At 41.1% G+C, this 71,034-nt stretch overlaps 5 protein-coding genes across 9 annotated transcripts in view; all 5 read right to left on the bottom strand.

Moving 5' to 3' along the window:
- Positions 1 to 8,417, bottom strand: part of micall2b (mical-like 2b) — a 31,222-nt gene extending 22,805 nt beyond the window's left edge. Inside the window, exons 1-2 of the mRNA XM_083981017.1 lie at positions 8,111 to 8,417; positions 6,373 to 6,421 (exon numbers count right to left, since the gene is read on the bottom strand). Coding sequence (XP_083837143.1) covers positions 6,373 to 6,421; positions 8,111 to 8,253 — 192 coding nt within the window. The 5' untranslated portion in view covers positions 8,254 to 8,417. The remainder of the gene's footprint in view (positions 1 to 6,372; positions 6,422 to 8,110) is intronic.
- Positions 8,418 to 14,111: 5,694 nt separating this feature from the next.
- gaa2 (alpha glucosidase 2) lies at positions 14,112 to 33,296 on the bottom strand. The gene is made up of 21 exons (XM_083984219.1): positions 33,161 to 33,296; positions 31,206 to 31,339; positions 29,309 to 29,878; positions 27,803 to 27,948; positions 27,537 to 27,702; positions 26,454 to 26,550; positions 26,064 to 26,183; positions 25,045 to 25,163; positions 24,819 to 24,950; positions 24,619 to 24,729; positions 23,567 to 23,680; positions 23,343 to 23,427; positions 23,131 to 23,248; positions 22,231 to 22,364; positions 20,934 to 21,085; positions 20,627 to 20,775; positions 19,900 to 20,041; positions 19,687 to 19,785; positions 18,390 to 18,554; positions 17,521 to 17,667; positions 14,112 to 15,803 (listed from the first exon to the last, which is right to left on the bottom strand). The coding sequence occupies exons 2-21, from the start codon at positions 31,305 to 31,307 to the stop codon at positions 15,741 to 15,743; spliced, it is 2,931 nt and encodes a 976-aa protein (XP_083840345.1). The 5' UTR covers positions 31,308 to 31,339; positions 33,161 to 33,296; the 3' UTR covers positions 14,112 to 15,740.
- Positions 33,297 to 34,018: 722 nt separating this feature from the next.
- Positions 34,019 to 44,354, bottom strand: LOC310987173 (uncharacterized protein). Its single transcript, XM_083973365.1, has 6 exons — positions 44,118 to 44,354; positions 41,752 to 41,886; positions 39,120 to 40,078; positions 37,385 to 37,559; positions 37,078 to 37,227; positions 34,019 to 35,522 (listed from the first exon to the last, which is right to left on the bottom strand). The coding sequence occupies exons 2-6, from the start codon at positions 41,867 to 41,869 to the stop codon at positions 34,834 to 34,836; spliced, it is 2,091 nt and encodes a 696-aa protein (XP_083829491.1). The 5' UTR covers positions 41,870 to 41,886; positions 44,118 to 44,354; the 3' UTR covers positions 34,019 to 34,833.
- Positions 44,355 to 45,401: 1,047 nt separating this feature from the next.
- Positions 45,402 to 48,263, bottom strand: LOC310986070 (uncharacterized protein). 4 transcript variants are annotated; one of them, XM_083971823.1, is made up of 4 exons: positions 48,203 to 48,263; positions 46,839 to 47,051; positions 46,489 to 46,752; positions 45,402 to 46,247 (listed from the first exon to the last, which is right to left on the bottom strand). In XM_083971823.1, the coding sequence occupies exons 2-4, from the start codon at positions 46,927 to 46,929 to the stop codon at positions 45,643 to 45,645; spliced, it is 960 nt and encodes a 319-aa protein (XP_083827949.1). In that variant the 5' UTR covers positions 46,930 to 47,051; positions 48,203 to 48,263; the 3' UTR covers positions 45,402 to 45,642. The 4 variants fall into 4 exon arrangements, with proteins under 4 accessions (XP_083827949.1, XP_083827950.1, XP_083827948.1 ...); XM_083971824.1 differs by having other exon boundaries at positions 46,839 to 47,023; positions 48,203 to 48,250; XM_083971822.1 differs by having other exon boundaries at positions 46,839 to 48,259.
- A 2,802-nt stretch (positions 48,264 to 51,065) lies between these two features.
- Positions 51,066 to 64,947, bottom strand: LOC310988918 (uncharacterized protein). 2 transcript variants are annotated; one of them, XM_083975719.1, is made up of 12 exons: positions 64,796 to 64,947; positions 62,374 to 62,548; positions 61,104 to 61,624; positions 59,278 to 59,494; positions 58,783 to 58,835; positions 56,994 to 57,162; positions 56,783 to 56,890; positions 56,595 to 56,666; positions 55,631 to 55,711; positions 55,368 to 55,445; positions 54,127 to 54,435; positions 51,066 to 52,249 (listed from the first exon to the last, which is right to left on the bottom strand). In XM_083975719.1, the coding sequence occupies exons 1-12, from the start codon at positions 64,802 to 64,804 to the stop codon at positions 51,435 to 51,437; spliced, it is 2,607 nt and encodes an 868-aa protein (XP_083831845.1). In that variant the 5' UTR covers positions 64,805 to 64,947; the 3' UTR covers positions 51,066 to 51,434. The 2 variants fall into 2 exon arrangements, with proteins under 2 accessions (XP_083831845.1, XP_083831846.1); XM_083975720.1 differs by having other exon boundaries at positions 54,193 to 54,435.
- Between the last annotated feature and the right edge of the window lie 6,087 nt (positions 64,948 to 71,034).

Raw genomic sequence — 71,034 nt, 5'->3', positions numbered from 1 at the left:
CACCAAAATTACATATCAGATGTCACCTTGAATTTCCACGACAGAAACACAAGACAGCCACTAAAAGTAGTGGTAGAGAAGTAACTAAAACTAAAGCTATCAAAGTAACATAAGGAGCAGAATTAAATAGAGTGAACATCCTGTGGTGTGGAATTAAAAAAATAGTGATAAAGACAACTTACAAAGCATGTCTTGAAGAAGTCTGTGTTCTCATCTCCAAGGATCACAGGAAGGCCACGGAGGACTGCCGTTCACGTCGCAGCAATATCTGTACTGACAAATGTCGAACACACATCACTTAATTAATAGCTCTGCACACACAATGGGGTTGAGTATTTTGTTCCCCACATGATAAAAAATGTGTTACTTTGTATCTGAGAAACTTACCTCTGGTGTGACTTGTTGCAGATACTTAAGTTTCTGGCCAACACTTCCCCCCTTGCTCTTGATAATCGTGTCTGTTTTTTGAGAAAAAAAACAGACAAATTATTATTCAAAGTAGAGATTTATACATCTTAAAACATGTTTGGAGGGAATCTTTCTCATGACTGAATCGTCACTGACACTATGTTCATGAGAATTTGCTGAATGGCATGGAGTGAGGCTAAATTATGCTCAAGTTGATGCTATAAATGATCCAAATTTTTGATTTGAGCTTCTGCCTCATTTTTGTCTTGCTTTGTAGGATCACTAGAAAAATCTTCAACTTCATGTACATCTTGTGACATGCCTGGATCTGAATCAGGTGTGCTGGCAATGTCAGGCTTCAGCCGCTTCTGACAGGGAAGCCAGTCTTGAATAATAGTTTAGCCCTCTTTTCAGAAAAAAAACAAGCAGTACTTACACGTCCAAGGCATTCTGTCTTCAGAAAAAAAAACCTGCAAAAGAAACAACAAAATCAATCAGTTAAACTGTAACTAACTCATAGCACAAACTATTAGAACTGTACATGATATAAAAAAAACTAAACTTATCAACCAGCCCTGTGTCTGTGGCTCTCTCTCGCACATGCACACAAACACACAAACACAGGCACATGGACATGTCATAAACAAAACAAACGTGCTAAATCGCGCTAACCCCCCCCCCCCCCCCCCCCCCCCCCCGCCCCAACTTCACCGTCTCACCGTCCGTCCGTCCGTCCGACCGACGGGGGAGGGGGGGGCTTTTTCAACCGTTAATAAGCACGCTGTGTCTGCTGAAACCCCAGTAAATCCCTAAATGTTAACGTTACACTATCCTAGTAACTTCACATAAAGAGCTAGTTAGCTTTAGCTTTCACATGACTGCAAAGGACCAACTGGCAGCAACAACAAAAAAGAAACAAACTGAACTCACAGATAAATTATATGATAAGAATAATGACTACAAGTTTGCTCCATACAAAACCAGTGAAACTTACCGTGTCTCTAGCTCTATGGTCTCTAGCTGCAGCAGCCGCCTTGTTGTTGTTGACGGTTTACCGGGCGCTTCATTCAAAGCATGTCGTCACTCGTCAGTGGGCAACTGCGCATGTGCGTTCGACGAGAGCTGCCGAATGCTGCCGAGTTGCTGCTGGTGATGCAGATGGGTCTTGCTCACTCAAACCTCTAAGTACAGGTTACTTGCAGCTGATGAGTTTGATTACTTGCCTCAGCAGAAAGTTGTCTTTACTAAGTAAAAGTGAGGATAGTCAACAGAGTAAGCTGAAATTAGTTAAGGTCACTTTTCTTTTTAAGTGAGATATACAATTACATTTTACAGTGTATTGCCATAATCCCTATATAGTTTTAGCAGTAGGTTCGTTACGTTTTAATCCTTTAATTGTCGGTGCAAGCTATTTTTAGAACGGCGGAGCAGAGCTGCGAGCTGCTCAGAGCTACGCTACGGAGGCTCATGGGATTTCTTGGTTTCCCTCATCAAACTCATCAAATACACAATCCAACAACTCCAAAACACTCTGGTGGACAAGTTGTGACCTGCACATTCACCACGCTATGAGATAATAGCAGAACGTTACCAGACAGAGTTGTTTTTGAGGTAAATTCATGCAAAACTGCTGATGCGCAATCCCATCTGGGGCAGTTTTTCGGCAAGCAGTCTCTGATTTTGCCTCAAAAACAACTCTAGCTTTTAACCGGCAATTAAAGGTAACGAACCTACTGCTATGATAGGGAATATGGCAATGGGCCAATTTGCCAAAATGTTGAACTATCCCTTTAAAACTAACCTCTTTGCACGAGCCTTTAACTGACTCATTAGATACCCTTCCTCTTATTAGTATAGTTTCTAATTTTACTTCTTCATCTTGAGTGCCCCAGTCTGTTTTTATGTTGCCTTGACTCTTGTATACTCCAGTGAATTTCCTTAAATTCAGCCTATTTCTGGCCACAGATTACATCTACACCTCGTGAGGTAAGTGTGTAGAAAGGTGAGTCAGGACTTCCCAGAGTCGACTCACATTCAGCGATACCATGGAAGCAGAAACAAAAAAACAAGAAACAAACCAGAGGCAGAATTTAATCAGTAATCAGAGGAGGGAGGGAGGGAGGGAGGGACCAATAAAACCAACTGTTTATTCTGCTGTGACCTATGACACTTTACTCTCTTAGAGCTTTTTTTTATTTTATTTAACCAGCCTGCTATTTGTTTCGGTTTAGACTAGAGTAGCTTCACACAGCTGCTGCAGTTTTTTTCTTTTCCTTTTTCTTTTAAATCTGTTGTTGTTCTATCACAGTTCAAAGAGCAGGAGTTTGTGATGTTGAGCTTTTGTCAGTCCCAGCGCTCAGAGTCCAATCACGAAGCGCTGGGAAGAAAAAGTAAAGAATGCAACAAAGCAGCCAGAGTCAAAAGCCCCCACACTGAAACACTCGCAGTTTGGCAACGACTCGTCTGCTGCTCTCGAACTTCTGCTCAATTCTGAAAACTCCCATGCAGTTGCCCAACATCAAGAGGTGCTGATGCAACATCCAGAGCCAACACATCGGTACAGGCTCGCTGGCTGGCTGCAAGGTATTACTTTCATTATTGATTTGCCTATGAATCATTAGCTGTATAAAACGTCCATCGTGATTTATTAAAAGCCGACGAGTCGACGATGACTCCAACTCGCTTGTTTTGTCTGAACAGCAGCTGAATACCAAAGGAAATCCAATTTGGCAAAACACAATTTCAACTCAAGGTCCATTTAATGTTCCAGCTTCTCTGGGGCTTTCTTTCTATTGCATTTCACAATCTTCTTCATAATCATCATCATCATCATCATCAACTTTGTTTGTTATCACATACCTGAAATTCTGTTTATGTTTCCCAACGAAGCTAAAGGGTCAAATGCTGACATCTGACAAAACATTACATCAAGTGAAAATGATGAGATCCAGATGAAAGCATTTGAATTAAAATAAGTAAGTGGATGTTGATTTAAAATGTAATTTAGCAAACACACTTAATCCCAGGCTGGGAATCATGATGGTTTATATACCTAAGGGATATTAAATCTACGAACAAAGAAGCTACTGATACAGATGTGATGGACAAAATACAAAACATCTGTCAGGAGGATAATGCAACACAGTTCACCAGTGTGACAAACTGCAGCCTCCAGATTCATCATCATAGAGTTGAATCAACAGCAAAAACTCCACATCACAGACTTCAGGAGTTTTATCAAGGTGTAGCTAAGAAAATGGCCTCTGAGTGTATTTTATTCAATCCATCCCTTCAACACTGTGTTGAGCTGTTTGGTGTTATTTGATTAAAGATTTGTTCATGTTTCCTTTACTTTACTTTACTTTATTTATTTATTTATCTATCACGACCACGCAAGTGGTATGGAGCACAAACAATAAAACAATACAAATAATCAGACATAGCAAGAGGCAGTGGGGGCTGTACATGCTTTGTACCTAATGCTGCGTTCCAGGCAGGCTTTTGAAACCGTAAATTACAGCTTCAAGTCACAACTTACGACTTTGTAGCGTTCCAGGCAACCCACTCGTGTTTTTCCGACCTGTTTTACCGGTGAAAGTCACTATAACGGCCACTCGTAACTTCCGACCCGTGAACTCGTACCAGATCGAACTGGTACAACTTCACAGGTCGGAAAAACACGAGTTACGAGTTTCCTTGAACGCACCATAACAGTCCTCGTCGCTACGTCACCACATTCACGGCGTTCCTTGGCTGCACACACAGCCCTGCATGCCGTTCTCTCTCCTCATTGGATAAAAACTGTAGGATACGATAAATGTTTTCTCTTCGGCTCAGAGCAGAGCAGAGGGACTGAGAGACCCGTGTTTCAGTCCAAACACTCTATGTAAGTGATTGCTGTTGGAAGATATAACTATTTAAGACTTATATTAACACAAATATATCACTTACTTCTGCTTTAAACAGAGGGAGAACACATTTCAGAAAAGCACCTAGCTCATAAATAACTTTTCTTTTATCAGACTGTAATAACAAAATTAGTTTAAACATAGATGGGCGACGAACATAGTATTTAGGGAGGTATTTTTCTCTTAGATATACAATACATGTGTTCTTGCATTCAAACAAAACATGGAACTCATCACCAATCTGGCCATCTTTGCATAGATCACATAACCTCCGACTTCTATCGAGTCCTTTATACCTTCCAATAACTTTTGGTATTCTTGTATTGTTTACTCTAAAGTGGCAAATGGCCTGTCTATACTTTTGATTTGAACACAATAAATACTTTTCTAACTTAAACTCTTGTTTAAACTCAATATAGATGTCACATGATGTCTTAAACTCTGCCAAGTTCACTTCTCCATGTCCGTACTAAGATATCAAACTCGTATCATATCAAAAATATCAAACATCATCATTGCACCCAGCATTATTTTGTTGCACGGTAAGGTTTTATGCTACTTTGCATTACTGTTCCTAGTATAGTGCAGTACCTCCCATGGTATTTTGTACTATGTGCCTAGCATTGTAGCATTGTAGCATTGTTACAGTTTTAAATTCTCTCCATTGGCTAAAGTAAGAAGAAATGATTTTAAGATTTTAACTTACTGTTTTTAAATACCTTAATGGTGCTTGCTTCCCTATACCCATCAGCTCAGGTTTCTTTTAGTTATTATAGTTTGACGCTGTGGAACTCTTTTCCTGTTGAACTCTGCTTGACTCCAACAATATCTTCCTTCAAATGTAGACCAAACACATATCTGTCCTCACAATCTTTCAATTATTTGTTTGTTTGCTATTTTTACACATTGGCTTTTGTTTTAATATGCACTTTACTTGTATTACCATCTTGCTTTTATCCTGAAGCACATTGAGTTTATGCTCGTCATAAGAAATGTGCAAAAGTTGACATTGACGTTGTTTCACCTAACATTGAAGCGTCGTTGTACTTAAAGGGATAGTTCAACATTTTGGAAAATTCACCTACTGCCATAACCCCTATAGGCATAGCAGTAGGTTCATTACCTTTAATTATCGGTGCATGTTGTTTTGAGATCAGCGGGGCAGAGACGTGAGCTGCTCAGTGAACACAATGGAGGTGAACGGTGCAGGTCCCCTGTCCCTCATCAAACTCATCAAATACACAATCCAACAACTCCAAAACTCTCTGGTGGACAAGTTGTGACCTGCACATTCACCACGCTATGAGATTATCATGTAACATTGCGAGAAGGAGTTGTTTTGGAGGTAAATGCGTAGTGCGAAGTAGAGTATTTGCTTCACGTATTGCAATGTTACATTAATCATACATGATTATTGGTGAATGTGCAGGTCACAACTTGTCCACCAGAGCGTTTTGGAGTTGTTGGATTGTGTATTTGATGAGTGTGTTCACTGAGCAGCTCACGTCTCTGCCCCACCGATCTCAAAACAACATGCACCGATAATTAAAGGTAACAAACCTACTGCTGTGACTATAGGGATTATGGTGAGAGGAGAATCTGACTAAATGTTGAACTATCCCTTTAATATTGTAGCATAACATAACATCAATGCTTTATGAATGGGATTGTTTCATGTTGATACCATCAGCTACACTAGCATCTCTGTGGGGTTGTACCTCGGACATGCTGCTTTGAAATAAACACCAGTTTACAGTAGAAACATTTGCTAAATTGCACCAAATGCAAAGCACAAGTTCTGAACCTGATTATTGGCACCAGACTTTGTGGATTTCCTGCCAGTAATTGATCTGACAACACTACAGATGTCAACAAGGAAGGTACCAAACTACACATCAATCCTATCAACATGTTTCAGACTTGATCAGCGGTGGATTAGATAAACGTCACCATCCATGGAGCCACAATGCATCAACATAAGCCTGATGATGATGAACAAACTGCTCATGTCACACAAAGGTCAAAGGTCAAAATACAGAACATGAACACGTCTCACCAGGTGGTTGTTGTCGTAGACGTCCTCCTTCCTCAGTGAGTCAAAATTGCTGCAACAGATGACACAAAAACAAAAAAAAACCCAAAACACATGAGTAACAAAACACATGTGATCCAACGTTTCTTCCTCATTCATGTCTCCACAAACAGCGTCGACCACAACATGTGTGTTTTAGTCATACACAGCCCCTCTACTTCTACATATTGTATTGTATGTGTGTGTGTGTGTGTGTGTGTGTGTGTGTGTCATGACATTGACAGTGTCTTACACAACCAGCGGGTCACTGATCTCATGCCGTAAAAGTGAAACTAACATGAAGCTCAAGCCTGCATTCATTCATCACCGTCATGGATGAGTCTACGCTGAATAAACTGGAACTAAGCCTTTAATCAATGTATGTAAACAGGAGATGTGCCCCTCATGCTGGTACAAACTGGTACAAGCTGTGGCTTTTTGTTGAAACCAAAACCACCACCACCCACCACCACTGCCACCGCTGTCGGCCATGATGAGCCCTCAGGAACCAAACCACGCTTCTCTTATGTGTAAACAGGCCGAAGACGGACTGTGATGATGAGTCAAGTCTCTGGAATATCTACTTCTAATTCAGACCATCGTCGAGCCAAAAACACTTAACAGTTGTCAAGTACAAATATAAACTTTAATTTGAGAGGAAATTCTTTGCTTTAGGGTTGCCAAAACCGAGGACAGCATGACTTTAAAAAGATAAAAGGATTTAAGATAAGATTCTGGCTTCAGATTGAGAGGGATGTCAGACATAAACACAAACTAGATGAAGGTAAAATCATGTTCAGTAGATCAACAATCATTAAAAACTCACTATTTTCTGAACTTCTGTAGGCTAAAGTCAATAATGTTCATTTAATCATGACGGTATAGAGGCTAATAATCATCTGCAGCCTCTACAACTTTCCCTTTTTCTGGCAGAAAACCAACAACTAGATTCCAAAACATTTTTTCGTCCTGGCTCCAGATTCAACAAAGATGTTGGCGAAAGAAAAATGAACGAGACCGGACGAACAAAAGGGAGCTTGTGTAACAAACAAACAAACAAAACCAGAGAGAGACACAACCAGAGCGTCTTGTTTTCATGTGTTTTTGGGACTCGTCCAGCCTTGATTGTAAGTAACCTACAGTTCATGTCACATTTTTCTTCGTAAAAAAGCGAGTTTCAAATCAGGCTTCAGGTCAGTGAACGCAACCACCACAAGTTCATTCAATGCATTGCACACACAGTACTACAGCTCATTGAGCATGGTTTCCCCTTATGAGTACTATCAGGTCTTTCTCAACAGCACCAAAAAATATTATAGAGGTGATTAAAATGTAGGCTACAGTTGCTTTACAGTCCCAATGTAAAACCATTATTTCTCCAGCTCTGTGTGGTTGGTGTCCCTCTCTGGAGACCACCTGGGGGGGGATGTTCATGTTGGCCTCCCTCCCTCCCTCCCTCCTCACACAGCTGAGCTCCTGATCCTGCTTTTCCTGCTGCAGTCAGTCTCACTCATGAAGCTCAACTTTTTTAGTCTCTACCACCACCAAGACACAGCTGAAAGCAAAACCAAAACCTCCACTTCTTCTCTTAAAACACATCAGCCAGGATTCATAAACTCTGCAGCTCAAGTATTGCCAATAATATGAATCGAAAACTGCACATTACAACAACTTGCCTCGGTTCCTGTATAGTCGCCTAATCGACTACTGCTACTATACTCACATGAGCTCCGGTCTGTGTTTGTGGATGAGGGCGCAGAAAGCCAGCCCGTCCCTGAAGGACGTAGTCATGTTGGTGATGGTCACATCCCGGTAGCCGTCGCACTGGATGCGGCACCACTGCTGCAGCGCCTTCACGGCCGCCATCCCTCCCTCCCCTCCGGTCGGTCGGAGCTCAGAGTCAGTCAGTCAGAGCCGACGGACCGACGCTGCTGCTGCTGCTGCTGCTGCTGCTGCTGGCTCTCTGCTGGAGCCGAGTGAGGAGCGCAGCGGCGCCGCAGTGGACTCACCGAGCTCCCCCCCTCCTCTCCGTGTGTGTCTCTCTCTCTCTCTCTCTCCTCCCTCTTTCCTCTCTCTCTTTCTCTGACTCCTCCAAATGCAAACTTCAGAAACTTTCCACAGCAGCCTGGAGAAGCTCGATCCGGGAAGTGACAGAGACCAGAAGAGTGTGTGTGAGTGTGTGTGTGTGTGTGTTTGCGGGAATCACCTTCTTCCCCCCCCTCCACATACATAAAGTGATAAGAAACCAAAGCGTGACAGACACCTGTGAAAGGTCGGTTATGACGCTGCATATGGGTGGAGCTCACAGCGCCTCTTGTTTCCTTTTTAACTCTTTGTGTTGTGTTATTTAATGTATATGTGTCACACTGACTGGCCCACACACACACACAGTTAGACCAGTGTGTGTGTGTATGTCTGTGTAAACCAAACCACATGGCTCGACTACTAGTCTATATTTACACATAATGAGGTCATGAGACTATTTTTACCACAGTCAGAAACCCCAGAATTGTAACATTTTTCTTCTTTTTTTTGTACCTAGGCTACTAAATTATATTTTATGTTCATCCTGTACTGTGATCCTGGTGGAGGAGTATTACATCTTTTCTTTTCTTTTTTCTTTTTTGGCTTCTTACTGTAATGAGGATTTTGCAATGGAGGCCAGGGTTACATGGGAGAATGAGAAGCTGTATGTGCAGACAAAACAAAACAAAACAAAACTACACAAAAGCACACACCTAAAAACTTCCATGTGTGCAATTATGCAACGTAAACTCCTCCCCAGGTCATTAAAAATACAAAACGTGCAGAAAAGAAAAGAGATCTGAGTTACCATAAGTCACGTGTTGCAGTATCTACATGTGTGTTATTTGCTGTGTTGCTATACATGATGATGTTGTACCGTATTTATTCAAGGGTTATGATGTGTAGATATTTATATATTTATATTTCAGTCAACGCAAGACGACGAAGAGTGAAACCAGTTCACCAGGTGTGGTTGCTGCTTGTTGCTTGTGTGTGTGACTCAGCTTGTCCCGTCCTGTCTCCACTCACTGGGTGTGTTGGAGGAGGCGGGTGGAGTGAGTCTTTTCACCCAGTTACCTGATACCTGCTGCACACATGAGGTGTTCAAGCCTGAAAATAAAGAGGAGACAGCGCTTTGTTTTACCAACATACTCCTGCTGCTTCGCCCTCTTCACTCAGATGTTGTTCTGGTTTTTGTCTTTTGTTTGCAGGTTAATCTGCACATTTCTGTGAAATCATGTGGAAGGTTGCGTTGAATTGCCTTGCAGTTATGTTGCACTACCTGTCCAGAATGTATTTCCCTCTAGGGATAAATAAAGTTAATCTTTTGACAATAAAATACAGGTGATTAGTTTGGGTATAGGTAAACGCCGCCAAACAAATAAGATATAACGCTGCCAAGTGGTTATCTACAAAAAGACTAAACAAATAAGATATATTTCATTAAAGGAGCAGTGTGCAGTTAGATTACAGCAGGTGAACACACCTCACCTGTCCAAGCTTGTAAGAGAACTACAGTAAACGGCCTTTAGGTAACATAAAACCTAACAAGTTTTAGAGCAACTATTGAGTTTGTCCCCTCTAGGCCACCGTAGAAACATGCTGGTACAACATGGTTTAACTGTGGAGTAGGATCCCATACTAAGCTTACAAAAACACCATGAGTCATAGTTTCATGAAATTATACACTTACATTAGCCTACATTTCTACACACATTATATTAAATCTCACACACTGGCCCTTTAAGAGATAAAAACTTTTGCAGTTATGTAATTATTCATGTTGAATGGTTCCTGTGGTTTACAGCGATTAGCCATAACTCATTCACTTCAAAGCTGCACTGATCAATATTTTACACTAACATTGGATCATATTATGTTAGCATTAATCTTAAACCTAAATTATTTTTAAACTTTGTCAAAGTATGAAGTATTTTAATAACTGTATGTTCCTATTTCCTTCTGTTATGAAATATGTTTTGTACCTGAATGTTTGTGACATGTGTATAGGTGTATGCACATGTGTATGTGTTTGTTTTGTTATGTAAGTTTACAATTTTTATCTTTTTATTGTTCTTATTCACCTACGGATGGAAAGTAGCTAGTGAGCTAAATCCGGTACAAAGCATCTCCTCTCATTTTGAGACTTAATGTTATTTTGTACATTGTAAACTAACACTTAAACTAAACTAAACTAAAGTGACAACGACCTGTAGCGCCCCCTTCAGCCTCGTCCAGCTGTTTCTGTTGTGACTGTTTGTATCGACTCTCACAGTGCCACTTAACCGTGTAATGGAAATCTTGTGGTTTATCATGATTTCATTAATCACGATGTTCAAATCCTTTGCATAAACGTGCATGTACACGCTGTGACAGTGACGTTTCAAACCACATGTTCCTCAATATCATTTCCTCCTCTATGTCAGGAGGTCAAACGACTTCTTTCTAACGTTTTCATGTCCTGTCACCATCAGATGTTACTTGTCTTGAGAGACGAAGGCATTTCATATGATCCGTCTGTAAATGTTCAATGGAAACATCCGAGATGAATTAAAGATGAAGTTGCATCAGCTGGGAGAAGAAATATTAGGCTATAGACTCTCAGGAACTGACACAGACTTGAATAATCATGGTGTGACCTAAAGCAAAAGAGTTAGGCTAAGTGAAAAAAGAAAGGAAAAGGAAGGAATGGAAATCTGATAAGAGGGTCTGTGTTTGGCTGGTTGTCATGAGACGGTGCTGCAACAACCAAACTCAAGTGGCTTTATCTAAACAAAGTGAGGAAGAAAGTGAAAGAACTTAAAACTAAAAAATATATAATGAAAGATCCTGTCCTATTACAAAGTGTGAATAGTTTCTGCGTCTAAATTCAACATTTATCATGTATTTGCATAATTTGTTGCATTTTAGTGGCAACATGTGTCAACTGAAATTGAGAAATCAACCAATTTTACTGTTGTTACTGTGACATTACATTAATAAATGAACAAATGAACAGAACAAAACTGTAGTTCCTCCAACAACCACTAGAGGCTGGCTCAGAAATGTTAAAATCAAAGATAATCTATTACTTTCTAAACCGTCTTTGGTTAAAATACCTTGTAGATACAGCATGTGTAGAAATGCTAACAGGCTAATCATGTTCTCCCTTCCTTGTGTCAGCATGTTACTGTACCATGATGATATTTGCATTTAGCTCAGAGCAGTGCAGCCTCACAGAGACATTAAAAAATGCTCTATACTTGTTTTTTTTAATGAATGTTTTTTGAAACGAGCCGAGTCATGCAAAGCAAATTAAATCTAAACCTCTCCCTTGAGGGTTTTCCCCTGAATGATGATGATGATGATGACATGGGTTGATCATTAATTACTGGTAAAATCAAACTTTGATCACACATTGAAAAGCTCAAAACTCAAAGTCAGTACTGTAGTTGCACCAAAGAAATAACTAAACTTAAAGAGATAGTTCAACATTTTGGCAAATTGGCCCATTGCCATAATCCCTATAGTTTTAGGAGGAGGTTTGTTACCTTTATTTGTCAGTGCAGTGTTTTAGAGGTAAATACAGAGACTGCTTGTTGAAAAACTGTCCCTGAAGGCAACACGCATCAGCGGTTTTGCATAAATTTACCTCTAAAACAACTCTGTCTCGTAACATTACGTTATTATCTCATAGTGTGGTGAATGTGCAGGTCACAACTTGTCCACCAGAGTGTTTTGGAGTTGTTGGATTGTGTATTTGATGAGTTTGATGAGGGAAACCAAGAACTCCCATGAGCCTCCGTAGCGTAGCTCTGAGCAGCTCGCGGCTCTGCTCCGCCGTTCTAAAAATAGCTTGCACCGACAAATAAAGGTAACAAACCTACTGCTATGACTATAGGGATTATGGCAATGGGCCAATTTGCCAAAATGTTGAACTATCCCTTTAACAACCCTGGTCAACTGAATAGAAGAATGAAGCACACACACACACACACACACTTTAAAGGGCTGTAGCTTGCTGTGCTCTTTCAAGAAAACCTCTAGACAGAAAAAGAAAAGCACAAATCGAACAATGAAGCTGCTTTTAGTCCTTTTATGGCTCCCTAGCCCGGACTCTTGCACAATCACCGCCTGTAAAACATGATTGAATGGTAAAGCTGCTAGTAAAAAAACCATCAAACTGACATTTTATAATAGAAAAATAACAGATTTCATGTTTCATGCTTATTTTGTGTTTGAAATAAAGCTCCATAACTATGACTCAAACTTTGAAGGAGCAGGCAAACTCAGTCACTGAAACACTGATCTGGCAATACTGGAGTTTTTCTAAACAATGTGTAAAACCTGACAGTAATTTGTTTTTTTGGGGTTTTTTCTATATAAATGAGAAAAAATCTGTTTCAGTTTTTCCCCCGAAATTCCCTGAAAGTCCAGTGAAGTCCTGAAGCGCTTCCTCCCTCCCTCCCTCGCTCCACATGCTGACACCCCCCACGTACCAAATACTTAATCCTCCCAAATCCAGACAGGAAATGCCCTCGTCAGTAGAGCAGAATGCTTTTGACAGACCCCCGCTGTTCTCTCTCTTTCTCTCTCTCTCCCTCCCTCCCTCCCTCCCTCGCTCCTGCTGAATGATATACGCGCCCTACACAAACCGCCATCTGGAAACAGTTAGTTCGCCTGTGAACGTTTGCACAGAGCCATAAAAACAACGTCCATCCATCGTATCGAGTCCATCAGTTGGTGGATGGAGGATAATTCAGGCTCTGCTGCTATCACAGGAGGAGGAGGAGGAGGAACGACAACAACGAGCCGTTTGCTTTCACTTTCAACGTGGGCTGGTGTGTGTCTATGTGTGTCTGTGTGTGTGTTATAGACAATCAAATACTTGTTTAGCTTCATGAGATCCCGTCAGAAGCTTTGGATCAATCAGCTTCAGTGCTTCTTTCACAGTTTCTCCACTTCTTGTGTTCTGGTTAGTTTCTACTACGGAGAGACGGACGCACAAGCAATTAAAAAGAGACACACACATCCTGACTCTCTCTTATCTACAGTATTACATCACCACCAGTGGGTTTTTCGTTTGTTTTTTAAAGGGTGGAAACTTGAGGATGCTATATATTTCAATTTCTCACATGGAGGGAAGAAGAGGAAGTCATAAAAAAAGCACAAAGACAATGAGGAGGAGGAAATTATACAGGAAAAAATGAGTTTAGACTCATAATTTAGAGCCAACTCAGCGAGACTTCAACCTTTTTAAAACCTCCAAGACTAAAATAGATAAGATAAACGGTAACAACAGACTGAGCCGCCTCAGGCTGTTATTCCCTCTACCACAGTATTTAAAGATACAGATAAGACAATCACATCCAAGCATTACAATAAAACTGTCCACAGATTAAACTCCAGCACTTTAGACCCGTTGTTGCTGATTGTTTAATGCAGAGTCATAAATGATACTTGCAGAGTGTGTGAACTCTTTCTTTTTTTGTTATTCACAGTTCCTCAAATTTTCTGCTTTAGTTTAAAAACCAACAGCATTTCAAGTTTTTCAGCATTTTAAACTGACTAATATGCAAAATATTGCGTAATAACCTTTTTTTTTTTTCCAGGAAGGTAATTACACACACTCATCTGTTGTGAGAAATGACCCCAACAGGCTGCACAGCGTTGAGAAACTGTGTCCTCTAGTGGCGCATCATGCACTTCAACACGTCGAATGCAGGCGAGATGAAAATAAAATTTATTCAAATAGAATCTGTTGATCACATCGGGGCTCAAAACATAATCACATACATTTGCAATAATAATAATAATAATAATAATTTAAAAAAAAAAGGATTTTCTTTGCCTCAATTTTTAGGACAATAGTGACATTATTGAATTTCTTCGACATTTTACGCAACCAAATAAAATAAAACTTCATGTTGTTTTCATGTTGTTCATAAAATCACATGTAAGCAGTTACACAAAAATTGAAAACGCATTGCTTCAGCTGTTAATGTCACAATTTTCAGTTACATCAACACACATGACAGTAAAACACACTCTATATACCGGTGTCTTTACATGCGCTTAAAAAAAACAAAAACTAAAAAAAAAAAGAGTTTTGGGTTTTCTTTGCGTTAGTTAACGTCACACAACAACAACACACAACAACATGCACTGATGATTCCTTTAGACAAACGATTATCCAAAGTTGCATAAGGTGCAAGGAGACCCGTCGGCTCACGTTTCCACAGCTTTAAGGTCAAATTTAGGCAGAATGAATGAATGAATGAATGATTGATTACGCCTGAGGGTGAAAAACTTCCCTCAACCAGCTCCTGAACTCTCTCTGGCTTTTTGTTTTGGTTTGCAGTCGGCCATCTGCACAGCACAAACACTTTAAGGCTCCTTTTACTGTAGAACGACTTCACAGTTCAGGCTGAGCACGACTGGCGATCTTCACAAAAGGATCAGAGCAGAACAAACCCAGGGACGCTTCGAAAAACGCACAAACAGGAATCATAAGGCACCTGTATCTACCTTTACAATATCTATCTGCTGCTATCTATACTAATTAGTGCAAAAATAGGCTGTAAACAGCATTAAAGCACAAACAGTTAATTATTATTATCAGGAACTACCGTCAGACTCCTGTCACATTTTCAGGAAGGTAATTATCCTCTCATTTATTGCACACCATCTTTCTGCTGATGAGATTTTTTTTTTTTTTTTTCCCCCACAAACGGAGCTAAAAATAAAAGTTAAAGTACAAAGACAAAGCCGAGCTCTTTGTTTCAATCAGATGACGCTTCGTCTATAAATAATAATAAAAGTCCAACACACATATTTAAAGCAGTGTCTAAACTACCGCAGGTCGGTGGTGACCTCACTTTGTTTCACGTTGTTTTCTTTTTTTTGTCCGTTTGCAGCGTGCGTCTCTGAGACGACGTCGCACTATAAATAAGATGAACACAAACTTCAGAGTGTCCACACTTCTTTGTCTTTATCTGTCCCACTGCTTTGTTTTGGCTCTGTGCTCAAGCGCATTAGACACTCACTATTCTTTTTTGTTTTTTAAAGAGCAACTTAAACAGGACCCAGAGAGTCGTTGGCGTTGATAAGATCCAGTGGATTTGACTTCTTCTGCTCGTGCAGCTGCAGCGACGTACGAGTGATACAGTAACTCCAGAGGGCGGCGGCCTGCTGTTTAAAGTTGCTCTTTAAAGCTTAAAAATCAGCACTTTGTCGTTTCCCTCCAATGTTCTGGATTAAAGAGCCAAAACAAGGACAAACATCTCTGTCCGAACACTCACATCGTGTGTCGGCGCGTGCGGCTTCGCTGGTTAAAACCTTCAGAGTCGTTACATCCAGCTGATGGTGAAGTTCTGGCTGAGGTTGAGACCGAGATCTACGACCGTTAACACCTGCAGAGAGAAGACGGAAACAAACAGGTCAACAGATGCTCTACTCTAGATCTACTGGGAGCTGCACTAGAGAAACACTGCTGAGTAAAATCTTAAAGGGATAGTTCCAACATTTTGGCAAATTCGCCTATTGCTATAATCTCTATAGTCATAGCAGTAGGTTATTTACCTTTAATTTTCGGTGCATGTTGTTTTGAGATCAGCGGGGCAGAGACGTGAGCTGCTCAGTGAACACAATGGAGGTGAACGGTACAGGTCCCCTGTCCCTCATCAAACTCATCAAATACACAATCCAACAACTCAAAAACGCTCTGGTGGACAAGTTGTGACCTGCACATTCACTACGCTATGAAATAATCATGTAACATTACGTGACAGAGTTGTTTTTGAGGCAAATGCAGCCGGAACTACATTCCAGACACGGCTGCTGAGTGATTTCAAAAGCACAAGTAGTTCAGAGTATTTGCTTCATGTGTCGTAATGTTACATAATTATCAGGGATGCAAACGGGTCAGGACCAAAAAAGAGAGGAATTGTCTGGCGGGGGGGGGGGGCTCACCATTAACAATATCACAGAAAAGTCTATTTCCAGTAGTTCAACCCCAACCAAGTATTGAGTGCATATAGATGGACAGTTTTCAGAAGGCCAACATTTCTATATAAAAAATGCTTTAAAAAAAATAAAAACCATTGCAATATTTCAATTTTGGAGATACTGATTTTTAGGTCTTCACTGAATGTTAGTCATAATTATTACTATTAAAATAAACTGAAGAAATAAAGACATGGGATTTAACATCCCATTCAGTGTGTAATGGACATATAGGTCTATATAATGTGTTAGTTTCACTTTAATTGAACACATTCTACATCGCGGAGGCGACGTCTCTCCTTCACCTCTGAAACGGGGCAGAGCTCCGTGGTGGGAGACACCTGCCTGACACAGCAACGGACATGCACGGGGGGAAAACGGCGGCGCCGTCGCACCGAATGCACGCGGATACGTCGCACGTCAACATTGGAGGTCGGCAGTTATCAGTATAACCAGAGACAACCATGAATGAGTTCGCCTCAGTTTCACGTGATTGTCACTGTCAGCCTGTTAGAAAAACATTTTACTGACCCCAGCTGAGACCGCCCCCCCCCAAAAAAACTCTTCGGATCTGAACGATTCACACAAGTCACCTAATTGGTCATGAAAAAAGCGAGTTTCGCTTTTGGGCGCGCTGTTTGCATCCCTGAATTATACATGATTATTTCATCACAACTTGTCCACCAGAGCGTTATGGAGTTGTTGGATTGTGTATTTGATTAGTTTGATGAGGGACAGGGGACCTGTACCGTTCACCTCCACTGTGTTCACTGAGCAGCTCACGTCTCTGCCCCACGGATCTCAAAACAACATGCACCGATAATTAAAGGTAAAGAACCTACTGCTATGACTATAGGGATTATTGCAATGGGCGAATTTGCCAAAATGTTGAACTATCCCTTTAAGATTTTGTTCAGGAGTGATTAAAAAGATCTATTTAACATCATATATTAAATCTAAATTACACCAGGATTTACCTTTAATTTCAACAAATGAAACTCAACCCTCTATGCTGCTCCAGCTTCTGACTGTTACTCTCTACTTTCACAACTTTATTCTTGTCTAAACTTCATGAAGTTCACAATTTTCCTGTTCCTGTCTCTTCACCGCGCCGTCTCGCCTCACCTTGTTGACCCTGTAGGTGAACACGGCATCCTGGGAGTTCACCAGCACTCTGCTCGGCTTCTCCTTCACGCCGTAGAAGGCGGCCGACTCCACGGTGATGTACGTGGCCTCCACGTTGCTGCGGAGCACCTGAGACGTCATCACGTTCTGCCAAAATAGGACGAGGGAGGTCACATCACGTGTTTAAGAAAATATTATGTCAACAATTAACATTAGAGTCCATTATTGTCCTGAGACAAGTTCATTTAGTTTCTTTTCTTACTTCTATAGGCCAAAAATACATGTTTGAAATCCATTCCAGGTGTTTTTGAAGATAAAATATGAACTGCCTAAAATAAAATGTGTTTCATTCACAGTATACATTTGGGATTTTGGAAGATTTTTCCATCTCCAAACATTCATTTTCAGTGTGTGCGCCTCAGTTTCTGATTCCCACATCACACTTGAACACTGGATGTTGGTTTTCCCCACAGTGAGCAGCACATACAGCTGCTGAAACAGCTGTCTGGTGTTTAACTCACACATCTTTCTACACACCAAGGTTTCAGTCAGGAAAACAGATGTTCGGTGATAAAAAAAAAAGTAATGTAGCAATAAGAAAGTCTGAAATAGGAGCAAGTTTTAAGTTTTTTTGCCTGCTTTGTGGAGGAAACTCTCACTTTCTGACCTGACATTCTCCACACATCATTTACAGCTGCATCAAACGTGTCCAGACACAACAGCTGATGCGTTCAGGGAAACGTGGGGAATCAGGAATCAGACATGTGAGGCAGGAATGAGGCAACGACACAGATCCAGCACATCGTTGTTGGGTTTTTTTTTTTCCTCTTTTCTTTTCTTTTACAGCAAAACCAAACAAGTGTGAGCACCTGAGCGACGCTGAAGATGATGTAGGCGTAGCGGTCGCTCTCGTACGTGTCGATGCTCTCGCCGTCGTCCCAGAACAGATCTCCGCTGGCCGAGCCGTCGTCGGACAGAGCGCTGACCAGGTGGAGGGGCTGACCGCTGCTCACCCACAGCGTCAGGTTGGGAGCCTCGAAGAGAAAAAAGAAAACAAACATTACGTCACAAACTGCTCCCAGTGAGGGTTTAAAGGGATAGTTCAGCTTTTTGGAAAATTGGCTCATTGCCATAATCCCTATAGTTTTAGCAGTAGGTTCGTTACCTTTAATTGTCGGTGCAAGCTAGTTTTAGAACGGCGGAGAAGAGCCACGAGCTGCTCAGAGCTACGCTACGGAGGCTCATGGGATTTCTTGGTTTCCCTCATCAAACTCATCAAATACACAATCCAACAACTCCAAAACGCTCTAGTGGACAAGTTGTGACCTGCACATTCACCACGCTATGAGATAATAACAGAACATATGAGACAGAGTTGTTTTAGAGTTAAATTCATGCAAAACCGCTGATGTGCGTTCCCGTCGGGGGCAGTTTTTCATTAAGCAGTCTCTGCATTTACCTCTAAAACAACTCTGTCTGGTAACGTTCTGTTATTATCTCATAGTGTAGTGAATGTGCAGGTCACAACTTGTCCACTAGAGCGTTTTGGAGTTGTTGGATTGTGTATTTGATGAATTTGATGAGGGAAACCAAGAAATCCCATTAGCCTCTGTAACGTAGCTCTGAGCAGCTCGCGGCTCTGCTCTGCCGTTCTAAAAATAGCTTGCACCGGCAATTAAAGGTAACGAACCTACTGCTATGACTATAGGGATTATGGCAATGGGCCTGTTTGCCAAAATGTTGAACTATCCCTTTAAGTATAATATCTGCAGTAGAAAGGCTTCTGCTCCCCGCCACTGAGAAACAGCACTGCATCACACTGCACCAAGACACAGGCAGTACACTGTTGTGAATGAGGGACGATTAATCAGTGTATTTTCACCGCCTACGAGAAGTCCCGTCTCAAAATAATACACCAGCTCAAGAGTACGGTATAAAGTAAAAAAATTACAAGGCATCATTGCCTGTGTCTTGGTGCAGCATGATGCACCGGTGTTTCTCAGCGGGTGGGGTGGGGTGGGCTACTGCATACTATATTATACTTAATGGCCGTTTGTACCTCATACAACCCCAATTAAAAAAAACTGAACTTTCCCTTTAAGAAATATTCTTTAATCTTTTAAAAGATCGTGTGTGTGGTCTTGTATCAACACCCTGCATACGTACCTGTGTTGGTGTAACAGACCCTTCACGTAGATGCAGGTTGATCTTATCCAGAGGAGCCTGCAGCGGCAGCTCTTCACCCTTACTGCGCAGGGAGTCACCCTGACAGGAGGAGGGGGAGGAGGAGGAGGAGGAGGAGGAGGAACGTCACTTCACTGCATTTCACTCCAGATTTAAAACAGTGTACTGAGTCTGAACGCTGAGTGTGGGTCTCACCGTGTAGTAGTCGTACCACAGCCCCTCTGGGAAGTAACCGTTCACGTAGTTGACTCCAGAATCCAACACCGGCGTCACCAACAAACTCTTCCCCCACAGGAACTGTTTGTCGATCCCGTAGGTTCTTACATCTTTTGGAAACCTGTGGAGAACAAATGTTTGAAGTGTGTATGAGAAAGGTAAAAAAAAAAAAAAAGACAGAATACAGAGTTGTGTCTATTATGCTCAACTTCAGGCCCAAAGGCAACCGGCCCAGGGTCCCATAAGAAATGCAGTAAAACCTGAACCATGAGCCTTCAGACATTCGTACAGTATAGCAGCCTACTGTGAATACTAGTGTTTTTCTTCTTTATGCAAGTTGAGGTTTACTTAGGTCCAGAATGTTTATTTTAATTCATCAGGGAAGCACATTGTTGCTAATACTCGACACTTTTTAGTTTTTTTATGCACTTTGATTTGTGCCTGGGTTTAGATATGATCAAGATGTTTATTTTTTTATTTAAAAATGAGTAAAGTATTGCCACTACCTCAGTTTCTGTTCAGTTAAAGCTTTTTTTCATTGTTTTTATGCACCTTTTGATGGGCCTGTGTCCAATATGACCGATATTTAAAGGGAAACGATGATTAAACATTACTTGTTTTTCGATATACATTCATTTGTGTAAATTTCTTGGTTTGAAAATCTGTCCCAACTGAATTTGTAATTGAATAGCCCTGCTCTACTTACTCGAACATCAGTGGTCTGGCAACAGTGTGTCCGTGCACGTGTGCGTGATGAAACAGGGTGTAGAGGACGGGGAAGAGAGAGTAGCGCAGCAGCAGAGCCTGTTTCATGGCCGTACGAGCCTGAGGGCTGAAGGCCGTGGGATCCTGGGGCTGGAAACAAGAGTCAGAGTCACACAGGAAGAGAGGGATGAACTACACGTGTCTTCATTTGGTATTAACGCTGCTTATCAACGATCTATGTATCTATTCTGTTCCCATGGTGCTTTTTAAGATCAGGGTGGAGCAGCAATGTTACTGTAAAGCCTTACCCTCATGTCGATGGCGTTGTGGTTGCGTGTGAAGGGATAAAACGCTCCGAGCTGCGTCCAGCGGACACACAGCTCCTCCTGCGGCTCCTCGCTGAAGCCGCAGATGTCCGCCCCCACCAGCGGGACGCCCAGGAGGTTGAAGGTCAAAATACCTGAGGAGTGAGGAGGGAAATCCAAGATATAAAACCACACTGACAAATTTCATGAATTCAGTTGTTGTGTCATCCCGACACTGCAGCACAGAGGCTTGTGCACAGTTAAAGAGTCTCAAAACCTTTAAATGAGCAGATTAAACAACTTCCTTGTGTCAATAGTAAATTATCTACCAACAGATTTGCATTTGTTGAACACTCTGGGAAAAAACAGGGATATCACTTTAAGCTGCACTTGTTTATTTTGACCACTCGGGGGCAGAGGTGGACCACAACAAACTGTACTCACATACATACGACACCAATAGAGGAATGTTTTATATTGTTGTGGCTGATTGGTGAATATCAGAGTTTATTCTGAATCATTGGTCACTTGATTTGAAACTTAAAGAGGGACTACTCTCCCTCAGTTGGGGAAAATAAAGTACTAACTATAACTAATACTGGTTAAAACTGCTAAAATAACTGCTGTCTGTGGTTCGATATGGGCTGAGGAAATAATTTTGAAAAATAATAGCTTGTAGCAACATATTGAAAAAAGAATTATGAACTATTTCAGTTTTGGAACCCTGAACTTAGTTCAAAATTATGAATTATGAATGATGAACTGAACTAGTTCATATGAAAATTTGTGAACTGAACTATGAACTAGTTCATGTAGAAAGTGAACTTTCCCAACACTGCCAGTTTGTTACAATGTTCATAGTTCATCGGTCTATGGTGCAAAAACTGTTCTAGTTAAAATGTTTCGCAAACAGTTGCTTGTTCACACATCCTCAGATGAACATTATCATTCATTTGGCCTCATGTTTTTGCCCACCATACAGCTCTACCTCTCTCTCCTTACTTCTGAGGAAAGTTTCTAGCTAGGTCAAATCTAATCAGTTCATTCTCATGTCCCTCGAATTCCATCGAGGCATTTTTGTGATATAATGTCCTCAAAAATGCAGCATATAGTCATAGAAACATGCATTCTCCAAAAACTGGAAATTACAATTATTTGTGTGTGAGCTTTGTGCACACCACCAAACGTCTGCTTTGTCCTGGTGTTAATTAAAACCCACAGAGTTTTATGTTCATTGAATTTCAAACACTAATATATTCTGCTGAAAAAGTCGAGTCAGTGTGTCTGTGTGTGATCTGACCTGCGATAGAGGTGTACAGGTCTTTCCACTGACTCCTGTTGTCTCCCAGCCAGTGACCGGAGTATTTCCCCTGACTGGGGAAGGTGGAGCGGGAGATCACAAACGGTCTCTTAGCGACGATCCTCTGCAGAGCGCTGGGACCAGAGGACGGAGAGGAGGAAGATTTAGAGGAATGTTAGGAGATGTTAGGAAGCAATGATCTACTATCTCTGTGTGTGGGGGAGCTAATTATCTTTGTTAAGAAAAAAATAATTAATCTATATTAAAGCCCGTTGCTTATACTGCAGAACTTGATATTAGTGCATGCAGCCATGTTACTTCTGAATTGCATGCAATTCAATAAAAATTATTTGCTCTCAAATGTGGCCATTATTATTTATATTTTTTTTATAAAATTTGTATTACAGAGACTTTAAAATAAATAATGATAACTCTAAAGTTATATTATCCATTTTTGAAAGAAACTGAGAAAGTCATTGTTGTAAACAAACACTCATTAGGTGAATGAATGGGTACAGACAGCTCCACTGCAGTATGTGGAGGTCCACTCTTTGATAGGTAAATGTCGCTCAGAGATCCAAGTCCCCTCTTGGCAATTTCTTTAAAAATAATTAAAAGTCACATTTTCAGTAATATTATGGTAAAACACCTTAAAAGTAAATTTTATATTCCAATTTTGGTTTTTCAAAATAAGCGGAAACATAAGACCCCTCTTGGCAGCTTGGCCTGATAGCCCCCTATTGTTAGTGTGTGTGTGTGTGTGTGTGTGTGTGTGTGTGTGTGTGTGTGTGTGTGTGTGTGTGTGTGTGTGTGTGTGTGTGTGTGTGTGTGTGTGTGTGTGTGTGTGTGTGTGTGTGTGTGTGTGTGTGTGTGTGTGTGTCTCAGCGATCCTGTCCCGACCTGGCAGAGGCTTTAGCTTCCATGAGTCCATACAGACTGTGCAGATTGTAGTGTACAGACTGCTTCTGCTGTGCAGTGGCACACACCGTTTTAGCTCTCAGCAAACCTCCGAGTATACCTGGAAGGTTAAATGCACATTATTATTATTATGTTGTATACATTATATATACGGTATGTGTTATATGAGTTTGTTGTGAGGTCCGTTTTCCCACCGGGTACATAAGGAGGACTCTCAAGGCTGTTTGACGGACAGCCGTTAGTGGATCCGTCCAGGAAATTAGACGGCTCATTCATGTCCTAAAAACAACGATGAGATGAAGGTCAATTAGAGGAAATGATAGAAATGATGAGAACCACTACAAGTGACTCCGTTTAAGTCGAGGTCAACAGTTTTATCCTTTTTTCCCCCACTGATGTCTCTGATTCCCACACTCACAATCCATAATCCGTCAAATGGCACTTTGTCGTGGAACCTCTTGAGGTTGTCGTACCACCACTCGTGTGTCTCGTCGTTAGAGAAATCAGGGTATGCCGTCAGACCAGGCCACACCTGGAGGAAAACCACAGAAAATGTTATTTCCAACACACAAAGAGAGTGGGAGCCAAAAACACTGAAAAGATCTGAGGGAGCACAGAGACAATTTCTGGGCACATCCATGATGATATAATCCTCTAAACCTATACAACATCATGGAGCTGTGTGGTATTGAACACAACCTAAAGCCAATACATTCTTCAAGGTTGTTTTAGTATGTCATCCTTTAAAACGCTTTCTTTGTTCTGTTTTGTCGTAGTGAAAATAAAAAATATATAAAGTTAGGGCTGTCACAATCATGAAATTTTAGTTGACGATTAATTGCCAAACAAATAATAATTGCGATTAATGATGTAGTTGTCTTTTTCTGATCATTTCATGCCGCTATTATGGTATAGGCCTAAACATAGTTTAGTAATACACATAAAGAAGAAGTTTACACCTTATAAAGAAGAAGAGGAGCCATTTATTAGCATTAAACATCGGTACATATAAATAAAAAAGACATTTCTGTTTGCCTCTGTTTGGCTTTGCAACTGGATCCATGAAGCTAATGTCAATCGACGCTCATTGAAATGCAGTCGTGAAATATTTAGTATTTAGAATAAAATTTTGAATATTACAAATTAAGGTCCTCGAGATAAACAGTTTGTGGCTCCACTCATGTGCCATTTAACCGTAGCAGAAGAAGAAGGGGGCACAACGTGATGATGTCAATAAAACAGCGCCAGTCAAACCTCAAACGATGGAAAACGATGTGGAAATAGTGACGGAAACAACATGACATTTCATCCAACTGCTTTTATACAGATGAACTGAAACAATTCGAACGGTCAGCTCAAATAATTGCAATCAGGCGATTATGTAATTATTGTAACAGGCCTTTATACAGTATAATAAAAATATTAAATAAGAAAAAGAATTGCTGATAAGTCGTTTTACTCATGTCTCACCTTCCCAATAAGTGTTTTCCCCTCAGAGTCTTTAATAAAGACGTCTCTCTTCAGTCCTTCATCGAAGGGTAAGTATGATCCCTCAGGCTGAGTGCTGCTGATACCTGGGTCCTGCAGGCAGAGAAACAACAGTCTCACAAACACACACTCACACACAACAGACACACACAGTATGAATGTACATGGCTGCTGCTGTGTACCAGGATCATGACGTAGCGCTGGTCGTGAGCGTGCAGATCCTTGACCATGTCGGGCAGCGTCGCAAACTTTGTCGGGTCGATGGTGAAGTCCATGAACTGGTCCATGTAGTCGATGTCGTTCCACTGGACGTCCTGAAGGCAGACGCAGCAAACAGCACACAAATTAAATGAATCATAAAATAACAAAATAACAAATACGGTACATCATTTTCTGCTCCAGCTTTACCTGCGGTATCTTATAATTCCTCATGCTCTTCACATTCTCCCAGGTAGAATCACTGGTGTTGTAGCCCCAGCGACAGAGATGGTATCCTAACGCCCAGTAGATGGGCATCGATGGATATCCTGCAGCAAAACAGGGAGAGAAGAAAAAGAAGAGTGTGAGTGAAAACAACCGGACGTCATCAGAAGAGAAACGGAGGAACTCAGGAAGAGAGACTGAAAATAACACGACACATGACACAAATATTCTGTATATAGTCCATCTATACATAGAATGCAGTATTTACTTTAACAATGAGGTCAGCATTATTCTACATTTTTATAATCATCAATAATTCCCATAAAAAAGATTAAATCAAACTGGTTCCTGCTCAAAGTAACACAAAATAAGTTTTTACACTCATCTCAAAAGTCGACCCATCGATGAAAGCAAAATAGTTAGTGAAATAATTGTCATATTCACATTTTCAATAATGTCGTCTTGCTGCTTCCTCTTCTTCAATGGATAATTCGCTTTTGATGTTCACATAACAGCAGCAGATGTCGTTTTCTCTTTTGATGCAAATTTTCTTAAAATTCGGTTTAAATTTTCTTTACAACTCATCGGACACTTAACTTCTGTGTTGATCCGTCTCTCAATATTTTTTCTAAGCTTATCTGCAGCATTCAGTCTCTATTGCACATTTGTTCCTCCTGTATAAAATGTAAAAAATAACTCACAAGCAGTTTCATTTTGCCTTCATTTCCTCAAGCAGCTGAGTGTCACACTGTAGTCTAATCAAATAATAGTCAAACAGGAGGAAACATGTCATGTGTGTGGACTATTTTCACCACCTGATGTTGGTGTTTTAGGGGGAATTTGCAGAATAAGTGGGTTTGAATAAAAATAAACTAATGAGAAACCAGCTCTTTAAATCAAGTAACAGCTGCAGAGAAACTCTTCAATCAAGTTAAACAGTACGAGACAGATGTAATGTGTAAAGAAATGCATCAACATGCCCATAAACTCAGTGACCTACTGACCTATGACCTCCACATACTGCTCAACAACTGAACCAGGATCAGGACCAAGGAAAACGTAAAAGTCAAGGATTCCTCCAATCGTCCTCCAGGTGAGGGCCGGGGCCGGCTGCAGGACCACATCTGGCCGAAGAGAGGACACAGTGATGGAACATCTGTTATTTACAAGTCAATCATACTTACTTGTGTTTACACGACACTGGAAAGTTGATATTTACTGTAATAAACACTGAAATCACACTGAACAAGTTCATCGGGACAGTCACAGGGACTTCTGCTTTTATGTAACTGATGATCATTGTCACATGAAGAGTTGTGCAATTGTCGTCAACAAGTAATGATGTCTGTTATTATTGCATAAAGTGGAAGTATGAGGGCGACCAGCAGACTGACCCATGGCGTTACTGTTGAGCAGGAAGAAGCCGTGTGCGTTCCCTCCATCCTCCATCGCCAGGTAGAATGGATGAGATCCGTACAGGTTGGTCTCTTCCTACAGTTCAGAGAGAAAGAAACATAAGAAAATGACTGTGGCAGCCCAAAATATTCATGACATTTCTTTGTTTCCCTCATCAAACTCATCAAATACACAATCCAACAACTCCAAAACACTCTGGTGGACAAGTTGTGACCTGCACATTCACCACGCTATGAGATAATAACGAAATGTTACGAGACAGAGTTATTTTCGAGGTAAATTCATGCAAAACTGCTGATGCGCGTTCCCATCGGAAGCAGTTTTTCAGCAAGCAGTCTCTGTATTTGCCTCTAAAACAACTCTGTCTGGTAACGTTCTGTTATTATCTCATAGCGTGGTGAATGTTCAGGTCACAACTTGTTGGATTGTGTATTTGATGAGTTTGATGAGGGAAACCAAGAAATCCATTAGCCTCCATAGCATAGCTCTGAGCAGCTTGCGGCTCTGCTCCGCCATTCTAAAAATAGTTTGCATCGACAATTAAAGGTAACGAACCTACTGCTAAAACTATAGGGATTATGGCAATGGGCCAATTTGACAAAATGTTGAACTATCCCTTTAAAGAGAGTTCCTTAGAGTTTTTGTCTGGTTTTATATCTCTTATATCTCTCTCCAAAGAGCACCAAAAATGTTGAACTATCCCTTTAACAATCAAACAGCCACAGATGCACCATGGGACTGTGGAGATGCAACTGAGGGTTTGTGTTTTCTTGATGATTTAACACCCACTGCAACTAAATGACCAAAGAAACTTACAAATGGCTCCTCTCCTGCTCTGGTAAAAAAAGATATTTTATCATATTTTTTTCATCATTTTCTTTTGGTGATTTTCCTCTAATCAGTTCAACGACAACCTCAATCAGGACAGCTGACTACTACTCATGGGTGAACTGAGCTATACAGTACATACATGTAAAACTGTCTGCTGAGGGATCACCTGCCCCTTTGTCATTAAAACGTCATTCATCTCTATATAAGTTGGAGGGAGGCAGCGTCCGTACCATCGGAGGAACGTCTCTGGCCCACATGGTGAGTGTGCTCCAGTGGACATCGTGCAGGAAGGTGGAGCGATGTTCCCCGAGGCCGTAGATGAACTGACTGGGCAGGGAGGTGGAGAACTGGAGGAACTGATCGGCGTAGAAGAGAGGAGCCTCTGTGGTGTTCAACCTACCAGAGGAGGGAGGTGGAGTAGTGTTAGAGAGGATATTCTCACAACTGAGCCTCTAGTGGACAAAACCTGTGTAATGGTAGCTCAGGTCTCACTTACAGCACCATTCCTGTGGATCTTCTCTTTACAATGAGACCAAACGGCTCTTTTGAAAGCTCTACAACGTAGTCTGGACTCTCTGCCTTCTTGGTGACGGTGGGGACGGAGATCGGGACTTCAAACCGCTCGTTAGACGGGTCGGTGATCTGAAATGAGACACATTACTAGATAAACAAAGTGTTTGTATTTGAAGTACGGACCTGAGCATCTGCAGCAGTATGGAGCAAAACTTGACCAACGTTTCTGACAACCTGCTCAGTGTAATTAAAATACTGACACAGATATTTTGACCTATTAGAGTGCGTTAAATGTGAACTGTGTTATCTGCACAAGTACCACATGATATTTGTTTATGTGTACAACAGGGTTGATGAAATTTCTCACAAGGTTTGTTAATTTCTTAACTTCAGCAGTTCTGTGTGATTGTATGGATTTATTCACATATTACAGCTTTATGAACTAAGTTTGTTAAAGGGATAGTCCAACATTTTTGGCGAATTGGCCCATTGCCATAATCCCTATAGTCATAGCAGTAGGTTTGTTACCTTTAATTGTCGGTGCAAGCTATTTTTAGAACGGCGGAGCAGAACCGCAAGCTGCTCAGAGCTACGCTACGGAGGCTAATGGGATTTCTTGGTTTCCCTCATCAAACTCATCAAATACACAATCCAACAACTCCAAAACGCTCTGGTGGACAAGTTGTGAACTTGTGACCTGCACATTCACCACGCTATGAGATAATAACAGAACGTTACGAGACGGAGTTGTTTTAGAGGTAAATTCATGCAAAACTGCTGATGCGCGTTCCCGTTGGGGGTAGTGTTTCAGCAAGCAGTCTCTGCATTTACCTCTAAAACAACTCTGTCTCGTAACGTTCTGTTATTATCTCATAGCGTGGTGAATGTGCAGGTCACAACTTGTCCACCAGAGCGTTTTGGAGTTGTTGGATTGTGTATTTGATGAGTTTGATGAGGGAAACCAAGAAATCCGATGAGCCTCCGTAGCGTAGCTCTGAGCAGCTCGTGGCTCTGCTCCGCCGTTCTAAAAATAGCTTGCTCCGACAATTAAAGGTAATGAACCTACTGCTATGACTATAGCGATTATGGCAATGGGCCAATTCACCAAAATGCTGAACTATCCCTTTAAGTGTTCTGGGAAAAACACCAGCAGACAACGGTGTGTTTGTGAACACCAGACGAAAGTGTGTCTAATGTTTGCTCTTTCTTTCAGCTCCACTTCAATCTCTACCAACCCAATTAAATATAATATAATAAAAAATATAATTGGGTATTTCCCTTGCATGACTTAGATCATCACGATGTTAAAACACAGTAGAGATCTCTAATCTAAAACTAAATGTTCCTTAAATTCCTGCTTCATCATTTCTGACGCTTCAAGAGTAATATTTGTTCTGTTTTCTTTGTTTTTTTTAAAGCACTTTGTGACTTTGTGCTGTGAAAAGTGCTGCATAAATAAAGAATTATTATACGTCCATCCTTCACTCACCCTGACACGAAGCCGCGTGTCCGTCTCGTGCCGTACCTCCACCTCCAGAGTGAGGATGTCTGCTGGGTAGTAGGTCTTCACCTCTCTCACCAGCGTACCTTTCTGTCCCAGCGACGTCTCGTTCATCGACACTAGTGAGTAGGACGGGAAATCCGGTGGATAGAAACACCAGGGGATGCCGTTCCTCCCCGATGGGCGGGCGGAGGAGGAGGAGGACGCCGGGATGAAGCAGCAGTTTCTGGCCTCACACAGCTCTCGGGTCACGACCACCCCTCTCTCGGGGTAGCAGTCGAACCTCCACGCCTCTGGGATCAAACTGCAGGTCTGACGGCGCGAGTCAGATATAGTAGTGCTGTTTGTGTTAACCACTGTTTGGTTTAGGTTCTGTGGCGTGGCCGGGGGCGGGGGTCTGTGCGGCTGCGGGTTGGACGGACCGCGCATCCAGAACATGGTGCCCAGGAGCCAGCCGCCGCAGAGCAGCAGCAGCAGGCAGCCGATCACCAGCAGGCCTGTGGTGACGGAGCACTGCGGCATCCGCGGAAGCAGAGAGGCCTCCTCCGGCTCCTGCACCTGGAAACACAACCAGGAAGTCAGTTCATTCACCAAACTCCTCACTGCATGATATCTTTACTTTTACCACAGACTTCTTTATTTAGTTGTTTGTTTATTTATTTATGTATTGGACTGAGAGTGATGTTTTTACAATTATTTTACATTTGTACTGATATTATTTATTCTTGTGTTTTACTGGTACAGTCGTGTGCTTGGTTTTTGCATTTCACTGCACTGTTTTTTAACCCTGGTTTTAGCTTTGCATGTGACAAATAAAAATATCTATTCATCGACTTTGTTAGGTTTTATTTCTGTGCCATGGTTAATATTCAGGCCATTTACATGGGACAAGAAAATATCAAAGGATACACAACACCAACATAACATACACACCCACTTGCCACTTCATTAAAATACTTTAAAATACTTTTTTTTTAAGTTCAACTTTAAACTCTACACTTTGCAAAGATAATAACTGGGTTTTGATTGAAATTGTGAAGCAGGACTTTATTTAATTATCTGATAATTAATGAGGTTGCTGCTGCACTGGACTTTACTGGTGTATCTAATGAAGTGACCTCAGCACCACTAAATGTAACCATTAGAAAATGTTCAAATAAACTGAGCCTCTGGTTGCCATAGGAAAAAGATAAATCCTACAAGACACTTTCAAACAATATGTATGTAAACAGGAAACTCAGTCTTTGTGCTACATCATAATATTCACAAAATCTATTTGTTTTAAACCTTATCTAAATTTAAGTATTGCAAAGTTCTCAGTAAAACTGATAATAACAGAAGAGAATCATATTCACATTCATTTTCCAGCCTGAAAAAACATCCTGTGACAGAAGTGAGAGGAGTAACACCAGACCTCAGCTGGAAACATAAACTTCTTCACCTCTTAGATAAAGATCAAATGTTAATAAAGAACCATAATCATGAATAATATCAAAGATATAAAGAGGAAAGTTCAAGTTCGAGTTCACTTTTATTTATATAGCACACTTAAAAGACCTGTGAAAGGGATGTTATCATTTTCTAATTTATCTTTCAGTTCAGTTATAAAGCAGAAATGACAATGAATTATAATTACAACTGCAATATGAGCAGTGGTAACAGTGTGACACTGTGCAAACAACCCAAGAGCTATTTTAAGCCATAACTAATACTGTCTGTCAATAAAATAATGAGACAAACACTTCTAGACTCTAAATTACCCCAAACCGCCGGCAGACAGGAGGAAGAGGCATGAAGTTTCTGCAGCAACGATTTGAACTGACAGACAGACAAAGACCATCGATGATTTACAGTCAAAACTGAGCGCTGCAGAGCACAAACTCACTGTAACTTCTTGTTGGACAGTACGAGGCTCCGACTCCGACTCCGACAGCACAGCGCTGGAAAACTGAACATCTTCAGGGTTCAGGCGCTTGTACGAAACCATCCTGACAGTGTGTTGCTTCTCCAAGTGAGAGACTGGACACATGTGAGAGAGACAGAGACACAGAGACACAGAGACACAGAGACAGTCGGGCAAAGGTCAGTACAGTGTCATTTCCGGCTGTTCAGAGTTGGTGGGAGAAGAGGCTCGTGCAAGTTGCATAAGAAAAGGTGAAGTGTTCACTTTCAGTACTGTAACAGAAAGGAAACACAACAGAAAGCAGAGGATGGGAGTGTCGCCTATAAACTGTCAGGGATTAAAGATGAGCATGACCTTATTCGAAAACGGGGAACTGTTTTTTGTAGGACAATAATATACTGTTTTTTATGAATACATACAATAGTATATTGCTACATGCCTGAATGAATTGAGATGTGCAGGCACACTGTATTATCTGTCTGTCTTTTTTGTTGGCATAAAATAAATAATAATACTTTAAAAAGTTTTCACAAAAAAAGGATCACTTGGGTGAAAAGTTCTCAAATCCTTTATATGAAATACAAAGCAATCTTGTATTCAGACTGTTACTGCAGTCACAGTACAAAAGGCTCATCTACACCTTTCATGGAGAGTATCAAGTTCCATTATTAAATATTAATACATTATGTCAGAATTTGTCAATGTAGAGCCAATTTTAGGTTATGCATTGCGGATAAAAAGCACTACGCCATCATTTATAAGCGTTGAGCATGTTTAGCATTCAACATCTTAATTTGAAAAGTTACTAGTTGCTGATAACTGATGACTTATCTGACTAGATTCAGATACATTTTAAAAAAAAATCTCTTTGCAGTGTCAGTACAAAGCAGCACAAATTGAAAACAGTCCAGTAAAATGTGTTTCAACTCAGTTAGCACAGACACACACATGATAGTGAATATTGTCCATAAAATAAGAAAACAGCATATCATACATGTGTATTGTGTGTAATCATCAATCATACAAGTACTATTAATCCACTTTGCTAATCACAGCTGAATAATAATAATAAGGCTTATTTAAATCTTGTTATGTGAGGTTACTCTTTTGAATACAGTGTGGGGTTTAACCTGGTGTACATCTCAAATTCTAACTATTGGTCCAACCATGAGCAAGTTCAAACAGCGATACAAACACATGGTGTTCACTAGGTACAGGGAATACACTTGTTATTTGTTCTATTTATTTTGTCTGAAAATAAACAAAAGAAAAGAAAAAGAAACAGGACACACAGGAAGTCGGCTAAACAAGAACTAATAAAGTATTAAGTGGAGAAGAGGTTGGACTAAATGAGCTAATGCTTCTTCCTACTCCTTTTCAAACATGCAAAAGTTGCACTGACTGAAGTGCTTTAAATGTGTTATATGTTACTCACATGTTTGAAATAAAGCTTTCATTCATTCATTCATTCATTCATTATTACTGTTTCAACTCGAGATGTTGTGAAAGCTGACATGAAGTTTCTGCACATTTGTCCACAGAACATGCTGCTGCTGCTGCTGCTGCTGCTGCTGTTGTTGTTGTTGTAGCTGCTGCTGCTAACTCCAGCTAGCTCCTGCGTAGAAAACCGAGTGAATGTCAAAGTTCACCATGGAAACATTTGACCACTTTTTGTTTTTTACTAACTGCAGTTTATTAACAGACTGGATTGTCTGGCTGTATCTATGTTATTTTTTTTTTTATCTTAGTTATTTTAGTCAGGAGAAAACAGAGGCTAATTGGCCACGACTCAGCATAGCAGCAGCTGTTCGGACGTTAGAAAATCAACGTTTATTAGCTTTAGCCACCTTTAGCAGCACCGATTACTGTTGCTGCTAATGTTAGCCAACAACCAGAGCTGACCACGAAGGCGTTTAACATCAACATTTATTACTCACCTGGACGAACTTTACTGGCACGAAATATAGCAGGTTTCCACTTTGGATGAATGTTACGTTGGCAAGGTAATCGGTAATGTTGATAACTGTCTGGATGGCACGAGTCTGTTTATCTCCATGTCACATTCAAGGACCCTCGTAATTTCCGAGACTTCCGCTCCGTTTGAGTGTGTGTGCAGATGACGGATTCACAAAAATAAAAGTCATGATGGTGTTATAATTATTGTCTATGCGTTTTTTTTTAAAATGTTAACTAAAGTATGCTGCATAAAGATTAATAATACGTTAGTTAAAAAAAACCTATATAAATTGAGGCTCAAATCTTTTATATTTACAGTACCTACAGTACGTGCAGTTTACGTATGTTACTTGAACACATGACTTGACATAATGTGCAATGTTGTTATTGCACTAAATGGATCTATGAAATATTTCTTAATCATGTTTAGGGGATATTATATATATTATTTGGCTCAGTTTTAATGCTCAAACCACTTTTTTAATTAACCATAATGTTACCTTTTCCAAGTTTGGACCATCAATCCCTTTTAATAGTGTGAACCACACAAATTACACAATACTTTTAAATTATTCAAATACTTATACTAGATAGATAGATAGATAGATAGATAGATAGATAGATAGATAGATAGATAGATAGATAGATAGATAGATAGATAGATAGATAGATAGATAGATAGATAGATAGATAGATAGATAGATAGATAGATACCTCTCTTACACCAACTCCTGCAGACAGAGATCCCCACACAAATTTTAGTACTTCTGACTTTTATTGTTCAGTATAACATGTCCCATACATTTAGACAAGAGGCAGCACTGGGCGATACTTTCCACCCTTTTCGTATCACAGCCTTAAAGGTTGAATTCCTTTAATTCACAACAGTTACTTGGCCTTAAAGAGTTGTTTCAACCAGGTGAACCTGCTTCATGGTTTGGTTGTTGAATAACTACAGTATACTGTACAAAACAGACATAAAAAATGTAATCACCAACTAAGGCAAAATGGTTTTGGCAAACACCTGATGAAAATCATGATCCTTCGTGGTTTCATTTCTGGGTACAACCCCCCTCCCCTGAAAAAAAAAATGAATTCCAGTTTCACCTGACTGCTCATTGGCCACAGTAACCGTCTGATACAAAAACATAATTCTTCTTCAATCCAATTTTCCACAAACACAATTAGTTGGAATGAAAAATACTGCATGGACAAAGTGAAATCACAAACCTTATATACCGGTAAGTCATTTTGCGCTACCTTAAATACTATGATATTCCAATGCAACTAACATAGGAAAGAGTGATAAATAAGAGCAAATATGGCCTTTAAAATTTATCATATAATCAGTTTCCAAGATTTTACAAAAGTTTAGCAAATTTTTTTTGTTTCTGTTGTTGTTGTTTGGTTTGAAACTCTGTTAGTTAGTTGCAGGACATCAGTGGGTTTGTGTGTAAATTTGGCTGCACCTTTGTGGGAGTTAAATATTTTATTTTTTAATACTTTTTTGGGTGAACCGCCACATAAAGTTTTAATACAGTCTATTCACAGAGGTAGTCGCTTACGTCTCACTTTCAGTTCACGTTCTACTGCCTACAAACCTTGCACTGCTGTAGCACTACTGGCACGAATCTGTGTGGTTCATATAAATACATTATAGGATGTTTTTGTCTGTTATACACATATTAATTGGAGAGTTGTCGTCGCTCTGTGAGAACTCGTCGTTCTTCTCGTTGAACGCCGACTCCTCCTCAGTCTCAATCAGCTCGTGTTTTCGTTTGTGGAGCCTCAGGCTTTGCGAGCGGCTGAACCCTCTCCCGCAGACATCGCAGCCGTACGGCCTCTCTCCCGTGTGCAGCCTGAAATGGTTCTTGAGGCTCGACGCTCGCGTGAAACTCTTTTCGCACTCGGGACAGTCAAACTTCTCCCCGAAGTGGATTTTCTCGTGTTCCCTCAAGCGGCCGGACTGGTTGAAGCTCCGGTCGCACACGGAGCAGTGGTAGGGCCGCTCGCCCGTGTGCGTGAGCCGGTGTCTGTTCATGGCCCCCGAGTGGGCGAAGCTCTTCCCGCAGTCCGGACAGGAGAAGGGTTTCTCTCCGGTGTGGACCTTCTGGTGACCTTTGAGTTGACCTTTCTGCGTGAACTGCTTCCCACACAGAGAGCACTGATAGGGTTTCTCCCCCGAGTGAATCCGCATGTGGATTTGCAGCGCGGACATCTTGTGGCAGTCTCTACCGCAGAGCCCACAGCAGTACGAGCTCTTGGTCAGATTATTGTTGAACTGTTCCTGCTCTTGCGATAACGGAGGACTGTCGGCCACGCGGTCGGGATCCTCTCCGCTCACTGGGAACAGAAATGGAGAGATGGACACAATTCAGTATCTGTTCATTTCATCAATCTTGAATGATGTGTGAACTGTAATGCTGAATAGTAACAATCTTGTTCATAAAGACGAGTTTCCTGTGTACAAACAATACTCAAAACAACCAACAAATCGCTCTCATGGACAAGTTGTGACCTGCACATTCACCACGCTATGAGATCATAACAGAACGTTACCAGACTGAGTTGTTTTAGAGGCAAATACCGAGACCTTGCCGGAAAACTGTCCCTGAAAAAACCTGCAAAACCACTGATGCATGTCCCTGAAGGCAACATGCATCAGCGGTTTTGCATGAATTTACCTCTAACACAACTCTGTCTCGTAACATTCTGTTATTATTTCATAGCGTGGTGCAGGTCACAACGTGTCCATAAGAGCGTTTTGGAGTTGTTGGATTGTGTATTTGATGAGGGAAACCAAGAAATCCCATGAGCCTCCGTAGCGTAGCTCTGAGCAGCTCACGGCTCTGCTCCGCCGTTCTAAAAACAGCTTGCACCGACAATTAAAGGTAACGAACCTACTGCTATGACTATAGGGATTATGGCAATGGGCCAATTTGACAAAATGTTGAACTATCCCTTTAAGGAGAGGGCCTTAAGAGTTTTTCTCTGGTTTTATATCTCTCTCCAAAGAGCACCTCTTGTTGAGAAATGAATCCACGAAGCGCTCCTTGTTTAAACATTTTTTGAACAGCGGACTTCCGTTGGGTCCCTCGGACAGATACCACGTCTGAAACACGTCAGTGGCAACAATGGGGGTCTTTGTTCTGGCGCCACTTCTCGTGTTTAGTCGACTTATGATGTTTGGACCAAGGGGGCAGTTGTCGGTCTGAGAAGTGAAGCTCACTTCCACGTTTAAAAAACTGCAATCCCCTCGGCTTCCTCTGGGGGCTGGTGTCAGAAAGCAGCATGTCTCCATAGACCCCCATGTTAAAATCGCCGACTTTACATCCTCAATAAACATGATCAAAGCCTGGTGCCATCATGTTTTTTGGTCTCAATCGATAGTTTCTACCCCCGCACACACTCTGAGGGGAGCGAATTGTTTTTTAACTCTACCGTTTTACTATTATTAGGTTTAAAATTCTCGCCAATTAGGGCGAGGAAACGTTGAGTGACAGGTCCGAGCAGCTCCGTGGACAGCTGCTTCGAGGCCAGTGGGCGGGTTCTCGGCCGGCCAATCCAACATGGCGCTGTTCAGGCCGCCATATTTGAGTCACAAAAACGACTCCCCAAAACCAATGGGTGACGTCACGGACGCTACGTCCATATTTTTTACAGTCTATGGTTTGGACTACAGAACACAAGCTTAGCTTTTCACTCTTCTTCTCTGTTTTTGGTGTATTTTATGTGTGTGGCAGTGTGACAGCGCCACTACAGGCCTGGTGTATGAACTACAGCGGATGGAGTCGTGTCCAGAAATACACAGGAACTGTACGGTTAATATGCAAACTTGATCGTCATCGCAGGCCTAGTGTTGAGTGATATCTGCACTTGTTTTAATATATTTCCTTACAGTCGACAGGTTCCTCGTCTTCCTCCTTCACTGTAATCCTAATTTCTGTGCTGCTTTTCTCTTCCTCCTTCCGCTGCTGCTGCTGCTGCTCTTCAATCTCTTCTGGCGTGGTACAATCCTCTCCTGTGGACGGCTGCTCAGGAGCGTCTTCTGCAGAGGGAAACCACACATCACAGTTTAAATCATCATTAGAGGTTTTCATGTTTGTTTGTTTTTTTTTGCTATTTACAGCACCAGACATAAGTTTGTGTATCCAAACCTCTGACTGGTACTGTGCAAATTTGGGATCTCATTCATGTTCATGTACCACACAACGGCTCCTCTTCTTCCTCCTCTTTTACTATTACATTCATTTGTGGACTTGAGGTGGTTTCCTCCCGCCGCTCCTCCGGCTGTCTCTGGTTGATTTCACACGGAGCTGCTTCAAGATCGTCTGAAGAACGAGGTTCATCTGAACTGGGCGAACTCTGTCTCCCAGACACCTAGGAAAACATTTGCATAAGAAGAAATAGACACAGCACCTATGTTAGGAGGGTTAAAGAGCTACATGTATATAAGGAAAGAAAAACACAGATTCCACATTGAAATTGCTTTTTACATCTGTGGCCAAAAGAATGAGAGAATGACACAAATATTAATTTTCACAAGGTCTGCTGCCTCAGTTTTTATGATGCCACTTTGCATATACTCTAAAATGCTATAAAGAGTGATCAGATATGCCATGAAAATGAAATTAAAGGGATATTCCGGCGTAAGTTTAACCCATGGTCTAACACACTATGACACTGAGTAAGACACCGCCTCGAGAGATCACATTTGCCGACCGCAAACTTCTCTAGTTGTGGCAACTTCAGCACAGACCGTACGATAGCAATACACTGCTGTCGATTCCTCCACGAGCCAACCGCGATCAAAAAAGTCAACTCATAGCCACAAATAATGCTCAGAACAGCACCAAACTTCATCAACAGTACAAACAGGGTCCCAGCCCATAATACGAGGCATCAAACACCTGCCTGGTTTCTATTGAAAAGAGACGAAAACACAACTCAACCACTCTCCTCCAGCCACCTCCTACTAATGCAGAAGCCCTAACAAGTCAGATGACAGAAGCCGCCTCATCAATCTGCAAGACTGCCTGAAAGACATTAGATCCTGGATGTCCTCTAACTTCTTGCTACTGAATTCAGATAAAACTGAGGTCATCGTGTTTGGACCTAAACATCTCAGGGACACGTTCTCTAATCAGATCGCTACTCTAGATGGCATCACCCTGACCCCGAGTACAACTGCGAGGAACCTTGGAGTCATTTTTGACCAAGACCTTTCATTCAGCTCCCACATAAAACATGTGACTAGGACTACGAGCGATGCTGAGAAACTAGTACATGCATTTATCACTTCTAGGCTAGACTACTGCAACTCTCTCCTGTCAGGATGTCCAAAAAACTCTCTAAAGAGTCTCCAGCTGGTCCAGAATGCCGCAGCGAGAGTTTTGACAGGAGTTAGGAAGAGAGAGCACATCTCTCCCACCTTAGCTTCTCTCCACTGGCTTCCTGTAGGATTTAGAATAGACTTCAAAATCCTTCTGCTGACTTATAAGGCTCTTAATGATAAAGCTCCAACCTATCTGAAAGAACTAATCATTCCTTACTGTCCTACCAGAGCACTCTGCTCCCAGAACGCAGGTCTGTTAGTGACTCCCAGTATCTCTAAAACAGACTGGGAGGTAGAGCCTTCAGTTACCGGGCTCCTTTACTGTGGAACCAGCTCTCTCCATGGGTCAAAGAGGCAGACACTCTAACTACATTTAGGTCTAGGCTTAAGACCTTCCTCTATGACAGGGCTTTTAGTTAGGGCTGGTTCAGGTAGCTCTGAACCATTTTACAGCTACACTGCTATAGGCTTAGACTGCTGGGGACACATCTGGTTACACAGAGCCCTCTCCTTTCCCCTCCTCTCCTCCTCCCTCCTTCTCCTCCTTGCCTTGCCTTGTTGTGTCATTCTCAAAACCGTTGGCCACGGCTGTTTACTGTCTCTACCTCTGAGGCGACGTCGTTGGTCAGGTCTCGTTGGGACGATTCGCCGACCGGAGCTTGAGCCGGGTCTGAGACGACACCTGCTGCTGTGACCGGTCCGTTTTTGTTCTGCGTGCACGACCGCTTGTGGTTCCTCAGAGTTCCCGCCAGCGAGAAGTGCCTCCCGCAGTCGGCGCAGGTGTACGGCTTCTCTCCGGTGTGAATCCTCGTGTGTCGCCTCAGCTCTCCGGGAGCCACGAACGACTTATCGCACTGCGTGCAGCTGTACGGTTTTTCTCCGGTGTGCGTGCGCATGTGCGTCGTCAGCGTCCACTGCTGCGCGAACGTCTTCCCGCAGTCCGAGCAGTGGTACGGCGTGATGCCGGTGTGCAGCCGCTCGTGCCTCACCAGCGTTCCCGACAAGGCGAAGCGCTTGTCGCAGAAAGAGCACTGGTAGGGCCTCTCCCCGGTGTGAGTCCTCTGGTGGTCTCTCAGCTCCGCCGCCGAGTTACAGCTCTTATCGCAGTCCGAGCACGGGAACTTCTTCCTGGTGAAGCCGGCGACGACCTCCGAGTGCATCGCCTCTAAGTGCGTTTTCAGGTGCCAGTGGCGCGAGAAGCTCTTCAGACAGATGGAGCAGTGGTACGGCCGCTCCCCGGTGTGCGTCCGCCGGTGCAGCCGGAGCTCGCCCTGACTGGCGAAGCGTTTCTCGCAGAAAGTGCACGGGAACGGCTTCTCCCCGGTGTGGACCCTCTCGTGGATCATGAGGAGCCCCTTCTCTGGAAACCGCTTCTCGCACATGGAGCAGGGGAAAGGCCGCTCCCCCGAGTGAGTGCGTAGGTGGCGCTGGAGCTTGGAGGCGTAGGGGAAGTCTTTGCCGCAAACGGAGCAGCTGTGGAGAGACGGCGGCTTCTCATTCTCCGTCTGATCGAACGTCTTTGAGGGAACCTCCGCTAGTCCGATACCAGGGGCGACGCTCTCTCCTGTGTCAACACAAAGACAAAGGAAATATTTTATTTAAAAGGGATAGTTCAACATTTTGGCAAATTGGCCTATTGCCATAATCCCTATAGTCATAGCAGTAGGTTCGTTACCTTTAATTGTCGGTGCAAGCTATTTTTAGAACGGCGGGGCAGAGCCGCGAGCTGCTCAGAGCTACGCTACGGAGGATAATGGGATTTCTTGGATTCCCTCATCAAACTCATCAAATACACAATCCAACAACTCCAAAACGCTCTTGTGAACAAGTTGTGACCTGCACATTCACCACACTATGAGATAATAACAGAACGTTACGAGACAGAGTTGTTTTGGAGGTAAATTCAGAGACTGCTTGCCGAAAAACTGCCCCCAACAGGAACATGCATCAGCGGTTTTGCATGAATTTGCCTCTAAAACAACTCTGTCTGGTAACGTTCTGTTATCATTTCATAGCGTGGTGAATGTGCAGGTCACAACTTGTCCACCAGACCGTTTTGGAGTTGTTGGATTGTGTATTTGATGAGTTTGATGAGGGAAACCAAGAAATCCCATAACCCTGAGCAGCTCACGGCTCTGCTCCGCCGTTTTAAAAATAGCTTGCACCGACAATTAAAGGTAACGAACCTACTGCTAAAACTATGGGGATTATGGCAATGGGCCAATTTGCCTAAAATGTTGAACTATCCCTTTAAGACACAGCATAGAAGGAACTAGGGATGCACAATAACTCTTTTTTTGCCACCGATACTGATGGCCGATAACTTCCTGCATATCATAACCAAAGTCGGTACAGATTACGATAACATTTTTAATAGTTTATAAACATTCAAGCTTCTCGTGGAAAAATAAATAAACCAGATAATCTGAGAAAGAAAAAGAGCACTCGCCAGTACGATTAATTTAGTATTTTGAACTAGTATCAAGAGAGGAAAAAGTAGGATCACTATAGCTCTAGTCTTAAATATGTTTGGAGACATGGTGCATTCAGGTACCTGGACATATTTACAGACTAATCTAATGCAAAAGTGTGAGATGTCCCTGGACGCTTATGCTGCCTCTTCAATTAGATTTGATTAATACTAAAACACTAACACTAGATCGTCCTGTATGTGTGCAACATCTAAACTTTGTGTTTGTAGCACGCTTGCCTTCACTCTACCTTCCTTCACCCATAGCATGAAAAACAGACCCTAACAACAGCCAATCATGGCTCTCTAACACATGACAAATGACAGTGTTTCCAGTAACAGCACATACTCGTTCATCCATGACTTAAGTGACAAGCGCCGTTAATAACGAGCCCACAGAGGTTAAAGACCTGGGTCTCCAAAACCAGTCGGTGATTGAGAAACTGAAACACCCTCAGGCATCTACAGCCACATCCAGTTACCCTCATTTTCTCTATATTTTACTGTGATGTATCGTAAAAACATCATATTATATTGTTTTTTCTCATAATTTATATTATATGACCATGTATCTTCCATTACTTCACATAAATGCCACCACTAACTACAAAACATCAACATCTAATATCAACAACTCATAAATATCAGTTTGCATGATGTAAGAATTCATTACAAGACTATTATCAGATACAAATACAACGAACAGGAGACACAACTTTTCCTGTCATCCATTGTGTTATATACAATTACATTTTTATTTTACTCACTGAGATCCGAGAAATCGACTTCCTCCCCATCAGAGTTGATCAGACCTCCGATTTCTTGCTGGTCTTCCTCGGCGAGGAGCACGGCTGGTCCGAAGTCGTCAGGGTTTTCAGAGCCCATGTCTCAAACATAAAAACCTAGTGGAGGTGAACAATCACGGATCAGTAAACAAACACTCCATAAATATGACGTTTACAGCAAGTGACTGAATATTTACAGAGAAAGAAACATGACAAAAGCTTCTCTCGGCCTGCTGTTGTGGCTTGCACAATGCATGCATAATAGGGTTAAAGGGATAGTTCAACATTTTGGTAAATTGGCCCATTGCCATAATCCCTATAGTCATAGCAGTAGGTTCGTCACCTTTAATTGTTGGTGCAAGCTATTTTTAGAACGGCGGAGCAGAGCGGCGAGCTGCTCAGAGCTACGCTACGGAGGCTAATGGGATTTCTTGGTTTCCCTCATCAAACTCATCAAATACACAATCCAACAACTCCAAAACGCTCTGGTGGACAAGTTGTGACCTGCACATTCACCACGCTATGAGATAATAACAGAACATTATGAGACAGAGTTGTTTTAGAGCTAAATTCATGCAAAACCGCTGATATGCGTTCCTGTTGGGGGCAGTTTTTCAGCAAGCAGTCTCTGCATTTACCTAGAAAACAACTCTGTCTCGTACTGCTATGACTATAGGGATTATGGCAATGGGCCAATTTGCCAAAATGTTGAACTATCCCTTTAACACTAATCTACATTACACATACACATTGTATTCATGAGGTTAAGGCTGACTAACTGAAATATATGACAAAATTCAGTGTGCAATATCCAATCTGCAGGAATAGTCATAACACAACATTATAAATAAAGTATAGTGGGGTGGATCCCTACAATAAAATCAAAATTTACATCTGTAACATTTAAAAACTCTCAATATAATAACAATGCTTTCTTTGGGATAACATCCAGCCTTATACGAGGTGCAGTAAGTACGAACAGTGTGTTAGTATAATACACTGAAACATATCCATCAAGTGTCTCGGGTTACAATTTACTCCCAACACTACAATTTTATGCTAAACCGTCCAAACAGCAGTGGTGCAGCTTGTAGATTTACAACTGATGTTTTGGTCACATAAAACTAGTAATTTGAATGCATCATTTTGGGGTAAATTATAGTAACATTATCACTATTAATCGAGAAAATAAACCTCAGACTAATCTATAATGACAGTGTTATTTGCAGCTGGAGTGTGTGTTGTCATTTTGTGGTTATGAAAATAATAACATCAGGGAGTTTATTCAGTGACTGAGGCTGATTTTATGTGTTTTATTCATAAGTCTCCAGCTGCAAATCTCTACGGGGAGAGGGGGGAGAAGAAGGGGGGAGACAGAGAGGGGTATAGTTGTCACTTGACCCCTTTCTACACAGCGGGGTGGGAGGGGGTCAGTGCCTCCACCCTGGAAGACAGCCATTGTCTGACTGCTCAAGGACACTTCAGCAGGGCGGATGCTTTGTTGTTGTGACTGACTTGGGGGGGTTGAACCTGGCTGGGCCTTTATACAGCTGCAGGGATGATGAGGTGTCTTTTACAATTTATATAAAGACACACAACAAGCAAAGCAGCTGCTGCAGTGATATTGCATATTAAATATAGGGTTTACTACTACTGTCAAAAACAATCCCCAGCAGTGCTTTCAAAGTAGGTTTCAAACCTGCACCTTTGTCGTGCATCTTATTCTGCACAGAGCTGCACAGCCACAGCTAGGTAGCTCAGCAGCGTTAGCCAAGAAGAACCGGTTGTTTAGTTTTTTTCCCTTCATGCTTTTTCGTTATTATTTCTCCTTTAACTTTGTCAACAGCATTCACAAGCTAACCTGTTGGTAACTATATTTTATCAATGAAAAGACACGATGACAGCAGCAGTGCAAGCGACAACAACTGTGCAGCAGCAGCAAACATCTGTATTATAGTTATTATTTCACCTCTGGATGAGTCTCAGTCGTGCCGTGCCGTGCCGTGCTAGTGCTGTGTCTGGTCAACGGGCCACCTCAGAGACAGTGTTATTAGCCAGCTAGCCACACACACACACACAGACAGAGACATGGCGTTTCACTACTAGCTCTGGTTATCTTAGCCATCAGCTAACGACCAGCAGCCACTGCTCCCTCCCTCCCTTTAAAAAAAGCTGCTGCAACAATTATCGCGCACGTTTCACCATCGAGTCCGGTGTGAAAATAATAGCAGTGATAATATTTGTATTTATTTATTTTTTCCTGCAAATGTCATGCCCTCGCATATCGTATAATACACTGGCTAACTTAGGAGGCTAGCTAACAACAGACAATAGACATTTTGACCAACCTCAGATTTTCTCCCTCAGGTAATAAGAAGAAGCAGCAGAAGAAGTCGCGCTTCTGAAGTTTATTTTGAAACGACTGCACAATGTTTTCTATTTCTCTCTCATTTTCAGGCTCAACGTGCTCAACCCGCCCCGCCTGGTTTAATGTCAAACAACTTGGGAGTTGAAGTTAAATGAGCGTTTGGGTATATGTCTGATGATAACCTGTCTAGCCTTTTTAGCTGCTAGCAATATACACACAGACACACTCACTACAGCAGCAGCGTCGGAACTTCCGGTTCAGCTCTTCTTTTACCACAATAAAAGCCCCCCGGCGTGCACCTAGGTGAAATCAAATAAATAATGTTCAATATAGAAAATACACAAGTATAACACTTATTCACGTCAGCTATAATTCACATTGCTTGAAAGCTACACACAGGGTTGAATCACATGTTTCGCTGTCTTTTAATTTTTTCTATTAATTTTGGAGATTCCTGTACGTTGGACAGTAATGTACTGAACATAGCATCTTTTCTTTTCTTTTTTATTTATTTATTAATTGTTTATTGGGCTATTAAATATATATGTTTTGACCTTGATAAGCAGTTTGGCATCTTTCTTGTTTTTTTGGTTAAATGTAAATAGTTAAACATGAATAGGATTAATGGGAAGGCTGGTACAAACTCAATAGCTTCAGCCTACATCTTTTTCGTCATATGCCATAATTATAGACTCATAAATTAGATTGTAATAAGGCCAATGATGATTGTTTGACTGATTGTTGATTTTCACTATATGTGCACATATGACCAAATTAAACTACTACTGTAGTACTGCTACTACTTCCAAAATCCTTACGTCTCTCTCTCTGCTACTACTACTACTACTGGTGCATTATCTCTATTATTATGCATATACATACATACTAGTTTTAGTGAAATAAAAAATCAATATATACTATTATAATGTAAAAAAAAAAAAAAAAAAAAAAAAATACTATGATGAAGATAATGTATTCTGTGGATAACGGGGGCGGGACTAGATAAGCTTTTGCTTAATCTCTAATATCATAATTTATTGTTTTATTTATAAACACTGATAATCTGAATATATGAAGTGACTCTTAACTAAAGGTATACAATAGCTGTAGTCGAGTAAAACATAAATAAATTGGAATGAATAACTGATATTGGATGCGTCTCTGCATTGGACTGGTATAACACTCTGTTTTCTGACATCTAACAGGTGTTATACTCAATTCAATAATAACATTTTATGATAAATAATACAATAAATAACAATAATTCACAATATAGTGATTTATTACTACTTTACTGTTATTAATCCAATACAAGTAACAACAGCACAGACTGTACACCATATGCTGTACGAGTACACATAATTCCTACCATGTTGTTTGGCCAATTACATTTCTATAATGAAAGATGTTTAATTTCACATGGTTATAGATAAATTTCCTTTTTCCTTCTATGTCCATTTAGATTCCAGGTGACATTATCTAAAGGTCTAAGGGCAGGGTGTTACTTAGAGCTGCTGTTTTGGTCTCCCCAGAGGTTTTGTTCGCACTTTCGGCTTCTTGTTGTGGATCTTCACATGCGCTTGATAACCTTGAATGTAATAGAAGCACTTGCCACATTTGTCACAAGCATACGGTTTCTCTCCGGTGTGAACCCGCAGGTGAACTTTCAGACAACCTGCCTTGGAGTAACTTTTACCGCAGATGGAGCAGAGATGAGGCCGCTCGCCGGTGTGAGTCTGGAGATGCATGTTGAGGTGGGACGACTGTGAAAACGCCCTCCCACACTGGTCACAGTGGAAGTTCTTTTCTCCCGTGTGCGTCAACTCGTGTTTTTTCAACGAACTTGCGGTGACGCAGCTCTTTCCGCACTCCGAACAGAGGAACGGAGACTCTCCAGAGTGAATACGCTTATGAAGTTTGAAATAGCTTTCGGTTTTGAACGTCTTGGTACAGTCAGAACAAGCGTAAGGCTTTTTGTGACTCTCCCTGTGCTCCTCCAGCTGATGTTTCTCAGGGAAGTCCATCCCGCACTCTCCACACACATGAACTGTCACAGGAGACTCTGCAGGGCGGCTCTTCTCTTCAACTAATGTCCAATTCGGTAACTCTCCTGTAAAAATAAACAAACAAAACACTAGACGCAGTCACACCAGCATTTGAAACAGAAGTAAAAGACGTAAAAACACGGTTGAATATTATATATCAAAAACAATTTCCAAACAAAAGTAAAAATGGAGAAAGAAAATCTACTACAAATTACCATTTAAATAAAGGTAAGAAGATTTTACTGAAAAACACATGAGCATAAACGTGTATTAGAAAGAAAAGGGTGTCACTCTGTTGCTTCTGACCTCTGTGAACTTTCATGTGTGTTTTCAGGTTTCCACTCTGAGTGAATCCTCTTCCACATATGAAACATTTGAACGGTCTTTTTCCTGAGTGAATAACAAGGTGTCGCTTCAGAGCCGAGTTGTCGCCGAACGCTCTTCCACAGGTCGCACAGTCGTACTTCTTCTTTGGTCTGTGCGGTGCCTCCTCCTGGTTTCGTTTTGGCTCCACAGACAAGTTTTCAGAGCTTGGTTTGTCCACAGATTCTGGTCTTTTTGCAGCTTCTCCTAAAGAAAGACAAAAAGCACAATGAGTCTGATGTCATTCCTATATCACACTAGCAGCTTCTGCCCAGGGGCGATGACTAACTCACCTTTAGGTACTGATCTGCGATCATGGCCCTTTGTTACAGGTGGCTGTTCTTCATGCTCAGTCAAGTCTTCAGCCACCGTGCTCAGATGCATTTTCTCTGGCGGGATGTTGACCCACCTGTGGGGTCAGTGAAGTCCCAGAGGACCAGGAGGGCTGCTCTGCTGGACAGCTTTCCTCAAAGTGCTCCTGACAAACAACCTTCTTTTGTTTTTGTCTGAAAGGCAATTTTGTCTTAAGAAGTAAGGTCATTATACAACCAAGATTCATATATTATAAGATTACAGTGTTTTCACCATTGATAAGATAAGTATTAGTCAGTACTAGCTTTAGTAAGGTGTGAGCTATAAAGTACAACCTACAAGTGAATCTTTGTAGTTATCTGTTGTACACAGGTTATACAAGTTCTTGCTTTATTGATGTCTGCTTATTAGCCATTCATTACACTAGCAAACTAGCTTGGGTCAACTATCTATAAGCATTCTTGCTTCTTTGGGGTTTCCTCTCATGTACATGATCTGTTTGTCAACTGGCTGAAAAACTGTTTTTTCCCCCAAGCTGCCAGACTACTAAATAAACCAACCTAACAGTTAATCAATCCAAATGGACAATGGACTCTCGTTGCGGCCTTGTAAGCTGGTCTGGACTCTTTTAACTTCCCTTTAAACCTTTAGATAGGTTTTAGTATTGTTATTTATTTACTGTCTCTTTTTAATAAATGTATGCATATTGTGGAGCACCCCCTCAACTCAAGCTCTTCACAATCTATGTAGCCTACTTGTACATCTGAGTGATATAAACTTCATAACTTCTTGTGTATCATATTTTTCTTAGTACATGAATAAAACATCTGAATCTGAATAATATTTTTATTTTTACTCTCTTCCTCCCCCCTTTAAAATGTGTGCATTTTAACTGACCTACTTTGATCCTTACCTTTACATGAGTAAAACTTATTATAGGCACCTTCACTGTCTGCTAACGTGATGCGTTCACGGCACCGTCTCATTCCCAGTTACTGGAGAGTTTCTATCGTCCTGGTAGCATTTTTTTTTCTGCTCTGTGTCAACGCAGCTATTTTTTTTCCTGAACAATATTTTAATTCTTCACCACAGCGACAAACTATTTTACTGTACATTTACTAGGCCTGCTCACGTGTTCACACAGCTCTCTCTTTCTTTCTTTGCTAACTCCACTGTTGTTTACATTTACAGTCAAGACGTGCTAGTAACTTTAGCTTAGCAGTTAGCGACATGGCTCCTCTCTTCCTCGCTGTGTCTTGGATAAACAAATTAAACATCTTTTAACAACTTCAGCCTGGGTGGTTGTGGTGTTCACGGTCACTTCGACGGTGGCAGCCGCTCCTACCTTTACAACACAGAGGCTCCGCGGTCTGTGCGGTGGTCTGTGTTGTTCCTGCCTGCGCCCGCGGTCTGTGTACACAACATCAGCCCTCGGCGCTGATTGGCTATCGCGCCTGACGTGTCACCAGGGTAACGCCCACCTCGCTCTGGGCAACCATGGCAACCACGTGCCGCCGCCTCGTCGTTTGGTCGTTTCCCACGTGGACGGTGCATGCGGGTGGTTGCGCGATACATTCACAATCACAACAAAAACAAAACAAAGATTTTAAAGGGATAGATCAACATTTTTGGCAAATTCGCCTATCGCCATAATCTCTATAGTCGTAGCAGTATGTTCATTAGTTTTAAAGCAGAAGTAAGTGATATATTTGTGTTAAAGCAGATATCAGCTTCACGGCCGTTTCGGCTAATGCTGCGTTCAAGGCAGGCTTTTGAAACCGTAAGTTACAGCTTCAAGTCACAACTACGACTTGGTAGCGTTCCAGGTAACCCGTAGCTCGTGTTTTTACCATCCTGTTGTCTGTGAAAGTTCCCTATAACGGCCACTCGTAACTTCCGACCCGTGAACACGTACCAGATCGAACTGGTATGACTTCACAGGAAGGAAAAACACAAAGTACGAGTTTCTTTGAACGCACCATGAGTTAGCAGCCCCCGCCCTTGTCAGGCATCAATTGGTCCTCGTGCTACGTCACCACATTCACGCGCATCCCTTGGCTGCACACACAGCCCTTCATGCCGTTCTCTCTCCTCATTGGATAACACTTGTATCCCACAAGGAAAATTTTCTCCCTGGGTTACAGCAGAGCAGAGTGACGGAGAGACTCGTGTTTAGGCTGAAATACTTCATGTAAGTGATTGCTGACGGAAAATAGGACTATTTAGGACTTATATTAACAAAAACATTCCACTGATATCTGCTTTAATATAAGTCTTAAATAGTTATATCTTCCGACAGCAATCACTTACATAGAGTGTTTGGTCTGAAACACGGGTCTCTCAGTCCCTCTGCTCTGCTCTGAGCCGAGGAGAAAACATTTCTCGTATCCTACAGTTTTTATCCAATGAGGAGAGAGAACGACATGCAGGGCTGTGTGTGCAGCCAAGGGACGCCGTGAATGTGGTGACGTAGGGACGAGGACTGTTATGGTGCGTTCAAGGCAGCCCGTAACTCGTGTTTTTCCGACTCGAAAAACACGAGTGGGTTGCCTGGAACGCTACAAAGTCGTAAGTTGTGACTTGAAGCTGTAATTTACGGTTTCAAAAGCCTGCCTGGAATGCAGCATTAGCCAAAACGACCGGATCGCTTACTTCTGCTTTAATTATCGGTGCATGTTGTTTTGAGATCTGCGGGGCAGAGACGCTAGCTGCTCAGCGAACACAATGGAGGTGAATGGTACAGCTCCCCTGTCCGTCAAAACCCATCAAATACACAATCCAACAACGTCAAAACGCTCTGGTGGACAAGTTGTGACCTGCACATTCACCATGCTATGAAATAATAATGTAACATTACAAGGCAGAGTTGTTTTCGACAAGGGGTTAGATCGGACTATGCGCAGAAGTAACTCACAGGCGGCCATATTGGGTCAGGTAACTTGCTCTGACTGTGGCCGCAGTAGATGGATGATCCAGTCGTCTGCACTAAAAAAATATTCATAACTCTGAAATTTTGTCTGTAGCTATTACTTTAACTATTTGCATAATGTTACTATAATACTACTTTCATAGAAAAGTACATGATTAAAATTATTTATGCAGTATCATAACTGCATTTCTGATGTTCCCTTTAACCAATGCAGCTGAGTTTAACCCCCTCCAGCACCATGGACAGCGCGCCATAACAACACGTGTTTATAAACCTCTTGTGTTCAAGTCTGTTCGTAAATAATATTACAATGGAATTTACCTGTAAAATGTCTGTTTTTACACGTATAGATCACTTTTTCAACAAACATTTTACATTTTCTGGGAGGTAAGGCGGGTTCAGTCCAGGGTTGCCAGATTGGAGGAGACATACGCTGTTGCCCGGCCATAAAGTCGAATCAAATATTTATTTTTACCTCTACTCATGAAATGATTGTGACAATGCGATTTATTCTTGTTAAGTCTGTATTTTTGCAAAACCCTATTGATCAATGTCTTCCAAACATATCACTGCAAAAATTAAATCACAACTAACCTTTATAATAGGAATAAAAAGAGGAATGTGTCTAAAAAAAAAGAATATATTCCAACTTTCTAGGTAACAGTGTATATGGGATTCCAGCAAAGGATCAAGATCTAAGATCTATGATGTTGTTTTTTTATTTGACATTAAGTGTGTTTAATCTGGGTGTCTATATTGTGACATAGCCTACAAACATGATATTTGTGTACCAACATTCATCCCTAGATTTTTGTGGATTTACTGTAAATGCATTTGGAAAGTCCAGGTTTTCTTCCTGTGCACCTGCAACCTAGAACTCTCTCCAAAACCACCTGAAACGTACCACACTTTTATCATTAGGACAATTTAAATCCATAATCTTATTTTACCTCCAATTGCTCCTGTTTTTAACTAGACTTCTCTGTTTTCAAATGATCTTTGTCACTTTCACTTTTTGGTATTTCGGATATGCTTATGTATGTTTCAAACGTTTTGTGTTTTGTCTTGGCTATATTGTAAATGAAGTTGCTCCTCAATATATTTCCAAGTTTAAATAAAGGTTAATAATAATAACAATACTATTTTCTTCTAGTTCTAGTTCGACCCGCAAGTCACATTAGTTTAAAATAATTTCAAATCTCTGTAAAAGAAAAAAACAAAAAGAAAAATCCAGACATGTTTCTGAAAAATTTCTATATTTTCATGGATTTTTTTTTAAAATAACAAGGATATTGTGCATATTTTCGAACATTGAGTAGTAGTATTTGGCATGCAGAATACAAAGGCACTCAAATTGTACAGATGGGCTACTAGAGCAAACAGGAACATATGATTACAAAACAAGAATACAGGAAAGACAACACAGTAAGCTTCCAGATTATTCTTGGCAATCCACGCCGGCTCTGTAGCGCAAAAATTTTCAGACACAGTAACTTGTCTATGCTGTAACTGGGAGGAATGGAACAGGAAGAAGAAGAAGAAGAGCAAGGGGAGAAGAAGAAGAAGCGCATTTTAACCGCAACATTTTCGAACACGTTTAAGAACAAGGAAAAAAAATAAAACAAAATGCATGAGCAGGAAACAGCTGTTAAATGTCCAGCCTGGCCTGCTGCTTCGGTCGACCGAGCTGCCTGGTCGGCCCGATGCGTTTCCCGGCGTGCGTGCGCTGATGCTGCCGCAGACCCTGGCGGTAGATGAAGCTCTTCCCGCATTCGCCGCACTCGTACGGTCTCTCCCCGGTGTGCAGCCTGTGGTGCACCTTCAGTTCCTCGGCTCGGGAGTAGCCCTTCCCACAGATGCTGCAGATGAACGGCCTGTCCTTGATGTGGGTCTGGTAGTGCGCCGTCAGGTACGAGTTAATCCGAAACGTCTTCCCGCAGACGGAGCAGGCGAACGGCCGCTCCTCCGAGTGCTGCATCTCGTGCAGCTTGAGGGACGAGGCCGTGTGGAAGCCTCGGCCGCACTGGGAGCAGAGGAACGGCCGCTCCCCCGTGTGGATGCGCTGGTGCACCTGGATGTAGCTCTCGTTGATGAACCTCTTGCCGCAGTCGGGGCACGAGTAGGGCTTCTCCTTCACGTGGGTCTTCATGTGCTCTTCCAGCTTTTCCCTGTCGGGGAACTGAATGCCACAGCGGCGGCAGAAGAGCAGCTGCGTCGCGCTCTGCTCCGCCGCGTCCGGCTCGGGAGGCGACTCCGACTGCGACTCCGACTGCGGCTCCGACTGCGAGTGCGTGGTGATGTGATGAGCTTGCAGAGCGGACTGACTCTCGCATTCTTTTCCACACTCGAGGCAGCGGAGGGACGATCTGATCCTGGACTCGCCCGGCAGAGACTTCAAGTATTCAGTCAGTTCTGATGCTATGGGGTTCACCTCATCCTCGATGTCTGCAACGCCCTTACGACCTTCACAGAGATGAAAACAGAGACAAGTTAGAGACATGTTAAAGTCTTTGTCCTCTTTGTATTGCATTGTTCAGGACTTCAACTTCACTACATTTATATTTTTTTTAATTAGATTAGGGGGTTTTAGGTTAAATCTGTCTCATTTGGGAAAATATTCAAACATGATGCTTGAATATTTTCAATATTTTACATTTTCATTTATGAATTCATGGACAGAGCAGTGAGTGAGCCACTGCAACAGACGAGCTTTTAAAATATGATATGTCAAATTATGACGTTCATCTTGCACCCAGCTGTGCTCCAGAAAATTAAGGGTCGATTAAACATCTTTTTTGCAAGTTAGCCAAACTACAAAGTTAAAGGAATAGTTCACCAAAAAATGAAATTCAGTCATTAGTGACTCACCCTCATGCTGATGAATACTCCAAAGTAGTTTTTTTTATTCCTCAAAGTGCATCTGGAGACCCGGGAGGCCGGTTCGTAGTCCAACGGAAACTTTATATGAGATTAATATAAATACGAAATCCTTATATGAGAGTCAATAGCGCCCGACACAAAAACGTCCATAAAACTAGCGCTATTGACTCTCATATAGGCATTTCATTGGACTATGAACCCCCCTCCAGGGTCTCCAGATGCACTTTGAGGAATAAAAAAACGACTCCAGAGTATTCATCAGCATGAGGGTGAGTCAATAATGGCTGAATTTCATTTTTTGGTGAACTATTCCTTTAAAGGTCACAGCAAAGCCACACCTCCAGAGCACAGGGACACTGTGTGAGTCTGTGTGTGCAGAATGGGGGGGGAGGGGCAGATGACAGTTTGACAGATGCATCACGATCCAATGAATTAATTTGTGGCGTTCAAAATGGTGTTTTTACAGGATTGTCCGTTCCACAGCTTTTTTCATTGTTGTGAAAAAGCATTTACTTGATTGGTTGCAATCAATCGGGGTGCGAAGAGGATTTCAAGCAATACTGTCCATATATTGGACCAAAAAAAGACCAAAGAGTGATGATCAGCCGGTCAATAAACACTCTAATCCTCAGTTGTATTAAAGGGATAGTTCACCCAAAATTGAAATTTCACTCATTATCTACTCACCCTCATGTGGACTAAGGGCTGGGAGAAGTTTCAGAGTCCTCCGTGCTTTCTCAGAGTTACGGGGGGGTCCGCGCAGCAGTATTTGTCCATATAATGGTTGTGAATGGATACCAACTTTCTTCGTCCAAAAAGACACATCAAAAAACATCCAAATACCTCCATGCTGCTCGTATGTAATGTCCGTCTTGTATTGAAGCCCCAAAATGCGAAATTGTTCCAAGAAAAAATTAAATAAGTCTATATTTCAAGCTTGTTTGTAGCGGAAGCTCCCAGTGTCTCAGTCTCAAAGCAAGCTTAAAATATAGACTTATTTAATTTTTTCCGGAACAATTTCTCATGTTGGGGCTTCAATACAAGAGGGACATTACAGACGAGTGGTATGGAGGTATTTGGAGGTTTTTTGGTGTGTCTTTTTGGACAAAGAAAAGTGAGCACCATTCACAACCATTATATGGACAAATACTGCTGCGCGGACCCCCCCGTAACTCAGAGAAGCCACGGAGGACTCTGAAACTTCTCCCAGCCCTTAGTCGACATGAGTGTGAGTAGATAATGAGTGACATTTCAATTTTGGGTGAACTATCCCTTTAACTAGAGAGACGAACAGACAGTAAACAATATCCTCTCTGTGTAGATCCCTAAAAAAAAAAAAACGTTTTCAGTGTTACCTGAAAGTGAACTAGTCCAATATAACACATCTACTAACATTGAGTCTCTAGAAAAGATTGAATGTGCCCGTTTAACCCACTCCCATGAACTCTTCAAACACTTACAAAGGTCGGAGTCAGTCGGTTCAGTATTTTCCAGATTTTTTTCCTCTAAGCTGTGCTCAGTCTCACCTAAGTGGACTTTGTAGTGTGTTTTGAGGTTTCCCTTCTGGTTGAAACCGCGGCCGCAGATGTTGCAGCAGTAAGGTTTCTCTCCGGTGTGGATCAGCTCGTGTCGCTCCAGTTTGTAGGCGTGAGGGAATTCTTTGCCACACACTGCGCAGTGATACTCGATCTTCTCTCTGGGCTTCTTCAGCAGCTCGGGGGGGATTTCCACCGGCACACGGACCATCTTCCTGCCCGGACGCTTCTTCCCTGTGAGATGGGAAAATAATATGTGAAAGTTAGGAAGGTAAGGTTGCAGGTTAGGATTGTTAATGTGTAATCATATATTAACCAGAATCTGTGTTAAAGGGATACTTCACCCAAAATCGATAATTCATCAATCATCTACTACTCACCGTCATGCCAAGGAAGGGTTCACAGAACTTTCAGAGTCATCAAAACGCTTTTGGAGTTCTTCCGTGTTTACATCATACATCCAATGGTTTACAACGATGAACGAACATCTCGCGCATGCGCACAAACATCAACAGAGCTGTTCTCCAAACCCTTCCTTGGCATGACGGTGAGTAGACAATTGGTGAATTATAGATTTTGGGTGAAGTACCCCTTTAAAGTTAAACAGTAGGACTGATTGTGTTCAGAGCAAACATCTGTATATTTCATGAACGTCACATGTTTTTGAGCCAAAAAAAAAAAGGTCAGGTGTTTTCAGATCTGTCAGCTGTTCTGATCATTTTAGCCACAACTGTAGATATAAATGATGTAGATATATATATATATATATATATATATATATATATATATATATATATATATATATATAGATAAATTTAAACACTGAAATTGGCATTTAACTCACAAACTCACTGTGTCAAATTATAAGACACTGATTGGTCTGCTCTATAGCAACAAGTATTTTCCATGTATGCTCTTTCCTATAGGTATGAGTGGCATTTGAGGTTTTACATGAATGAAGATTACCATACATTAAAAAGAAAATGTCATATAACTAACCATAATGGGAAATACTTAAGCATCATACTGTATATGTGAGTTTAAACAGCAGATGTTACAAATCAGCATGACTTCATGGTGACGTCACATGGTATGGACCAAATCAAAAAAATAAAAAAATAAAATGAAGACATCCTACTGGTTCTACAGTTTTTTCTTTCTCTTACCAGATGCAGCACCTGTGTTTCCTGCTTCTCCTTCAGCACGTGGTTTGATATCTTTCCTTCTTCTGTAAGGTCGCTTTGCTGTGAGAGGGAAAATATTAAACTTTACCGCTTTGGTCTCAAACGTAAAACTGATGTTTAACTCTCTCGTGAATGTGGGTCGGGTTTAAAGAACCGGTTGACAAGCAGAGATTCAAACAAAGTCAAACAAATAAAAAACTAAACTCTACACATGATGAACCGGTTGTTGTTTTTTCTCGTCTCACCAGCGAAGCGACGGACAGGTTTGATTTCATCTGGTTCCTCGATAATGGGGAGATTTCTCTTCCTTCTGGTCCGCCGCGATACTGTGAGAAAACAGAAACAATCGTATCACATATAATGATTTACTAGATGTATTGATCTGAATTTAACCCTCCTGTCGTCCTTCTGGCTCAAATTAACCCAATCTGTTCCCTTCCTCCTTCCTTCCTTCTTTCCACAACCCTTTTTCCCTTCCTTCCTTCCTTCCCTTCATCCTTACTTCTTCCTTCCTCTTTTGATTCAATTGACCTGATCTGTTCCCTCCCTCCATCTTTCTTTCCTTCCTTCCTTCTTTCCTCCCCTCCTTCCTTCCTTGAACAAATCTGTTCCTTCTCTCCATCTTTCCTTCCTTTTCCACAATCCTTTTTCCCTCCCTCCCTTCCTTCCCTTTTGACCAATTGACCCAATCTGTTCCCTCCCTCCTTCTATCTTTCCTTCCTTTTTCCCTTCCTTCTTTCCTCCCATCTTTCCTCCCATCTTTCCCTTCTTCCTTCCTTGAATGCATCTGTTCCTTCCTTCCCTCCATCTTTCTTTCTTTTCTTTTTCCCTTCCTTCTTTCCTCCCCTCTTTCCCTTCTTCCTTCCTTGAACGAATCTGTTCCTTCCTTCCCTCCATCTTTCTTTCCTTCCTTTTTCCACAATCCTTTTTCCCTCCTTTCCTTCCTTCCTTCCTTTTTGACCAATTGACCCAATCTGTTCCCTCCCTCCTTCTATCTTTCCTTCCTTTTTCCCTTCCTTCATCCTTACTTCTTCTTCCTTCCTCTTTTGATTCAATTGACCTGATCTGTTCCCTCCCTCCTTCTATCTTTCCTTCCTTTTTCCCTTCCTTCTTTTCTCCCATCTTTCCCTTTGTCCTTCCTTCCTTCCTTCCTTGACCCAGGAGGACAACAGGAGGGTTAAAACCATCTTTGGGACTGGGAACACTCACTTCCAGGCTCCGGCTCTACGGCTTCAACCATCGGTGGCGTTTCTGAAATCTTCCTTCTGCCTCGTCTCTTCACTTTGTCGCATTAAAAAGAAAAAGAAAGGTAGAAAATATCCATATGAATAAATCTGAATGTAATGTTGAATATGAACACGCCTCTTCTCGATCATCATCATCATCAGCTCACTCACCGGGATTCGCAGGAACTTCTTTCTCTGCATCCGACACGTCCTGCGTCACCACCGTCACTTCGGCCGCCGCCGCCGCCACCGCCACGTTCCTCCGCCTGCGTCTCCTTCCTGTACGACATCATGTGTAACGACAACATCAGAGCTGAGACATACAGATCATTAACAACCTGAACAGTTTTTAAAATATTTTTCTTATAGATTTTCCGTTTACCGCGGCACGAGGGCGCGACAGCTGTCATCTTCACTACTCTCTCTTTCTCCTCCCCCTCCTCCCTTTCTTCATCCTCTCCCACAGACACAACCTCCATGATGAGCGTGGGGCTACTGCTGCCTCTCTGGTTCTGGCCTGCTGGCAGCTGAGACTCGGACAGGCCGATACCCTGTGGTCATAATAATAATAATAATTAGAAACCATTAGAAATATTCCCCCAGAGTAGAGATGAAGATGACATTTTTAATGGCAGTCACAGAAAGGCGCGCTCTCTCTCTTTCTGCTGCGCTTTGTATGCTCCAGTCGCAGCTTCATTAGTGACGCCGCCTCATTAGACGCTCTCCTCCGGTGACGACATCTCAGTTTACAAATGTATTTCGACCATAAAACACAAAAGTTCTGCTGTTCCAGTTATTTTTTGTCAGTCGAGATGAGATTGATGATCTCACATGTGAGATCCCTGAGCAAAGCTTTAAAGGGAAAGTTCAACATTTTGGTAAATTGGCCCATTGCCATAATCCCTATAGTCATAGCAGTACAGTAGGTTTGTTACCTTTAATTGTCGGTGCAAAATGTTTTTAGAACGGCGGAGCAGAGCCGTGAGCTGCTCAGAGCTACGCTACAGAGGTTTCCCTCAACAAACTCATCAAATACACAACAACAACGGGATGTTAGGAGACAGAGTTGTTTTAGAGGTAAATTCATGCAAAACCTCTGATGCGCGTTCCTGTCGAGGGCAGTCTCTGAATTTACCTCTAAAACAACTCTGTCTGGTAATGTTCTGTTATTATCTCATAGCGTGGTGAATGTGCAGGTCACAACTTGTCCACCAGAGCGTTTTGGAGTTGTTGGATTATGTATTTGATGAGTTTGATGAGGAAAACCAAGAAATCCCATTAGCCTCCGTAGCGTAGCTCTGAGCAGCTCGCAGCTTGCAGCTCTGCTCCGCCGTTCTAAAAATAGCTTGCACCGACAATTAAAGGTAACAAACCTACTGCTATGACTGTAGGGATTATGGCCAAAATGTTTTTTGAAGTGGGGTTGTATGAGGTAAACTACCAGTCAAAAGTTTGGACACACCTTCTCATTCAATGGTTTCTCTTTATTTGTATCACTTTCTATATTGTAGATTAATACTGGAGACATCAAATCTATGAAGAGACATGTGGGTTTATGTTGTGAACATAGAAACGTTCTGTCATCTGACCTAAACCCAAATAAGAAGAAGATGACTTTTCAATGAAAAGTAGTCACTTCTTCTTATTTCTCTCTCTTGGTCTTCTTCTTCTTTTCTCACATAAAAAACACCAGTGCGTCTGCAATAATAGTCCCCGGTAATTCACTTCCATTGTGGCTTTTTTATTTGCAGCGTAATTTGTTTGTTTGTTGTTGCAGCGTTTTTCTATGGCATGTTTGTTTTTGGTTTTGCATAATTCCTGTGTTTGCAGCGTTTGGCTGTTTGCAGCGTTTGGCCGTTTGCAGCGCGTTAGCCCTTGTTGGTCACCGTACATTTGTAGCTCATACAACCCCACTTCAAAAAAAAAAGAAAATAAATGTTTTTTTAAACTTTAGCGCACACCTGCTGCACAGACCAGAAGTAAAATTCTGGAGGAGACCTTTGAAGAATCTTCTCCAAAGGATCTCATTTGTTTTCCAACACATTTTCCCTGTCTGTCAAATTGGAAAACCAAAATTTTCAGGTTTTGCAAACTGACTCGACTCCGTTTCCAGAGACTCTGTCCACCAAAGTGATTAATTATGTCTTGACAAATTATAAATGACACATTACCTTACTCTGCCGAGGACTTCCTGTGCAATCAGAGGCTCGGTCGGGACTGTCTCCTGTAAACATCGACACACTTATCTTAGTTTCACCTCCACCTGACACAGGCTGAGCTCTAGATGAAGAAGAAAGTCAATGTAATGACAAACTAAATGCATATTTAACTGATGTTATGAGTTACAACCACCCACTAAACTGTGCATCTGAACATAATGATGACAGAAAACAAGAACCAGAACAAGAACTAATAATAAATACAAAGCAGCTTTTCATAAATTTAAGCAAACATTGTGCTTTGGAAACACTTTAATGCATTTGGTTGCCAGTTCCCAGAATGCAACTTTATATCAACTGTTACTTAAAATATTCTCCACCACATAAAACTTCAAACCTCCTGTGGGAAAGTGAAACACGATCCGTCCCTTGGGTAAATAAATAAATGTGTAGTTCTTGTAGAAGCCTGGTCTATTCAGTCAAATCTACTGCTGCGACTTCACTTACTGGCATCCCACTCCACCACTTCTCCGTCAGAGTTGATTAAACCTCCAATTTCTTCATCTTGTTCCTCCTCCTCCTCCTGCACCACCTCATCCTCGTCCTCGTCCTCATCCCCCTCTCCCGCCTGTAGTCTAACAGTCAGATGGAGCGTTTGGTCCTCTAGGTTTGCGGACGTCATCTTGAGTCCGTGTAACATCAGGCGCTTACGTTCAGGAGAATCCTAAAAAAAAACAGGACAACAAAGTGAGAAGTGAGAAGGTTTTCATTTCCACCGGTTTGTGTACTCTTAATTATGTATTTATGCTACTGGTTGTTGCGTAGTATTGTGTTACACTGTCTGTTTTCTTTTCCCATTGCTGCACAGCGGCCAATTGCACCACTGTGGAAAAATAAAGTGATGAAGATTGAGAGAACTAAACCTGACGGGAAGAAGAGACAACACGAGGATTTGACATTTCTCTCACAGAATAATAGAAATAAGCACCCAGTGACACTTCATAGAGTTATCTGCCCACCTACATGCTCCCACTTGATGCTAAAAGAGGCCGCAATCAAAGTGCTTCAGCTCTAATGTGATGGGCAGTCAGTCAAGGCAGCTATAACAGTCACTGAGATATTAGATTAGAGACAAGCACATACAGCAGCTGACAGAGGATAATAAAAGACTCTTACACAAGGGTTGTCTCAATCTTCATCATATCTGATAGAAAACTGATAAAAGCTGCATTATAGTAAATCACATATATCCCACTTAAAGGGATAGTTCAACATTTTGGCAAATTGTCCCATTGCCATAATCCCTATAGTCTTAGCAGTAGGTTTGTTACCTTTAATTGTCGGTGCAAGCTGTTTTTAGAACGGCGGAGCAGAGTCGTGAGCTGCTTAGAGCTACGCTACGGAGGCTCATGGGATTTCTTGGTTTCCCTCATCAAATACACAATCCAACAACTCCAAAACGCTCTGGTGGACAAGTTGTGACCTGCACATTCACGACGCTATGAGATAATAACAGAACGTTACAAGCAGTCTCTGCATTTGCCTTGAAAACAACTCCATCTCGTAACGTTGTGTTATTATCTCATAGCGTGGTGAATGTGCAGGTCACAACTTGTCCACCAGAGCGTTTTGGAGTTGTTGGATTGTGTATTTGATGAGTATGATGAGGGAAACCAAGAAATCCCATTAGCCTCTGTAGCGCAGCTCTGAGCAGCTCGCGGCTCTGCTCCGCCGTTCTAAAAATAGCTTGCACCGACAGTTAAAGCAGAAGTAAGCGATCCGGTGGTTTTGGCTAACTTCTTGTCAGCCGATGGAGTGAGCAGTCCCCGCCCTCGTCCCTACGTCACCACATTCACGCGCATCCCTTGGCTGCACACACAGAGAGGACCGCCCCTTTATGCCGATCTCTCTCCTCATTGGATAAAGGTTGTAGGATACAAGGAAAGTTTTCTCCTCGGCTTACAGCAGAGCAGAGTGACTGACAGACCCGTGTTTCAGACCAAACACTCTATATAAGTGATTGCTGTCGAAAGATATAACTATTTAAGACTTATATTAACACAAACATTCCGCTTACTTCTGCTTTAAGGGTAACGAACCTACTGCTATGACTATAGGGATTATGGCAATGGGCCAATTTGCCAAAATGTTGAACTATCCCTTTAAGAAGGAGGTTATTTACGTATATGAATAGTCCTTGAATGAGACAAACAAGCATTTGCAAAAATAAAATCCAAAGGGTTTTTAAACTTCAGTGCTTCAGCCGACCACATAAAACAAGTAACAGCACATTATCATGTCATGCATTCCTACAGATTGGTGTTCCTACATACTGTTTGGCACGGTGCTGGTCTTTTGGTCTCGTGCGACTCTCCCTCTGTTGGCAAAGATGTGCTTTGTTTGACATCAAGGCTCTGGTCTGGAACATAACACCCCTCCTCCTCCTCCTCCACCACCTCCTCCTCCTCCTCCTCCTCCTCAGCATGCGTTGCCTGGTGGGAGTTCACGTTCCCTCTCTGAAGACTGGGGGTTGTTGTCTCACGCACTGGGCAGGAGAAGGATTTCTCTCCTGAGTTATTGCGCTGATCCACAGAAACATTTCCCGGTGCTTTCCCACGAACACAGGAAATCTTCGGTTTCTCATCCGTGCGTCTCTGCCGCCCATCCCCGGCCGACGAGCTCTGGCCGTAGAGAGCGGGGCCGCCCGACTCCTTCTCCCCGTAATTAACTCCCTGTTGTTGTCGTCTCTTCACTTCATGGGAAACTGAGCTCACTTGCCCGTACGCTCTGACGAGGGGCGGACAAGGCTGTGCAAAAGTATCCTGTCTGTCTGCCACTGCACCGAAGCTCTCATCTGTATTCAACGACACGAAGCAGCACGACAACGTGACAAATCACGACAGATTAAATGCCTGTATGACGTCTAGTTAAAGGAATAGTTCACCAAAAAAATTAAATTCAGTCATTAGTGACTCACCCTCATGCTGATGAATACTCCCGAGTAGTTTTTTATTCCTCAAAGTGCATCTGGAGACCCGGGAGGCCGGTTTGTAGTCCAACGAAAACTTTATATGAGTCAAAAACGTCCATTAAACTACACAAAACCTTGTAATCTTCATCCTTACTGCTCGTCCGCTGCAATCCAAGTGTCCTGAAGGGATATAGTCCAGAGTTTACTGGAAACTACGTCATTTAGGACATTTTTACAACCTAAACAGTCCTGTATTTAATTTTTCCTGTAACATCAGAGCGCAATACAGGACTGTTTAGGCTGTAAAAATGTCCTAAATTGCTTGTTTCGCGTAAACTCTGGACTATATCCCTTCAGGACACTTGGATTGCAGGGGACGAGCAGTGTGGAGGAATATTACAAGGTTTTTGTGTAGTTTTATGGACGTTTTTGTGTCGGGCCCTATTGACTCTCATATAAAGTTTTCGTTGGACTACGAACCGGCCTCCCGGGTCTCCAGATGCACTTTGAGGAATGAAAAACTACTCCGGAGTATTCATCAGCATGAGGGTGAGTCAATAATGACTGAATTTCCTTTTTTGGTGAACTATTCCTTTAAAGGTGATGCTGATATTTAGGATGTTTTCACTCACGGTGTTCACTCACAGTCCAGCCGTCCTCCTCCTCTTTGATGATCACTCGGATGTCTGGTGTCTCGCAGTTATAGTCGGGACTCGCCGGAGACTTTTTTTGATCATGTTGTGTCAGATTCTGGTCGTCGTAATTTTCATTTAAACTCAACGACAGCGGTTCTTGGAGTTCAGGATCCTGTTTAGACACAAGAAACAGAGACTCAACTCAAGAGGCATGCACTAACAAACCTCAGATATCCTCAAAATGTGTGGCCACCGCGTCAGGGGGAGAAGCATTAGATGGAGAAATGCTTTTAAGTTTAGTCTGGTAGAGATACAGCAGAAAACCCGCTCTGTGAAGTGTGTGTACTGTATATGTGATGAATGGCATGTTCAACTTGAATTAAGATCAGGGTCACAGTGATTAAAGCCACATTCACCACAGCAGAATGAAACTTTTGTTGTGGTGCGTTCAAATATTAATTCAAGAATGTGACCCACACGGCCGGTTTCCTTCAGTCGGACATTAAATGCTTTATTTAATATCGTCTCTACTCTGATGCACACACACCTGGCACACAGGCCTGTCGGAGAAGTCGGCAACACTACAGGCTGTCAGCACTGTGTTTATTAAAAAAGCAATGATAGACGACATACAGCTCATATCAAAATGTATAATATCCAACAGACAGAAATAGGACTCCAACATGAGCTATTTCTTTTATATATATATATATATATATATATATATATATATATATATATATATATATATATATATATATATATATATATATATATATATAATTAGGCATTCAAATAACATTGCATTATTTCCTGTGATATCTTTTTGGTATGTGACAAATACTAATTTGAACAGATACAAACACACTGTACTGGTTCAATGAGAAATGATATACTTAACTAGTAATAAACTAGCTGTATCTCCTCAGTCATTGTTTATATCTAAAATTATTCATATTTATCTGCAGTTTATTGACAAAGTGAGAGATATTGTCACCTTCTGCTGCCTACTTCAACTAGATCTCAAATGTGAACAGTTTTCTCCATTTGGCTGCACATGTTTACAGTTTGTCTGATGAGATATACTGGTAACAGTGTGATCAAAATAGTGATTTAGCTCATTTACTTCTCTTCACATATTGATTTCGGTATGACAGAAAAACGAATTTACAGTAATTTGCTGTAAATTCCTTGAGGAATCACAATAAATATTACATCTACTTTTATAGTACAGTGGTAAATATGCCATTATAAAATAGCACAACCCTATAGCGCTATTACCGTACATATACCGCAGATATACAGTAACTGTAACTGTGATGCTTCCTATACACCAATCAAAACAAAATACGAATCAGTTTCATCCCAAAGATACATTACCAGACTTTTCTATTTGACACATCTTTGACTATAAAATGTTTCCATTTTATAAATGATTTTTAAAAAATCAGTTGATTAATTGATAATGGTAATAATTTAATTTATCAATTTAATAGTAATAGTAATAGATTTAGACTTTAATTTATATCTCTGGGCAATACATTGAATAGAAGGGAACTGGACTTGTATTTGTTCCATGTATTTCATTTATAATAATATTTATACAGTTCAATCGCTGATGATCACTCAGTTGTCTGAACTTCTCTCAAACAGTTTCAAAGAAAATTGATCATTATTAATTCATTTATAAAGCAAGATATACTGCAGATAAACTGTATTACCGAGTCTATAATAGAAATCAATGAACATACGGTTTCCAGTCCTCTAAAAGTAAAAGTAAAATCCCCCCACTTATTATTTAAGGCTTAGCCTGATTAAAAACTGTGCCACATTCTTGTCGTTATTTAAAGATTGGCATTTTATTGCCCCCCTCACAGTGACTGCTTTGTTGACATGATGACAGTAATCTTAAATGCATGACAGCTGTAATGTTACCGCAGCTTTAAATAATAAACTTCACACACACACACACCGCCGCTGCCGCCTCGCATTATCCTCTAGTAGTACTATTATGTCTGATATGTTTATATATTTAAGATGATTCAATAAATAATTAACCAAATCATCGCTGCTCTTCAACGCAACACACCGCCAGTTTTAGTTCATAACAAACGCCACCAGCTAACTAGCTAGCTTCAAGCTAATATACGTTGTCATTCATAAATTAACCCCCGCTGCTAAATGTAGGAGGTTTAGGACGTTTAGGAGGAGTTGGGGGGGTAGTTAATGTCTGCACCGATGTCCTACCGGGGCACTACTTCTTATTTATTTATCTGCAGGTAGATAAATGAAGTGTGTGAAGTGAACCTAGCTGCGATAGTTAGTTACCAGGCTACAGTATCCAGAGCCACTGCCGCCGCCGCCACAGTGTGTAGTACGTAAAAATAGATGTATATCATCATTATAACAGCAACGTTACCTCGAACATAGTGCGATATGTCCGCCGGATGTCATAAGCAAACGAGGATGGAGGCGAGAATGAAGCTAAGTTAGTGGATGAAGGAGCAGCTGTCAGGTCATGAACTGTCTCAGTTAGCTGCTAAACTGTTGTTGCGCCACCGCCGCCGCCGCTGCTTCTTCTTCTTCTGATTCTTCTCTCTCCCTCTCTCCCGCTCCTCTGTTTCCCAGCGGCGGTGGGAGGCCGCCGCCCCCTGCCGGGCAGCGCCGAGGACTACAGCGGCCTGCAAATAAAAGGTTGGAGCAAGTGGAAGATGAAATCTCAAATCTGCCCTACAAAGACAAAGTGCAGTATCTGTAAAAAAAAAAAAAAAAAAAAAAAAAAATACATAAATAAAATAAAAGCCAAACTGAGAAAAACAGCTTTCTATGTTTTTCATTGTCAGGTTTAAGCATCAAATCATGAATAACTACCAAGTCTATAATTGATTACTAGATGGTGGACTGAATTAAATGTATTTTTTAAATGTCTTTCTGACCAATTTTGACCGTTTTATGGCAGATACTGCACTCAGGGCAGTTGTATAGGGGAGAAAGGTGATGATAATTGATTGAAATTTGTTTATTTGGATAATAAAACCCCTTGAGATGTATCATCTCGTTTTCGAGGGGGTCCAAACATATAGACAAAAATAGATTCAACAGACAAACATGTTCTCAACAATATAGAAAAACAAACAGACAAATAAACAAACAAAACAAACAAACCAAAAGACAAAAACAATAGTACAAACAGGGACAAACCACAGTTATTGTAACTACATTGTACATTCTCACCGTGCTCCTGTCTTCATGCTGTATAGAAGCTGTGTACAGTTATATAAATATCTATTTTTCTTTTATAAAGAAGCATTTTATGGAGCTAATTTATTCCCTCATTCTGGGAAGACGTACTGGTGTGGGCGGAGTTGTTGTGTTTTGTTTAGTTTTAGTTTAGTTACCCCCTAATTCTAGGGGGCCAGCGCCCAGTAGGGCCCACAAAAAACCCCAATAGTCTAATCTTTGTACGACTGAATTATTCTGCTTAGACCCTGACTAATACTCATAGTAATGCTGCATTAGCATCAAAACAAAGTAGGCTAAATAAAAAATGATAATACATACATTGTCTAAGAAAAAAAGTCAGGGGGAAGGGGCCCACTTTAGTATTCTTTCAGGGGGCCCAGAATTCCTAGCAACGGCCCTGACTGCACTTTTGCCTTGGTTTTGGTGCAGATACTGCACTTTGGCTTGGTATTAGCTAGATAGATTAGCTTTTTTGGATGGACAGCAAAAATAAAAAGCCCAATAACTCTTGAAATTTTAGCAGTACCAATATCAAATTCTACCAGATTGAAGAGAATATGCCACACTTTTGATTGGTCAAAAAAGAAAAAAAAAAAAAAATGCAGATACTGCACTTTGCCTTTGTAGGGCAGAAATGATCTCTTCAAAAGGTTCAACATGAAACACTCTTTTAGCAATATGAGTGTATTATTTTTGTTTTCTATAATTGTGATAGTGATGTTTCGCAAATATTTAGGCCTGCCGGAGGAGAGTCAAAAAACAAGACCAATGAAACATCATGTGCAATGATTTATTCTCGAGAGGTATAGAGAAGGGATCTCTATTTTTCATTTTTCATTCATTTATTTATTTATTGAATTGGGACAATGCACATTCATAAACATCAATGCGTTAAGCATCCGTGTAAATGCGCCGGACTTGTAACAACATCTATTGCACGTCTGCCCGTCCTGTGGGAGGGATCCCTCCTCTGTTGCTCACCCTGAGGTTTCTCCAATTGTTTCCCAGCTAAAAGGGTTTTCCATGGAATTTTCCTCAGTTGATGTGAGGGTCTAAGGGCAGAGGATGTTGTTATGATGCCATGTGAAGCCCTTTGAGACAAACTGTTTGTAAAAATGGGCTATAGTACAAATTAAATTGCCTTGCCTTGCCTTCGCATAACTGCTGAAAAAGAGAGATTATAGAGAGGGAACCACTCAGTAGCTCAGGGTTGTGCCCACTGAACTCCATCCTATGCCTCTGGTTATCTCATTCCCAGCCATAAGATGAGCTCACATAGGTAATAAAACAATCACGGTGCAATACTCAACAGATGTGTCCCTAAATGGTGTTATGTTAACCCTATTTGTTGCTTAACTTTATAGGAATTTACAACCTAGATCAGTCTCAGAGAAGGTTATACAGAGTTCATCCTGTTACCTTCACCTCAAACAGAAGGTCACTCATACCAAGGTACTATTGGTCAACACTGATTTCATTCTAACAGGGTTTCCCAGAATAGGACTCCATCAAAATTTCCATCACAGTGAAAAAGCGAAAGCAGCAACTTTGACCAAGGTATCAGACAAGCTATTTACTGTTTATACGCTGTGATAGTTTCCAAAGGGGGGTGCTACTAGGTACGATCTATGCAGGGTGCCCTTTTGAAAATGTAAAAGATGAAAATTTAAAATAAATATATTGTTAAAAATGCAAAGGAGATCATTTCATCTTCCACTTGCTAACTGTTCACATTAACAGAAATTTTGACCAGGGACACCGTGCCTAAACTTTTGCATGTAACTGTATGATAACACAGCCTGTGGAGGTTGATTTGTGTCTATATGATTTGCATCAATAGATAGACTGACTGTCAAAATATAAAAAAATAATTTATAAACTCAGAAGTATAAAAAGGATCAACTTGGACACAAACAAAAACACATCTGTGAATACATGCATTTTCCATTATTAAATTGAGAATACATTTCTTACATTTAAGATAAGATAAGATACGACTAAACTTTATTCATCCCTCATTCATAAAATTCACAGATTAGGGTGACCTGATCCCAAAAAAAACAAATGTGCTATTACAAAAAAGGCAATTTTTAGCATTAAAGTCTAAATATTGTTAGATTTTATCTTAGTTCTGAAAAATAAAGACTGCAGGTTTCAATTATACTACTGGTGCTTTCATCACCTTTAAATGCAGACGGCATTACAAAGTAGAAATCTTCCTTTGCAGAGTGCCAGAGAGGGCACTGATGGCATGTGATCTCTGTCAGCATGGGACTTGAACCCACAACCTTTATATCAGGAGTCACACATTGCAATACACAGACAGAACTAATCCGACAGTTACATGACCATCTCTCTCCCTCACTGAACACCGACATGTAGGAGCCGTCAACCTGACATGTAAATTTGTGTATGACTGTGTTTGGAGAGTCACAGGACTGAGTATCTAACTGTAACATCCAGCTGGACAACTGATCAATAACTGTAGGATTTATTATCGTAAATTTCTCCACTGTGAAACGAATAAAGGATTATCTTATCTTGTCTTATTCTATACAGTATATTATCTTATCTTGTATCATCATTCTTATCTCAGAATATAAAGTGTGAGCACCCTGGTTTAGGCCTTTGATAGTATGCCTGATGTTAATATTTGTTGACATATTTTTTTTTCATCATCATCATGAAGTTTATTCACACACACAACACATAATTTGTGTGAATCAGGTCTCCCATTGAAGCTACCAAAAGCTTATTGCGGGAGCCTGGATACATATAACACAAAACAATACAGCATGTACAAGACTACAATACACACGAAACATTAACAGTATAAATACACACACAGACACACACAATAAAGCACGTACAAAACTAACAATACAGTACATGAAACATTAACAGACAACGTGGACCCCAAGCGTACCAACAGAAGGTTTTCATAACATGTAGATAAAAGCAGATGATTATAAAATTTACATTCAATTTACTATGGTTCAGATGTTCAATGGTTGCAATTTATATATATAAACTAAGTAATTTAATTTTTAGCTTTTTCTTGAAAATGGAGATGGACGTCTCCACCCTCAAGCTCTCATCTAGCTCGTTCCAGATCTGCGGCCCTCTGCATGCAAAAGACAGTCTCGTTCTTTTTAATCTTTTTTTTTTTTTAATCTCTTTTTTTCCCCCAGTAATTAGATGTTTTTTCCTGGTATCATCATATATTGCAATATCATATTGTAAAGACTGTTACACTATGTCAAGTTAATAACCCATTAGGTAACCATGTGAGCTGAGCAACCATTAGGAAACTGAATATGGACAGATACAGAGGTGTGGTGGTGTTGGTGTTGGTGTTGGTGATGATGATGCAAGAGGTCCAACAACTCATTCCTGCTTGTGTGGTCAAGTTGACTGTGTGTTGACAGCTGCAGGTCGACACCGACTGACTGTTGATGCTGTCACAGCGAGAGTGCAAAGTGCTCCATATCACCGTGTGGCAAGTACAGAGGGGTGTGTCCAGGCAGCGACCATATACAGTCTATGGTAGAGACATACTTTCCTTCAGTGATATAGTAGTTGAGATCAGTCTTGAGACCACATTTTCAAGATCTTGGTCGAGCTGAACTCTGGATTTTTTCCCAAGACAAGCCAAGAGCACAGTTGCAGTGACATCTTCTTTTTTTTTTTTAACCACAGATGTCTCTCTGTCATTTGCTCACATGGTTTATGTAATGTAATTCAAATTGTCCTACAAAAGTATCTGCTTGTGCAACCGTCTGAAAAACTCAGTTGCACCACTGTCAAAAGTGGGAGGAGACTTTGGCAGGTTGAGTGCTGTGCTGAGGCTACATAGGGTACAGATTTTATGATAATGATAATGATAGCTACTTCATTAATCCATGGGGGCAAATTCATACATATATATATAGGCTAATTGTATGCAGTTAAAGCAGATACTTTTTTTTTTTTTTTTTTTTTTTTATTATAAACCCACCACCACCCCCCCTAATGGGGACATTTTTTTTTTCTTTCTTTCTTTCTCTCTTTTTTTTTTTTTTTTTTTTTTTCTTTTTTTTTTTTTCCATTCTAAGAAAAGAAAAAATACACAATAATCAGGTGGCAGTAACATAAAAACCCATCAGCACCATAAAACATAAAGGAGGACAAAATACAAAACAACAGAACAAACAAACAAACAACAACAAAAAGGAACCTACATTAACAGCATAAAATAATCAAAACATATAATCATTAAGTGCATACTACATGTTTTACACGCACCATTAATTCATATCATAACTCAATAAATAAAGGATTAATTAGTTCACTCTACAGCCAGTATAAGAGCAACGACAACAATCCCACAAACAAAAACATACAAAACAATGAGCTATATTGAATCTTCATCCCAAGTTTTTGTTATTGCGAGGCTTTCCCATCTTTTTCTCTCTGCATTATTTTTCTTGTTTTTTGGCAATACATTTATTAGTAAATAATGATGTTTAATAAATGATATAAAATATCTCAAATTAAGCTCTCCTTGATTTTTAAAAATAAAAACTTTCCCAAGCAGAACAACAGTATTTAACAGCACATGTTGTTCTTCATGAAAACCCAAAATAATATTAATTGGAGATAATAACAAAACAATTCCTTGGTCACATAACCAAGTAGCCACATAATGCCAAAAAAGAGCAACTTCTGGACAATACCAAAATAAGTGCATAATGTCTTCTTCCTCATCCCCACAAAATCTACATTTATCATTGTCCATTATTCTCCATATTTTAAGCATCTTCCTTGTTGGTAATATCTTATAGAATATTTTTAACTGAAACATCCATAAATATGTGGAACAAGAAGATTTGTACATATTTTTAAATAAATCCAACCAAGGAAGCGGGGTATCAAAAATACTTTCCCAATGTGCTTGAAAATAATATGGTTGGGCGGCTATATTTTTAGAATACATAAAAAACCTATACATGTCAAAATTAATCTTCTTCTGCCCCAACCATTTAGCATTCTTAATATGAGGGCGGCATACTCTTAAATCTTCCGGATGTTTTTCTATCTTTGATTTCCAGGATGAAGAAATTGTGGAAAGTAACTGCATATAATTCAATTCTGAACACACATCTCCATATTTAAAAATGAAAGATTCAAAAGTAAGGAATTTTCCTTCATTATTCAATAAATCATTTACAAAATAAATATGCTTATTTAACATTCTTTGCCAGCACACAGGTTTTTTGTCTATACAGATATTTTCATTTAGCCATAATATCTGTTGTCTAATCTCCAAGGAATTATTTGGTAAAGAAAACTGATACTGAAGCCATAAAGAAAGTGAATTTCTAAGAAAGGGGGAGAGGTCGGGCAAAAAGGCAGATAAACGTACCACCGAGGCCG

This window comes from Trachurus trachurus (genome assembly GCF_905171665.1).
Source record: "Trachurus trachurus genome assembly, chromosome: 1".
Lineage (NCBI taxonomy): Eukaryota > Metazoa > Chordata > Actinopteri > Carangiformes > Carangidae > Trachurus > Trachurus trachurus.
Note: the sequence above shows the minus strand (reverse complement) of the source record. Positions and strands in the feature narration are given on the sequence as shown.

Excerpts from the sequence above, each read along its gene's own strand:
- gaa2 (XM_083984219.1), bottom strand. The coding sequence starts at position 31,307 with ATGGTTTCGTACAAGCGCCTGAACCCTGAAGATGTTCAGTTTTCCAGC. Across the intron at positions 26,551-27,536 it reads CCAGAGACGTTCCTCCGATG|GAAGAGACCAACCTGTACGG; the intron begins GTACGGACGCTG and ends TCTGAACTGTAG. Across the intron at positions 22,365-23,130 it reads GAAGCTAAAGCCTCTGCCAG|CGCTCTGCAGAGGATCGTCG; the intron begins GTCGGGACAGGA and ends CTCTGGTCCCAG.
- LOC310987173 (XM_083973365.1), bottom strand. The coding sequence starts at position 41,869 with ATGGGCTCTGAAAACCCTGACGACTTCGGACCAGCCGTGCTCCTCGCC. Across the intron at positions 37,560-39,119 it reads CCAACGACGTCGCCTCAGAG|GTGTCTGGGAGACAGAGTTC; the intron begins GTAGAGACAGTA and ends ATGTTTTCCTAG. Across the intron at positions 35,523-37,077 it reads AGACGAGGAACCTGTCGACT|TGAGCGGAGAGGATCCCGAC; the intron begins GTAAGGAAATAT and ends TTCTGTTCCCAG.
- LOC310986070 (XM_083971823.1), bottom strand. The coding sequence starts at position 46,929 with ATGCATCTGAGCACGGTGGCTGAAGACTTGACTGAGCATGAAGAACAG. Across the intron at positions 46,753-46,838 it reads TCGCAGATCAGTACCTAAAG|GAGAAGCTGCAAAAAGACCA; the intron begins GTGAGTTAGTCA and ends GTCTTTCTTTAG. Across the intron at positions 46,248-46,488 it reads ACACATGAAAGTTCACAGAG|GAGAGTTACCGAATTGGACA; the intron begins GTCAGAAGCAAC and ends TTATTTTTACAG.
- LOC310988918 (XM_083975719.1), bottom strand. Across the intron at positions 56,667-56,782 it reads AGAAGTTCCTGCGAATCCCG|TGAAGAGACGAGGCAGAAGG; the intron begins GTGAGTGAGCTG and ends AATGCGACAAAG. Across the intron at positions 55,712-56,594 it reads CGTAGAGCCGGAGCCTGGAA|TATCGCGGCGGACCAGAAGG; the intron begins GTGAGTGTTCCC and ends GTTTTCTCACAG.